Consider the following 72,089-nt stretch of genomic DNA (forward strand, 5'->3'; position numbering starts at 1 on the left):
CAATATAGTATCTGAGCTTTCCCTAACGTCATTGTCACACTCCAAAATAGAGCCTAGGAGTTTTAGGAGTATTTTGGAAATTTTAGCAGTAGAGTGCTCGAAATTTCATAGCATGGTAAATCGAGATTGCATTCGACTATGACATTTTAACTATTAAATCAATTTTTGAAAAAGTATTCTAAAAACCCTTAATTTTGGAAAAGGACTGATTTGTAACAAAGTCAAAACAGTGGCATTTATGTGGCAATTCTACTATTTTTTAAAATTGAACCTAAAAATACCCCCACTTACAGTTTTCAAGATAACTTCTTCCTCACCTCTCCCTTGTACCGCCCCTTGCCATTCCCTTGAACCTTGACTCGATTTTTGAGTCCCAAACTATAATACATTGATTCTCAATCATTCCTAAGTCATTTACCATCATAAATCTTCAAGAACAACACCCAAAATTCCATAGATTTCATCATCTACTCCAAACGTGGGTTTTTCGAATTTACGTCAAAATACATTCATTCTCTCAAAAAATGTAATCATTCATGTTACCATTGGTTTTTAATTTTATTTGGACTTTAAAACTGAATTATTAGACTTCAAATCGCATGTTTTAAATAAAAGCCGAAAATCAAGCCATTAATGGTGGATTTCAGGATTGTGAGTCAAAACTTGGTTTCAAAGTGATTTTTAACTTGTTTTAGCATGATTATAAGGTTTTTAAACTTACCTTAAAGTTTCATTAATGATTTCTTGTGTTTTAATAAATTTTGTAAAAATTGCCTAAAAGATGTCGAAAAATGTTAATACCATGATTTGAGTAGATTTGTCTAGTTTGAAGGTTGCGAATTAGGTGTAGATCATTAATTAGATGAACAAAATTTATTTTAGGAAAAAAGATTGAATATAGACTGAGATATTAGAATTAAAAGTTTGTTATGTTAATAGTTTAAGTTACATGGGAACTTAGCTTAAGCTTGTGTTTTAGTGGGTTTGAGTGAATCCATTGCTGAATATTTGACTGTGTTTATTGTATGAATGATGTGTGTGAAGCCCCGGATTCATTAGAGCCTACTATGAGCGAAGGAAGAGATTAGTTGAGCTTTCAACTTTTCGGCAAAAGCATAAAGTGGTGAGTGTATGGAATTGCTACTCGTAAACACGAGTCGTGTGTTATTTGGGAATTTAGATGTAGCTTAAACCCCTACTCTAAGTTCCGAGCATAAGTTTTCTTGAATCTCTAATTATTTCGTGGTTGTGTAATGTGCATGAAATGTGATAAGTGAGTATGGTGATTATTGTGTAAAGTGCAATTATAGACATGAAATAAATATGTGATATATATATTATATGACTATGCTAGTGTTTTGCAAAAGATGCTAATATGTAGTAATAGTGCAAGGACAATCGGTAAGTAATATCTGTTGTTTTTCAGATATTTTGGCCTTGTGATCTTGAAACTATTGGATATAGTTGGCATGGCATAGGATTGTGAGTACTCACTTATATGTATAGTGGTTTTGTGCGTTGAAGCCCTGGGACATGTTTGGGGGGATAAGGGAATGAGAGCTAAGCTCCATTCAATGAGACATGTGAGGGAAAATAAGGAGAGTGTTAGCTACATGCTTCACTTTTGGGACATGTTTGACTCTATGAGTCTATGTGGTGTAATGGAGATCCGTGTATCCGATGTGTAATCATAGAGCTCACTATATGTTTCATATCCCAAGTGCCATCTTATCATAATTTATATAATCGTGTGGAATATGTTCTATGCTTGAATGAGTATGTATGCATTGTGAGAATGAACTATTAAATGATGCATAATTTAATACTATATGATGTTAGACTTAGAATAAGGTTCTTGTGAGTAAATGATTGGTTGTGTTGCATGATGTTATGTTTGCGTTGTGGAAATTCTTTGCATTCACTGAGCTTGTTGAAGCTCACTCACTCGTTTCAACAAATGTAGATCAGTGACATCACGGTGTGGGCGGGGTGGTTACCGAGGGAGTGATCCAAGGAAAACTTATTATTTATCGTAGGTGCTCTATTATTTATGTTTGTATTGGGGAAATAGGCAATGTGGTAGAACTATTTTGGGTTATTGATCTTTAAACATTTTGATTTGGCTTATAAGAATTTCATGTTATTTTTATGTTAGAATTTTTATACATCGATGTTTGGCATAACAATCCTTGCTTGGATGATTGGACACTTTGGACTGAAAAACTTAGCCATAGCATGATGAAATAAACAAAGTACTTGATGCATGTTGCTTAGGAACTCTTTGGAATGAATTATTTGCTCTTCTATGCTGTATTTTTAGCTCCAGTAGTAGAGGTATCGATAGTTGGCTTTGAAAATTGATACCTCTGTGAATTAAAACGTGCAAAAAAATAGAATAGAGATTTGGTATCGATACCTTATCTCGAGTATCAATACTCAGGACAAAAGAATTGATAATCTATAGCAAGTACCGATAATTTTCAACAATTGGGATTTTTGGTCGAGAAATAGTAAGTTATTTTGGTATTGTTTTACCAAGTGGTATCGATAACACATGAAAAAAATATCGATACCTTAAATGTTATAATCGATACCTATGAGCAGTTTTATGAAATTTTACTAAATAACCCTTATGCATGATTCTAACTGTATGTAAGATCTATTAATGAATGATTTGCATGTAATAATGTTAATTCACTAATTGGATGACTTAAAGCTTATACGGTTTAACCAAAGAAGATAGGTTTGCTTGGATCTAGTTCCTGTTTGATGTACATGAGATGAGACGGTGATATGGCATCCCGTATTTGGGCTTGGCAACCAGGTCGGGTATAGGGTGTTACAGTCATACCATTACAAAATCAGCTCAATTAGTGTCCGTCCAATGACCTTATCATAAGTGTGCTACCCTCATAAGATATCCTTAATCTCTTTGGGATAATATATGTTATCCCAGTATGATCCTATTTTATCTCCTGAGAACCATTACATTTTCTTTCATGAAAAGTCAATTATTACCAAGTCATTCATCACAAAGATGAATGACTCGTGGCCATGTTTACTTTTCATCTACCGTGTAATGCCAATAAGAGGATATCATTTACCAATGTCTTGGGCTATGAATTCCACTATTGATGACAGCACATATTGCAGAAGTTTTATACCCAACGTACTAGCTTTCTGTAACACCCTATACCCGACCTAATCGCTAGGTCCGGGTACTAGGGGATACACTAAATCGAATGACTGAACAAAACTTTTGTTTCTGATTTAATTACATTCTTAAACAACTTTAATTTCAAAATCTAACTAGTATTAAGACTCGTACAAAACTGGTGAAAAATTTCTTATGACATTGATTCCAACAAATATTTACAAATTTTGGATTGAGAATTAATAACGTATATAATCAATTTAATCCCTAAGGCATGGCCTCTGTGGGTGCCCCTTCATATACATGAATAGCTATCGCGCACCCTATAATTTTGGTGGATTTCGACTTGGTTCCTTTAGATTTCTCTAAATTTTTATCCAACCTACATTCAAGCAAAAATTTAATAAGCTCGGGAGAACTTAGTGAGATCTGTACATATATGTGTCTGGGGTTTCATAATTTTTAATAAATTGAGATTTCTGGCTCATAATTAAACTTCCTCGATTTCATAGAAGATTTTTCAAAAACTTAGTTGACAAGGCCCATGCCCTTTACACTCTTAGCCATTTATTGGCAAACTTGTCCACTGGCTCGGTCCTGACCATTCACCCTCATAGGTCTCACCCCTCCTTTTTTTTCTCATTATTTTGTATGCCTATATTAGCATTTATTACTTCTAGCTAGTTAAGTTTTGTGACTACCCAAGTAATTGCCATAACTTCGACCTCTATCAGAATACCATGTTGTCACTACCTTGGAGTACTTAAAGAGGCTTCATAAGATATGCATTTCCTACCTTTTGTAAATCAACAAGACCTTTAGCGTTCTTCTTAGTCCTGACAGACCTCCGCTTTTCACTATTCTCTAATGGACTTTACTGGCCATTTAGCCTTGAGAAGACATTTCCCCCCACGTAGACTCTTATCGACCTATTCAATCTTTCAACCGACTTTTTTCGGCTTACAAATTATGACTACATCTTATCGTAGCCTATTCCATGTCTACTTGAACCATGTGGGATCCGCAGCTTTCTAGAGGACTCGTTTTGACGTACATTATGTATACCTCCTTATCTAAGGAGTCTCTTCCTCTTTTCACCCTAACTGGGTCAAGGCGTATCCTTGGCCTCACTCATCATTGCCTTTAGTGAATTCTCTCATTATCCTGGTGGTTTATGCTCTTCAGACACACCAAGCTTGTGACTTATCACACCAGTCACATCGTGAACTCTAATTGAAACTTTGGCGTCTCTCTTGGTATATAGACCTGCAAACTTCCCCAGTGTGACCCCATGTTTACGTCTTGGTGGTCTACCCCGTGTTTAGTGTTCCGATGGGCTACTTATGCTGCCATGGTCAAGACATGTCTTATACATTATTTCCCATGTTTATTGTCCTAGTAGACTTAATTGGTTTTCGTAGCTGAGCTATGTTCTTACAACTCGTAACCCTGTGTTTATTATCCCAACAGACTCCGTAAACTACCATAAATGAGCTATGGTCTTACATATTAAACCTCTTTTGAGGTGTTGCCCCATAGGACCTTATCGTTTTCGCGGTGTTGCCCTATAGAGCTTGTCGACCGCTTTCGTGGTGTTGCTCTATGGAACCTAAAAATTTTCAATATCTATTCATCTTATACCTAGCCTTAACGCTCGAACATCGAAGTGTCCCCCCTGCAAGGCCCGGAGATTCGCACATCACAATTATCACTCAAAAACACTGTATGGAGGATTCTTAAAAAAATTCCATTTTCCCTATCCATTGGTCCGTTCCTACATTTCGCATTCCTAACCTTGATTCTTGAACACCATAGTGTCCCTTCCACAAGGCCTGGAGCTTCGTATGTCACAGTTTGCACCTAGGAACACCATATGTTGCTATCTAAGAGAAAATTTTCATTCCCCAATCCTAACTTCATCTATCTCGTTAATAATTTCCCTTTGTACTTCAAAATTTATAGCATGCAAGCACAAGCATATAAGCACAAAACATAGTAACATGGAGAACACAAAATTTAGTTATGTGTTACCACAACTGTTTTATGCATACATAGCATCCTCAATCAATGGAGATCATAGAACTCATTCTGAACTCGACCTAGATTCATGCCAATCATACATCATCCTGAAAATGGATTTTAAAAACTCACCTGATGTTTTTTTCCTCCTCATCTTACTTTTTCGAACTCCAGAGCTTCCATTCTCCTGGCAACAGCTCCCTGGATTCTCTACGATTCCAACTAAATCCTCACGATCACCGCTCTATGCTGAGCTTTCCGTAATCATTTCTTCCTCGGAACAACTAAGGAAGAAGGTGAAGAAGAGTGGAAAATAAAATAGAATTGAGATCAATCATTCCTGAGAAATCTTTTCAGCTATATATAGTCCTTCGTGCACGATCTTCAACCATATAGGAACCATCCATTGATAATCATTTTGTCTCGCACTAAGTAACCAATTAATTCCAATCCAACCAAACCAGAATTGGTTCTCAACCATGTCCAATTTAGTCACTAAGTTTTCCTCATTTTTCAGTAAAGGCCGCCAACTTATGGCTTCTTTCAATTTAACCCTCTAATTGTTCTAAATTTTTGGTCTTAATTGAAAACCTGGTGTGACACTTTCGGTTCCTTATCTGTTTGAACTCAGACTTTTACTTACATCAAAATATATGAGTCATGCATACATAGTTCGTCATCCACTTATAATTTAGGTATGCCACACTATGAATGTCACAATTCAATAAATCCATAAACAGATTCAAGATTTATTCTTTTTGGGTCCCGTTTGATGTACTGTCAATCTAGCCAGTTACATCTATGTCTCTATCTTCTGGGAGTCATCTGGTCCGATGCCCAAGACAGAGCATCTCCTCAATTGGATTTGATAGACGACATATCAGTCTTTCAATTGGTTTGCTCATTTCCAATTAGACTAAGGGCATATTTAGGTTCGTATACTAATATAAGTTGTCTTCCCATATTACAATCCAACCACGTAATACTGCTTAGTATTAGTTTAAACAGTAGACAACCAGTGAGCAACATTTGCTTATATTTTTCTTTACGTATAAAAACCATATGAGGAAAATTATACAAAATATATTAGTGTAATCAATGAATTTGTTTTATTAACTAATTTGTTCAAAAAAATTACAAGTGTACATAGACAAAAATACTACATTCAAGGCACCAAATCCAGTTGACCAGTGGTCTTCAACGAAAGATCCAAATTACATAATGTATCATTTGATTGTATCACTCGAAGATCCAATTTGATGAAATTGAAAAGACAAAACCAAAAACATTGTCCACAAGGTTGGTCAAATGGAAAAACTCTTAGCTAATGAAGATTTCTTGTTGAGAAATCACAAATAAATTTTGGTTGATTCAATTTGAGTTTGTCCTTTATTTAATCGATAAGAACCAACTCTCAAGAAACAAAAAAAAATTGGCTACAAATAACAACTTTCTGAACATTGAAAGCTATATTCTTTTCATGCTTGATGTTTTCACATTTGGCCTCTTCCAAATTCAGATCAAAGGTTTGAAGTGAACCTATAACCTTATCCAACCTGAGACTGGTGATTTCTTTAGCCTCATTGGTTATAGTAACTTTAATAACAAATTGTTCTGGCAATAACTTCAAAACTTTGTGCACCTGTTTAAGCTCAAAAACATGTTCACCAAGATAGAATGCTTCATTAAATATCTCACATAGTCTTGTATAAAATTCTAAATTAGACTCACCTTTATGCATTTTTAAGTTTTCAAACTTAGTTGTTAATATTTGAATTTTTGATATACAAATGATGATATTCGCTTTATGTTGATTCTATAGTACTATCCAAGCCCCCTATAAAATTCACACATTGAAATCATCTTGGATTGATATGTATCGACTTTACTAAATATTGTTTTTAAGGCTTTGGAATTGCTACGGGCAGCCTTTTGTTCTTTAGCAGTGTATTTGCTCTTCTCTTTTGGTCATATGGTGCCATCGGTAACAGTAATCGTAGGTCAGCTCCATCTATCTTTTACTACTAATCAAGCAGCTTCATCTATTGACATGATGATAGCCCTCATACAAGCCTTCTATTATGCATAGTTGGACAAAACAAGTAGCAACAGGGCTCAAGGAAGAAAATTACCTTCTTTCGTGGATTCCAATATTGCAAACTGACCATAAGATCTCCTTCAAGTGTGTCTAAAGTAAGCTTTGATACTAATTGGAATAACTTGGTTTGTAATACTTCAGAATAGTTTCATTCTATCTTTTTTGTTGGACCGGAGAATATGATAGAAATGTTATGAGAAGAGTAAGCAAAAATTGAAACAAATATAAACTATGCAAACGATATTTTTTAATGCAATTCGAATTCACCAATCTTACATTGCGGAGCCTTGCTTAAAGAATGCTTTTATTCAACAATTTATCCTATAAAAATATGGGTTTAAGCCTAATCTATCCTCTCAAAATGGATAATTGCAACCTCAAAGTTGAACTCAAATTGTCACAATCACTCTCCCTAAAACCTCCCAACACAATCAAGAATAACTCTCCAATAAATGTCTAAGTAAAAGGTGTTTGAATACACAATAATCAATCTCATTCTCAAGAAAAACAGCCACAAAAAGCACACCCCTTGTACATCTTCAAATTCTCAAATAACTTCATCTTCAAGTTGAACTAGGATAAGTAAGTAACCTTCAATAAATTCAATCCACTTGAGGTAAACCTTGATTAATAATTCCTCGGAAAATAAATCTCCTACTTGAAGTAAATCACAATATGATAAACTCATTTTCCCTTAAGAAAGCAAGGTAGAATCCTAGTTAAAATTGAACTCTTTTATTTCTTTCAACCATGTCGCCACGCAAAAGAGAATTAAAACTTTGTTAAATCTAGTTTTCTTGTTCATAAAAAAAACATGTCCAACACATCCTCCATTTTTTGCTTACTATAAATAATCCATATTATATTTATACATGTCAAAATTGCTAGCACAACAAGATATACTTTAATTGCTTTAAACCTATTATAGTAATTGTCGTTCGACCAGGACATCCAACAATAGAAGTAGGCACTCAGAGTCTCCTTACTTCAAATCCTAAATCCTAAACCTACCAATTCGACTCGCTAAGCACAATGAGTTGAGAGATTTAGTATTTGCTATGCTTTCAAGCGAGAGCTGCGACTTAGTAGCAAATCCTAATTCCTGAGGTGAGTCGAGATATTAGGAGAGGTTTGAATTAATAACAATTTTATTCATATTAATCACTAATTCACCAATTTAACCCACTAATCACTAGTTTTATACTTGAGGAAAGGGTTATAGTTGAGATTGCTAAATAATTTTTAACTTTTTAAAGTTAATTTAGTAAATATTTTTTAATTGGTCGCATCGGTAACTATGAGCTAAATTAGATTGATAATGCTAAGAGTTAGGTGAACATTGTAAATATATTATTGTGATAACAAATCTATGCTTTCAGTAATGATTATACCTTAAATTGAATATTTTGTAAAGCATTATGACGATAATGCTTAGAATTGAGTGAACATTGTAAACATATTATTGGAAACTAAGGCCCCCGTTGGATGGGCGGTGCATTTACCTGCGGTTAGTGTAAAAATAACGGTACCGGTGAGATTAGATACTATAGCGCGAGACAAAAAGAAAGCTAAACGCATCGCACTGGAGGTAAACACCCATCCAAAGGGCCTTAAAGCTGACACTCAAACTCATATTTATGCAAGAATTGCTTACCAACTTGGAGTAGTGATTCAAAACTTGCCCATTTGCCAGGGTAGAATGGTTCTTGAGAATTCATTTGTTCATAACAAACCTTTAGATGTTGGATACAAAAGTGGGTACCCTTGAAAGATGAAAATGCAATCGAATTCTATTCTAATTGTACCACTATGTTTGAAGAAGAAAAAAAAACCCAATCCGATAGCAGTGATTCAGCAAGCAAGAGCATAGAGGGATAATATAATTGAGACACACAAAAATCAAAATGGGAGAGCAAAAACAAAGACGAAACCATCGACCTAGCATGAATATGCCCATGCAAGATTAATGTTACTGCCACACATTCTTGGCATTAATATGAAATATAATATTAATAATTGTGCTTGCTGGGTCACAAACGGAAAATGGATCTACATACAGTCCCACTAGAAATTAAAGCCAATTCTAGTAAACAGCAGACATTTCATTTCCTGCCTAAATATCACAATGCTTCAAAGACATCCACTACAGCATGAAGCTATGAAGATGGTCCAAACAACAACAATAGTTCAAAATCTAATTATAACTAGGGGTTCTTTTTTGTCCATATATACCAAAAAGAATTATACAATTCGATTCTATTTTTAATTCAATTTTATTTAAAATTGAAATAATAAAAATTCCAATTTGAAACGTTATCTTAGGAGAAGGGAGAAGGGATAAGGGAAGAAAGGATTTGAAGTAATAGGAAATAAAAAGAACAGTAACAGGAAGGCAACACATAGATATGTACGTGTCAAGGTTCATGGGTTAATATCTCCCAAGTGTCCCACATGATTCCAATTTCTCTTTGCCTAATTTAAGCAAATGCACTTCCACTTCTCATCCATGCACAAGCTCTCAATTCCAACCCCAACCCCAACCCTGTTTCTCTTTTGCATCCTTTGTTTCTCTCTTCATCTCCAGCACTACTTGCAAAATAACGAGCTGAAGCGGTGCTACAATAACACTAGTGTTTTCAACAATAAATTAATCATAGCCGCAGCTTGTTTCTTTTAAACTCTAAATATAAAGGAGGCCAAACATGCCGCCTCGTAGATACCAATTTGGGAGGGCTGATGAGGCCACTCACCCCGACTCCATGAGAGCCACCTTGGCTGAATTCCTCTCCACTATCATTTTCGTCTTTGCCGGCGAAGGCTCAATTCTTGCTCTTGGTACCACTATTTGTTCTAATCAATACATAATAGCTTTTAATTCATGTTTACTTACCGGGAATTAGTTTGTTGCAGACAAGATGTACAAGGATACGAGTGCGACGCCTGCAAGACTGGTGATGATAGCACTTGCGCATGGGTTGTCTCTGTTTGCAGCTGTGGCATCCAGTGTAAACGTATCTGGTGGCCATGTGAATCCAGCAGTCACCTTCGGTGCCTTGCTCGGTGGAAGGATCTCTCTCGTTCGGGCGCTGTACTACTGGATTGCTCAGCTCTTAGGTTCCATTGTGGCTTGTCTCTTGCTTCGCCTCACCGCTGGAATGGTATATATAAATAGATCATGCATGTATATATGTATATCTGTGAGTGACCGTGTGTCCTTGAGTAATGAGTTTGTTTGGCTTAATTGGTTTTGGTTTCAGCGACCGGGAGGGTTCGCCCTGGCGTCAGGAGTAGGGGAGTTGCGTGGTCTGATATTGGAGATAGTGCTGACATACGGATTGGTGTACACAGTTTATGCAACAGGGATCGATCCCAAAAGAGGAAGCGTGGGGACAATAGCACCGCTGGCTATAGGCTTAATAGTGAGCGCCAACATCTTAGTAGGCGGACCATTTGATGGAGCCGCCATGAATCCAGCCAGGGCATTTGGTCCAGCCTTGGTAGGATGGAGGTGGAACCACCACTGGATCTACTGGGTAGGTCCACTGATAGGTGGAGGTTTAGCGGCTCTGATATACGAGTACATGGTGATCCCAGCAGCGGAGCCAGCACACCCAACGCACCAGCCCTTGGCTCCAGAAGATTACTAGTCAGTGTTTCTTGTGTTTTGTACCTGTACCTGTACCTAGCTACATAACTTGGTCCTTCAGGGATCCATCATGCTTGTCGTTGCTTTCTTAAGTCTTTTTTTGCTACTTATTGTATGTTTTCTTGTATGTTTGTAAGCGATGTCATGAAAATAATAAAAAAGGTGCAGTAAGTAGAACATGTTCCTTTTTCTTTTGTTAATTTTTCTCCCAGGAATGCTCCATTAGCATATCAATAGATATATTATGTTTAGCAGTTTCAAGTCCACCACTTAGGAGGTTACCCCTTTGCTCTCTTGCAACTCTAAGCTTCAGAGAATGAATTGGTACTCTGTCACTAAATAAAAAAAACAAAAGAAAAAGATTTTGAGTAGCGGTCGCCGGGTTATTTGGCAGCCATTTTAATATTGATGTTATTTGGTATTGGCCCCCTTCGAGATAAGGGCTTAATGGAATTAATTTAAGGAGGATTTTAAGATTTCTTTGAACCCGGCTTGGCTCACCTCTCTCTCACTACAATATAAAGTTCTTATGGCTTTTTTCCCAGCTTTAGTTGCTGAGAACACAGGTACTGCTTGTGTGTGTTTTCTCCTATAAAATTTACTAATGGTTTCAAGAGGAAAAAAGGTGAAAATTGGATTTTAACATTTATTATGTGTTGTATAATATTATTTATAATTATTATATGTAGAGGTTAATATTTCGGTTTTAGATATACAATATTATTTATTATTTTTATATAAAATAAAATATTAAATATTATTTATATTTGGCCTCTTTTAAACCATTTGTATCTACTAGATGAGTAAACTAATTTTTATATATTAGATTGAGAGAGAAATTAGTATTTTCGCTTAAAAGTTTCAATTAAAAATAACATGTGGTTTTATGTGCACCTATTGATACAGCGAAAATGTTTAACAACATAAATAAATAAATAAATAAATAAAATATGATCTAACTTAACTCATATTTTAGAATACGTATTTTCGTCACTTTCAAATTTCATACGAATTTTTGAATTTGATATGAACTTTCGAGCCTGGGCTTAAAATCAAAGCCCAACTCATTAAATTTCGTTGGAAGCTTCCTCGTAATCAGAACTCCTAGTGAGCTCAAATTCTATTCTCAAAATTAAATATCCAGCAAAGGTTTCAACAGCATCCAACATTTTTCCATAGAATTCGGCACCTCATCTCAGGGCACCTGAACCTCAATGAGGACTCCCTTACATTCAAGGATCTTCGTGAGTGATCTTTCTGCTTCGCAATGTGTACTCCGGCCGACATGGCAAGCTTCTTAAAGGCTGTGTCGTTCTTTATACATCAAGATGGTAAATATTATCTTCGCTGGAACCTCACTACAGGTTTTTTCTGACTTGATTCTGCTTATCTTTATTGGTTCCAAATTCTTCTTCCGGCTTTGACAATTGAAGCTAGACTTGGAAGCGTAACTTAGTTCCCAAAATGGCTTTCTTCTTCATCAAATCACTCCTATTGGAGCTTTCTTCAACACGACGTTTGCTTTCTGGTACGTTGTCCCTTTTTGTGGCTCAACAAGCAAAACTTTCCTTCTTTTTTGAGAGTACAAACTATCACTTCTCTTTGGAACCGGCTTATAACTCCTGTTACCATGCTTCTTTCTTTTGGAGTTTCGCTCAAGGAGTGGATTGAATTCGACATGGCCTCCAAATTCTTCATATCAAAACCACGACTCCATTGGAAACATGTCTTTCTGTACTTCTTGCGGAGTACTGGCTTGCTCTTAATGCCATGAGTTTCGGTAATCCCATGCAACTTCCATCCATTGTCTCAAAAACTCTTGCAAACACTTTTGAAGTTCTCTCTCTTTCTTATAAACCCATGAAGACTGCTTATCATCAATTTGTGCATGTCAAATGGCACCCACCTGAAGTTAGCTTGTTCAATTTGAGTTGTGATGGTTCAGTTATAGGAAATTCAGGTTCCATGGGAGCAGGTGCTATTATTTGTATTTGTTACACATAGTTTGCCTGACCCTCAACCAGAGAAACATTTTAAAATCATTTAAATTCATTGCATAAGTGGTCAAAGGCATTCAAGACACAAAAGGAGCTTTTGGGAGTTGAAAACAACAAAAACAACATTTTTTGTTATGCAATAGAGGCACCTTTTGTAGATGTAACCATACATCTCCCTAAAATTATAGCTTGCTGCTGACTTGGATGTACTAATATGTCCAACCCAAATTCAAGATGTTAAGGCCCATTTTGACCCGGAGCCCATTTACCAATTTTAACCCAACTAACCTAATACCCAATTGAAACCCAAACCTAAACTCCTACCCATTACAACCAAAACAGGCCCAATATCACCCCAACCCAACAAACCAAGTCAAACTAGGGTTTCAGAAAAGCTGAAACCCTAGCCCTTCTAATGTCTGCGCTTCATGACCACACTTTACGCCACCGCTTGCGCGTCGCCACCCACCCACACCTTGCCGCCCCATCAATCATCTGCAAAATGAAAAGAACACGCAACAGCAGCAGAAGCAACAAATAGAAAAGAAAAATGACAGTTTAAAATAATTGTAAAATGTTCAAATCGGTTATAAAAAGGCCTTGATCTTCGATGTAAAATTCTTTTTCTTCCTTTTCTTTTTTTTTTTAATTTAGCCGCATAATTTTACTTTTGTTTCATTTTAGTCCCGTTCAAAGTGATGCGTTTTGAAGGGTAGGATATTTCTGTTTTGGTCACCCTCCTTTTGCGCGTGTCACAATTTAATCCTTTTCTATTGTTATTTTATTATTATTACTATTATTATTATTATTATTATTATTGTTGTCATTATATTAGTTTATATATCTATTTAGCTTTTATATATATTATTTTATTTTATTATGTTATGTACTATTATTTTAATTCTTTGTCATATATTATATCTAATTTCATAATGTATTAGTTTATGTTTTTATACTAATTCAATATTGTCTATATAGTTTAAATGATTTTATTTTATAATACATTTTAAAATTTTTATTTTATATATACTTTTATGCTTTAAAATCAATAATATTTTTATACAATACTATTTTATGTATATATATGTAAATTGTAATAAACTATTTTTATTCTACATACATATCTTTGATTTATATACATACCTATATTATTTTTATATTTCGTAATTTATATACATACATATATATATATATACATTTTTATCTTCACGGATATATATATACTTATGTGTATTTTTATCTTACAATTTTATATACATATATATACATATACGTACAAATATATATATCTTTTACTTTTTTATAATCTTATTCATTTTCTTTATTTATTTCTTTATTTACATTTTCATTATTATTTTAAAAGAATGTTTTACTTTTATTTACTTACATGCTTGTTATCTCGTATGTTATTGGTTTGTATTTCATTTATTTTATTTTGTTTCTATAGCTCGTATTATTTATGCTCACATTATCGAATTCATTATCTTGTTACGCGTATTAATATCGAGTTTCATTTCTACTATTTCATGTTAGATTAATTTTATTTGATGCATAAATTATGATTTTTGAATAAGAAAAATCTCGTGTTTAGATTCGAGAAGGTCGTACCCTAACTTACTGGGTTTCGATTTTCATAATAAATCTAAATACACAAATCTTTTCAAACTCAAGTTTTAAACGATCTCGGGAATTAAGAAGAGATCGTGTCCTAACTTACTGGACATGATCCCTTTTTTTCCCCAAGTTTTAAACGATCTCGAGAATTAAGAAAAGATCGTGTCATAACTTACTAGGCGTGATACATTTTTCTAAATTCGAGATAGTTAAATATCTTTTAAATAAGTAAACTTTTCGGCATGTATTCTCATATCGGGAATTCGATACGTTGTGTCCTAACACATTGGATATGACATGTTGTTTTCTCGATATGAGGATTTCTAAAAAATAATAAAGGCAATATTTTGCATTTGGGAATTCGAGAAAACGTGCCCTAATGTGTTGGGTTTCGATTTTTTCGTTCGACCAAATAGCCAAATATCCTTTAAATTTCAGAGTAAGGCAATATTTTGCGTTTGGAATTTCGAGGAAACGTGCCCTAATGTGCTGGGTTTCGATTTTTTCGTTTGACCAAATAGCCAAAAATCCTCTTAAATCTTAATCCATGTCATTCAAGTTTTTTTTTGGATCGTATTTTAAATCTCTTTAAAGTTTTCAGTTTTCGACGCTAAGACATTAAGTAACCAACTAGGTACCAATTTTGGGCATATCAAGGGTGCTAATCCTTCCTCGTGCGTAACCGACTCCCGAACCTGTTTTTCTGAATTTCGTGGACCAAAACCGTTGTTTTAATAAAATCAAATCGTTTATTAAAAATAACCACTTTTCAAGGTGACCCGATCACACCTTATCAAAAAGGATTGGTGGCGACTCCCATTTTCGTTTTCATTTTCAAAATCTAAGTCGACCCCGTTTTTATACAAAAAAATGGTGTCAACACAAGACATGAAACTCTTAGAGCTAAAAATTAACTACTGACTTTAATGTTCAAATACCTTACCGAGACCTTGAGGCAGGGGATCGAAATTCACATTAGAAACACCTTAAAATCATCTCAAAATACCTCGAAAACACAGACACATGACACATCACTACCAAGAATCATTTATAAGACATAGTTTAGACTTAAACACTCATTAATATTGCATCATGACAACTCTTATGAACTTTAAAACTCATTCATATAATCAATCATCATCTCAAATCAAACCCATATTAGAAATTTAGACACCCATGCATCTACATTGAAACATCATTCAATCATAGCATAAAAACCAACAGCAGTGGTCCTCTAACTCAATCAATAACTACATCCAATTTCAAAGACTCAATAGTAAAATGAAACTAATATATACACAACATGAATGATCCTCTAAGTACATGCCACTAAGAGCCAAACCAATTATACACATGTTTCATACTCTTCAAGTCTTGCAATGATATTGATATGATTCAAGAAGGTGGGTTGGCTTCACTAACTCTACTCAAATCTACGCGTAAGAAATAACAATGCTGTCACACTCCAAGTTTGTCCGACCTGAGAAGGAGTGTAGATGTGAAGTTATATGTCTGGCGTAGTGTCCCCCAATTAACAATCTTCTGGTAAATTAGAGTTTGGCGTGAAGTATCCGCCGTAGAAGTAATTAAAGATTTTATCTTAGGGTATTTTGCTATTTAAGAAAAGAGTATGACAAGCGAAGAGTAAGCCTGATGAGAATTACCACCAAATATATAGTACGCCCAATTTTCCTGAGCACTGTGCTAATTGGGTTTTTGTAACGTGATCTGGTTAGAAGCCAAATGAATTGACTGGTCAAATAGCATATGTACATGATTTTTATTTACATTTCTCACGGATTTTGTAGACCATTTATTAGGACAAATTCTGGATACAATTGACACTTGTCAAGTTCCATTAAGGGGAACTAAGAGTATATGTATATGGTAAGAAGAGTTTTCCTGAATGGTTTTTCTTCCTTTAATATTATTCTATAGTTTTTCTTCTTAAACTTATATATTTTCTTGTCTTTTATTAAGTTAGAAGCTAAGGTTTTTGAATTAATCAGTGGATGTTTCATCTCCTGGTAAGTTTGATAGCTCTGCATGTTAAAATTTTGAAATAATAATGATATTCAGAAGCTTATGAATAGTAAGTTGTGAATAAGAAGCCTTGCACGGAGGTTGTTTGTAATTGAGATGTTATCAATTTGTCTATAAATGAATTTTAATGGTGGTTCCATGTTCTTTAAGCAGTTGTTGTTATTGGTTCGAGAGGGATGTTTGAGTTTAGAACTCCAAGTTGCAGTCTACGTGAGTATCAGGTGAGCCTCTATCTTGGCACTTGCATGTGGACTATTCAGTCAGAGATATATATATGATGATAATATCTTGGACAATTGGTAAGTGTGTATGCGAAGTAATGAAAAGATTTTGCTTGAGGAATGATGATATGTGTGAGGTACTATATAAGTAAGAAGTTATATAAGTTGCTTGTGATATCTGATATGAGAAAGTAAGAATCAGTTAAGTATACGAAAAAATCTGGGTAAGTGACTTTTGAGTAAAACATCCCTTTGTGATGCATATGGTAAGACAGCTATATTGCTAACCAGACTGGCAGATCATGATATGAAGATAAGCGTAAGTTCATGTGGTTGAGACTCGTGGCATTACATGACAACAAAAACACTCATGGAGTTGCCTCTAGTGAGATGAAGACTGGACTGGCTGATCACAACATGAGATTGTGTAAGTCTATGTAGCTGAGACTCATGACATAATATGATAATAAGAATACTCATGGTGATGCATTTGGTAATATGTAAACTGGACTAACAGATCATGACATGAAGATATGTATAAGTCCATGAGGGAGAAACCCATGGCACCTTTTGTGAAAGTCCGCTGGGATAGTAAACACATGATTCTGTATGTTGCCTATGTGGCATGATCTACTACACCTTAATGGCATACTTTGTGTAGCATTTGTGATGAATTCTGAAACACCTATGTGGCGTATTCGGAGATGTCTACGTGGAAGAATCTGGTTATCAACCTTTGTGGTAAGATCTGGGTAAGTTTTGAGATTTCTTCGAAAGGTAATTCTATGATAATGATTTGATATGTCTGAAGTTAACTTGGTTTGGTTAGTCTTGTGATGAAATTAAATGAGTCTTAAGGGACGTTTCTAGAAAGAAAGTATGTATTTGTATTTCTAAAGAAAGAATCTGCCATAGTAGTCTTCTAGAGTAGGCTATGGGTGTATTCGTCATTATGAAAGGCATAAATGTTCATTGGTCTGAGTTCATCTATGATATGTAGGGTCGAAATCTAAGCTGTCTGGTATCCGCCATATCTGAATAGTATCATGTCTCGTTTTGGTGTTTGAGCCATTCTTGTGTTATGTAACGTACATGTTTGGAATCCTTTTGAATAATCTAGAATGTTTCATCATCAGTATGAGTTTGTTTTGGGTTTGAATCAGGATATTATCTGATTGGTAGTCTCATAGTTATCAAAATTAGTATGAGAATCCGTCAAATGTAAGATTAGTTAGAAAGTATCTGTTAAGGAATAATATCTGTGAACAACCATTCTGAAGAAAAATGTTAAATGTTTGTTTCAAGAGGAAATCCATTAAAAGTGGGCTCTATATAGATATTCTTTTGAGAATTTCCTTTTTTGTTCTAAAAGAAAATAAGATATATATATCGTTTGGTAAGATCTAGAGTCAGCGAAGGTGTGAAGTAAGAGTTGATATGTTAAGTGTGATAGTTGGCGTATATGTATATATATCAGATATTATGGAAGTATCCTCCAAAGTCATAGATGTGATCCAAATTTTGCAAGATGGGGAATTCAACTAGAATGGTTCGAAGGTACTCTGTGTTAAAAACTCACTAAGTTCGCGTGAACTTATAAAGTGTTTGTTCTAATTTCAGGTCTTGTTGTGAGAGTAAGTATGCTAGGAGGGACCAAGCCAAGAATGCACCAAGGAAATGACGAGTTGGGTTATTATGCATACAGAGGATATCTTAGGAGTAAGGCATATAGTATACTACGCCAAGATTAGCCCGTATTTAATGAACCTTTGTGTTGTAATGTCTTACATTATTTTAAAAGTCTGTTTATCTTTGGATGTCTTCTTTATTTCTTTTATTCAGAAAATATTTAATAATATAAAAAGAGATATGTTGAAAAAAGTTCATACACAAATTTTTTAAATATTTATGCTATGTGTTTGTATTTTATAACATCTGATATTCGGGCTCGGTAAGTCCAGTTGGGTAGAAAGTGACATAGGTGTGTTAAGCATAAAGCTTAGTAAGATCTCAAGGAAATAAACTTACCTTTTTACAGAGTGTGAGATTCAAGCATTTGATATAATTTAGAGAATATAACAATTAGTGATAATAAAAATTAAGGCATTCATATAATAATCACATACTCATTAAGCTCATGAAAGAGGTTATATTTCTTTTACTTAATTAATTTCCATATTTTACATTACTAAAAGCATAACCTTTCCAAGTTCAAAAAAATTTCCATCACATGTTCCATTGTTTAAAGAATGAAGTCCCATTGTCTAAACCAAATTGTTCACACATTTAGACTCATAACACTTGGTAACTTTAGTTTAAGTTTATTTCACATCATTAGTTCATTAAACCAAATTTTTCACACATTTAGACTCATAACACTTGATAAATTTAGTAAAATAAGGCTCAGAAAAATGGGATTTCAACTGAAATCAACTCATGTTGCATTTAACGTGCATTTTTCCAATACACCAACACATACCAAAAAGAATCCATAGTGGACCTAAGTGCAATGCCATAAATTAACCTATTTTCGTCCCATTTACACATCGTCATTCCAAGGCACACAAATTCAATCCCTATTAGCATGCCAATTGTATCTTAGTTATTCTACCAAGTTTACAAGGGCACAATTACTATTAATTATCGTTTTCACATCATCAATTATTATAATTCACTTCTCTTCTACTCATGTGAATATATATATGAATATATAGACACAAATATACCCATATAAACACATTTACTAATGGGTCACAAAACAAGTCTCATAACCATTTCGCACATATGTAATTTTACACATCATATGTTAATGAGAAACACATAAAAGTTCTATTTGATTTCACATTCTTAGAGTTTCGCTTCACTATATTATATTTCACAATCTTAATCTTTCAAACTTAGTAATATAGTCATACTTCAAACATAAGAGCCACAATTAGCCTTAACACCGTGATTTAACCCATATTCCATAATTAATAAGTTTATGCCACATTAATGAGTAGTTTAGGACCTCTACTATGTTTTGTCTCATTTTATCAACACAATACTTATTATGCATTTTCAATTAGCCATTTATTATATTGATTACCTCTTTAGTGATTTCATTTATAGAGTAATAAAATTTTCATGAGAACTTACCTTCCAAAAAGAACAAAAGTATGGACAAAGCTCTTTTATCCTATCTTTACTCTCCAATATTTTCTTCTCCTTTTCTAAAGCCCCATTTCTCAAGCTCTTTCTCTTTAAAACACATTAAATAGACATAATTAATTCTTACCAATAAAACGAGGAGATGTGACTTATGGAAATCAACTTTATATACATCTTCAAACTGTATGGTAAGGGGATTAACTCATCTTTCCAACCTATCATCCTTTGACATTTTTTCAACTATATTGTTGTATACAATACTTTCACCTTTACCTCATCCACTCACTACTTTCTACCAATTAGATGAACCATCGGCACAATCTTCATCCACATTTACCTCTAAACATTGATGCAGTTAAGGACAGACATGACTCACTCCAACTCAGGTATTCCTATAGGCAGAGATAAGAGAGAATAAGACCCACAAAACTCGACCATGGCCTCAAACAACTCTGGACCAACAACGAGTTGGGTTCGCTCATTAGTTTCCAACCCGACCACAACCATGTCACCATTATGACCCATATAATCTCTATGATCCACACTACCCATACTACACATGTTATACCGAACATCCACCATCAAGATATTATGTTCACCACCCACCACCTACCAAAAATTACCCCTACTCCATCTCAGGAGAACAAACATCTTAAAATCCTAATAAAATTTCAAAATAGTATTAAAAAATACAAGAAAAAATGAAAAATCTTAGAACAACAACTTTCCATGTAAAAATGAATTTATTAATAGCAGTAATAGGTTAATACTCATAGCAAGAAAATTATTGAAAAGTTATAAGCCAACTACAATCCTCAACCTAAGGTATCTTAATAAGAGGCTCAACGAAAATAAACAACTTAGTTATTTCCTCATAAGAAAAGAGGCCAAACAACCAACCCCATTCCCACCAAAAATGAAAAACTCTCAACAACATAGGACTATTCCAATAAGCTTTTGGCCCTAAAGATAGTAGGAGAGTATATGTCGTCAACCTTCAAGTTGATTAAGGAAATGTAAAATGGCCAAGGCAACCCTAAAAATCACTCTTAACACGCTAAAGTACGAAATGAACATACTAGGCACATTCAATGCATTGAAGCGTCACACCTTCTTGATGACTCTAAGGACAATGTGAGAGCTTGGTGTTTGTCTTCGCTAAACATGTATTTATCTTTGCTAAATAATTCTATCTATTCTTTTAACGAGCTAGAGAACCTATTGATGAACAAGTTTCTCACAGATCACCGCTAAACGTACGAACTTTTAGACTAGAAATATTGTAATAGAAACATATGAAATTAAAGCAATGGTGTTCGCAAGTATGTGAGTCAAACTATAATATAGTATTGTACAATGAGGTACAGGAAGTGCTACCAAGTCCGTACCCAAGGGAGGATAGATTAAACTTAAAATTATATAACGACAAAGAATAATAAAATTTAAGATCATAAAATAAATGAAAATTACTGAAAAGAAATTAACAAGTAACGAAATCTTGAATAATAGGTAGAAGATTAACTCGCTTCAGTGTTTGTAATTAACTTAAAAATCGGGTTTTAATGAATTAGCTAATAACTAACCAATTATTACCTCTCGGCCTATAATTGATTATTTAATCGATAAAAATTACTTATCTCTTGACCTCGCAGTTTAAACCAGGATAAATTATGAGGTGCTCGATAGACTTATCCTCTTGACTTATCTACCTATATTGCTTCCTAGGATTTAAGCATGAATAATTTAAGCCAACTAATTCTATGAAAAACCCTCGTTCTTCCATTAATTACTCCCACATCCGCTTGTTAATCTTCCTAAGGGGATTAGTTACTCATGAATCTAAATACCATTTTCCCTAGAAATAATTTAATCATACAAAACACACAAATTAAACTAAAATAAGAGGAGAATAGAAATCAATCTGTTTGATATGTTGGGTGTGCTCGATTGCGGAAATTCCTTTAACAACTAGCAAGATATTGAAGATTGCAAGAGAAAAGTAAAAGAAAAATACTGAAAAACCGAATAATAGAAGCTTGGACTCAAATCGGATCCAAGTATGAAAATAAGAAAGAAAATCATTTTGAAACTAAAATAAAAATCTAATTAAAACTAAGTCTATAACTAAAACCCTAAGAATGGTCTTTATTTAGCCTCCCCATAGCTCAACCTAAGCCTTGCTATTTATAGGCAAGATTAGCTGCCCTAATTAGGTCAAATACAGACCTTAATTTTGATAAATATTGAGTGTGAAAAAAAAACCTTTGTGAGAGAAGAGCTTTTGCAAACCAAGGGACGACCAAAAAAAATAAAGGTTGAAGAGACTAACATGAATAACCTGTAGGTGAGGGAAATATTAAGTTGATTTTTTAAAATTTGGTTTAACTGCCTCATAAACACCTTTTACAAGTCAGCCCGTATTTCAAAATTAAAGGTCTTTAAAACTCATTTTCAAAAATTGATTTGATTTTCTAAAAGCCATAGTCGAAAAAATTTCTAGTTTATCGTGCAACGAAATTCCTGAACACATTAGAGCTAAATTCCCAATTTACCCTCTAAACTTTTAAGCCCTATTTTGGGGTGTGACAAGATCTAGAATGTTTCATCATCAATATGAGTTTATTTTGGGTTTGAATCAAGATATGATCTGATTGGTAGTCTGATAGTTATTAAACTCAGTTTGACAATCTGCCAAATGTAAGATCAGCTAGAAAGTATCCACTAGTGAGTAGTATCTATGAACAACCATTCTGGGGAAAATGTTAAATGTTTATTTGTAGAGTAAATCTGTTGAAAGTGGGCTATGTATAGATATTGTTTTGAGAAGTGCATTTGTTGTTCTATGAGAAAAGAATATATATATTGTCTGGTAAGATCTGGAGTCAACCAATGTGTGAAGTGAGAGTTGATACGTTAAGTATGGTAGTTGGTGTATAGGTATATATTAGATAATATGAAAGTATCCTCCGAAGATAGAGATGTGATCCATAATTTGCAAGATGAGGAATTCAACTAGAAAGGTTCGAAGGTATTCTGTGCTAAAAACTCATTAAGTTCGCGTGAAGTTACAAAGTGTTTGTTCTTGTTTTAGGTCTTGATGTGAGAGTAAGAATGCCAGGAATGCTCCAAGGAAATGGCAAGTTGGGTTATTATGCATACAGATGATATCGTAGGAGTAAGGCATAAAGTATACTATGCCAAGATTAGTCTGTCTTTAATGAACTTTTATGTTGTAATGTCTTACATTATTTTAAAAGTTTGTTGTATTCTTAGATGTCTTCTTTTTTTAATTTGATTAAAAAAATATTTAATAATAAAAAAAGAGATATGTTGAAAAAGGATCATAAGAAGATTGTTTAGACATTTATGCTAAGTGTTTGTACGTCATAACATTCGATATCCTAACTCAGTGGTTCGGTTCAGGTAAAGCCTGTTACACAAGGCTCATGACGTTACAAGCCAAAAAGCCCTATGTGACCTTAGCATCGATGTCTATAAAATTGAAACTTACAGAACTTAATAAGACATGAATAAGTTAGATTCTTTCATGTATATATACATCATATCTACATACCTTATTTCGATTGAATAATGTGAAAATTATTATTTTGATAAGATTACTTGTATTTCTATTTATCTTGTAACTTTTTGAACCAAAATGATTTGCTCCCCAAGTTATGAATTTGCAATGTATCATTCATAAGTTGTATAATAGAAGAATTTATTATAATGTACATTGATCTGCCACAATTTGTTGTGATAAGCTAGAGTCTTTTCGACATTTAACGAGCTTGTTTTCTAGCTCTTTTACATGTTTTTATTACATTTTATGTTTTTATTAGTTTTAGTTTAATTTCTATAAAATATCCATTTTATGGAATTATTAGCCATGTGATGTCCTAATGGGCCAATACGGGCCTAGGGATGAACAACGAGCTAACAGAGTGTGCAGGACACTAATTTCATTTCGGGCCGAGAAGCAGTGTCGCAACACTAGGATGTGGTGTTGCAACATCGAACTTCGAAGCAAAAGAATTCAAACTTGAATGGCAGTGTCGTGACACCGGGCGATGAATCAGACTTATTTAACTAGGGGTGTTTTAGTCCGTATAATGAATAATTATCAGTTTTGAAGGCTATAATTAACCTAATTAGGTCAAACATTTTTTTCTATAGATAGGTGTGTTAAACCTCGCTTTGGAAGGTTTGGCAAAGTGAGCCACTTACATTAGTTTAGGGTTTTTAGTTTTAGTTTTAGTTTTTATTTTATTTCAATTTAATCTTTTTTATGTTATAAATAGATTTTGTTCTTTGTTTAGCTTGGATTTGATTTCAATCTAAGACTATAATTAAGTATTTTTTAATTATTTCTTTTCGATTTCAATTGCAATCGAGACTGTCTTCACGATTTTGAAAGGATATCCGGCTTTCACACGCAAATCGACATAAAACAAATTTATTTTCTTATTCCGTTTTTCTATTTAATTTTCTGCTTTGCATGTTTAATATGAAATTAGGGATAATTGCATCTAGATCCATGAGTGGCTAGTTTCCTTAGGCAGATTACCAAGAGGATGTGAGGATAATTAATGGAAGAATTAGGGTTTGAGTCTGAGTTGGTTTAAATTATGTGCGATTAAACCCTAGGATTGACAACCCTAGGAAGTAATTTAGGATAAACGAGATCGAGAGATAAGTTTATAAAGTAAATCATAATTTATCCCGGTTAAGAAAGTGAGGTCGAGAGATAAGCTTGTATTGGTCGATTAGTTAATTAGTTAGAGGCCAAGAGTTAATAACTGGTTAATTAATAGCAAACTTAATAAAACTCGAGTTCTGAAGTTAATTAGGAACACTAAAGTGAGTTAATCTTCTACCTAGTTTATTGAATTCTGTTCGATTGTTAATTTATTTCTTTAATTTTAGTTAATTTATGTTATTTCGATTAATTATTTTTATTTTAGTTTTTCATAATATAATTTTAGATTATTACTATTTAACTCTGTTAATGTAGAAAATTAATTTTAGTTTAATTCAATCTCCCTTGGGTACAATCCTCAGAATACTTGGAGTATTTCGTTGTAACACTTTACTATAGTACAATTTCAACCATATACTTACACATACCACTCCTTTATTTTTTTTATTTTTTTGCTACAATATTTTCAATCCAGACGTTCGCACATCCGGTGGTGATCAAGTTGTTGGCGCCATTGCTGGGGAGGTTTTGGAATTAAATTTAAATTTTATTTTCTATACTTTAATAAGATAAATTGGAAAACTTAGAATTATATATACAAATTTTAATTTTAGTTATTTCTATTAATTTTAATTTTAAGTTACTAATTTTTTTTCATTTCTCTAATTTCAGTGTATGACTCGAAGTGAAACCGTCCTAATCAATCCTATCAGAGAGAATTCTGAGACAAACCCGTCAACAAATGTAAAACAATCCACCCATAGTAGCCGACTTACCTCGAGAAAACCCTCTATTTGACGAACCATTCAAATCAGAAGCACATCTCTAAAGAGAGCCAATGATGACTTAACAAGAGCAAGCATTGCGCGAATACGTGCTACCTACTTTAGATGCGGGCCGAGGCAGTATTGACAGGCTGGCGATCAACGCATATAATTTTGAAATTAAGATGGCCACCATATAGATTATTCTAAATAACTTGCAATTCTGATGCAATATGATAGAAGACCTGAACCAACACTTAAAATGATTTTTGTAGCTTTGTGATACTTTCAAGTATAACTGGGTTACCGATGACGCCATCTATCTTCAGTTGTTTTGCTTTTCGATGTGCGAAAATGCGTACGAATGACTTGATTTTCAAAGCCTGCTTCCATCACTACATGGTACGAATTAGCGAGGAAATTTTTACATAAAATTTTCCCCATTAGTTAACCATTCAATTGATGTGTGACATAGCCAACTTCAAGTAAATTGAAGGCGAAACATTATACGAAGCATAAGAATGTTTTAACTCACTGCTAAGAAAGTGCTAACATCACAGAATACAAGAATTTTGGCAACTGCAAATATTTTACAATGGATTGGATGGTAGCTTAAGAGTCGGATTAGATGGTGCATCTAGTAGGGCCTTCAGGAACAACACATACGATTGAGCCTGTCAATTGATGGAGGACATGTATATGAACTCGTATATGTGGACCAATGAGTGCTTCTCATATAATCTGAGGCCGTCAGCAGCTAAATCAGTTAAAGATAATAATAAATATCAACATATTTTAGAAATGCTACATCATCTCGAGACTACTATTAAGCCTTCCATGAACAATATCGCTCGAAGCTACTTGTTGTATTCTAAAACCTAAACGAAAGAAGTTAATTATTTGGGCAATAGGGGTGGAAATCTCCATTCAAATACCTAGAACCTCGATTGGAAGGACCATCCCAACCTAAAGTGGAGAGGTAATCAAGGTAGTAGAAACCTGATTCAAAATTGACAAAACCCTTCGTATCAACCACAACATATTCAAAAATCTCAAGAAAGAACCAAAAGCAACGATCACATTGGTTGTGGTTAATGATTGGATCGAATCAAAGGTGAAATGTAATTAATGAGGTCTAACATTCAACAAGTGAAATACAAATATGCTCAAACTTGTGCTAATGTGGCCAAATTAAAGGAAGAGGTGCACAACATCGTAAGCGCGTTGAATGAAATGCGAGGGCAAATATGCATTGGCATTCCAAGCAATACGAAAAACAACCTCTGAAAGGAAGGAAAAGAACATGTGAATGTCACTGCACTCCGCTCGGGTAAGACTTTAATAAGCTTGAATTCACCTATGTAAAAAGAGGATGACAAGGTTGAGACGGTTGATGAAACCCTTGATGAGCCAAAACTTGAGGAACAAATGGAGAAAGTAGTCAAACCGATAGCTGAGCCAGAAATTGCACAACATCCGAAACTAGTTTTGAAGTACATACCGTTTCCATCAAGGTTAGAGGAAAATCAATGAAGGGATGAAGCTGAATTTGTAAGTTTTCTAAACATATTTCAATCCCTTAATGTTAATTTTCCACTGCTTGAAATAAACGACATGATACCAAAATATGTCAAGTACTTAAAAGAGATAATGTCTAGGCATAGGAAATTAAAGAAAGGTGAGAAAATTGATATTAACGCTCTTGTAGTGCAATAATTTCCCAAAAAATACCCTCGAAGTTAAAAGATTCGGGCAGTTTTACAATTCTCGTATATATAGGGACAAACACTTTAGCAAGGCCCTTTGCGATTTAGGGGCCAGTATTAGTTTGATGCCCTTATCTCTACTTACTTAAAACTTGGATTGGGACAATTGGAAAACACAATGATCACACTACATTTAGTCAATAGGTCTCTCGTGCACCCCAAACGGGTACTTGAAGACATATAGGTTAAAGTGAGGGTTTTATTATCCCCGTCAATTTTGTTTTTCTTGACTTTGAAGAGGACCAAGACATTCCCATTCTATTGGGTAGGTCATTTTTGGCCACGTCTAGATCGACCATCGATCTCGAAAAAATGAACTAATCATGAAAATCAATAGTGAAATAAAAGTCTTAAAATGTGGCCACGATTCCTAAAATAAAGAATTAGGAAATAAATTAGGTGAGAATTGTTTTGCAATTTTCTATATTACACCTAACAACCTTTATTGGAGGTATGGTTCTGGTTCGATGTGTGTAGGAATGCACAAATTGAAGGAGTGTGATAGATGGAAAGACCCCAGATGGAAAGGCACATGTTGGATGGATTGCGACGATAAAAAACGGAACAAGAATTCGATGAAAGAAATAAATGGGCTATCAAATGAGTCTAGTAGCCACACATAAGTAATCATTGAAATCTTTAATCTATGTAGTAAAGTAATGCAAATTAAATTTTGTTTTCGTATTTCTGAACTTCAATTAGGTTTAGTAATTTTATTTAGTATGGGATTATGACATTAGGGAGTCTGAAGGTGGCTAATTGGGACGTATTTTCAAATTAGGAGTAAACGAAATGGATTGAAATGCCCAAAAATGCAAAAATTGGGAACACGAAGGATGTGTCACGGCACCGAACTTTGACATTGCAACACGAAACTTCAAATACTCTAGTATTTTCAAGATTCAAGCTATGTCGTAACACTGCTTCTTGCCGTGACATAGTACATCGAAGCATAAAAAAATTAATTTCCAGACTCGTGTCGTGACACCGTATTTTGAATAAAAAATATTTTGAAAATTAGGGTCAGTGTCGCAACACTGGCATTGGGCTTGCAGTTTTTGACCCATTTTCTATGCAACCCGATTGACCCTATATATAACTTAAAACATTTTAAACCTTAATTTCCCCACTAATCTTACTCTAATCAAACTCCCTCACCCCCTAAACAGCATTCGACCCTTACCTCTCTCTCTACTTTCGATTTTTGCAAATTTTCACAACTTTCTCTTCACCTATCGTGTAACAACCCAAATCTGGCGAGTCTAAAGTTTCGGTGTATAGCAGTAAATTGTTTGTCCAGCATAGTCTTTTCTGCCCAAAAGATTATTTTGGCGTATACGTGTAGGTGTATACTAACCGCCACAAGTAAGAATTTGATATTATGATATTCTACCAAGTATAAAGGAGAAGTTCATGTTAAGAGATTAAGGGTAAGTATAGAAAGAGTATTTGCCAAAAATGTAGTACACTTGCACCATGTTTGGTTGGGTGTAATGGATTAGCCATTACACCCCTATTCCGTGGCCCACTCAATACGCCGTTTGGTTTGCTGTATTGCCCTAATATGGGCCTATTACAATGCGGACGGATTCGGCATTTTCTCTGCTTCAGCACCGATTTCTAATCCCTTCCAAAAGCAAAGATTAGGTAATCAGTCTCTGTTTTACCCTCATCAATTTCTACTTCTTCTTCCATCGGTATTAATTTCTGTCCTCATTTCTTCCGCTTCAATCCAAATCTCCTCCCATTTCTTTACCCATTCTCTCTCTCGGTCTCTTTTGAATTTTTTCCCTGTCTTTTTTTTAGCTTTGGGTAACCAAAGGCCAAAACACACACACGTTAGGATCTATTTTTTGTGGTTTTTGAAATCCACTACTTCATTGGAGACTGATTTTAGTGGATTTATTTCTCTGTTGTTTCTTTGTTGCGATTTTTGTAACCCCTGCTTCATCGGAGGCTGATTTCAGGTATGAATCTTTGCTTCAACATCATCTTCGGCTTTCTCTGTTTTAATTTTTCTCTCATTTAGATTTTTCAACATTGTCTTCAACATTGTCCCCTTATTTTTCTCTCCTTTAGATTTTTCTCTCTTTTTTTTTACTTAATCCGGATTTTTAATTTTCTTTCTCATGATACCATTGTTGACGTAGCTTTAATTTTAGTATTTGTTGTAGTTTTTCTCTCTTAGAAATTAAACAGAGAGTTTAGGATTTTGAGAGGTTTGGATTCTAGTGGAAGAGTTGATGTCAGGTTGTACTGCTATTTGGTTGCCTAGAAAATTTAAAGGAACGCGAACAGTTTAGAAGGCTTATCGAAGTATATAGATGTCATCTTAAAGGACTAAAAAAGAAGAATGTGAAAGTTCAGAGTTCAGTGTAAAATCTATAGTTAGATATTACATTACATCCACTTCAAATAATAAGGGCATAGAATAGCTTACATTTATTGCTTGGGAATTTGAAATATCTTCATTATGAAACTTTTCTTCATTCTGAAAGTAAATGCTGGCATTTTTTTTTCTTTGAAATTAGGCAAGTATTTCTCAAGCATTTTTTTGTAAGCGGTGGTTCTTTTAGTCTTGAGGATCATCACTGCACTATCAAATCGATGTTTGTATGTTTCTTCTTTTAGTATCTATGTACGTTCTTTGTACATGATGCATGCTTATAGCTATCATGGTTCTCTTATTTGATGTTGCAGGCTTGCTACTTCCCTCACCCTTTACCGTGGAGTTCGGCTGCAAGTACTTTATTTGGTGCTAGTGGTAGGAGAGGATTCACATATGTTCTATCATAGACTATCCTATTAAAACCCTCTCTTTCGGACCACCCAAAATCTCAAAATACTGGCTGCAGCTATTTATGTGATATGTTTTCAGTTAGAGGAAAAGAACATTCAATATAATCTGATGATTTCTGATTTTGGCAAAAAGAGTTTTTTGTTTCTTCAGGAAGTAAGTTTGTTCATAGCTTGTAGATCTATCTCCTACTGCTGAAACTTGATATCTCATTAGTTTTATTGCGCACGAACACATTTCATTTGCTTTGTTGAGGCATTTGCTGTGTTGCAATACATGAAGGAAAACGTGAGTACCCTGTTACATTCGTTTGCTTGCCTTGAAGTTATTGATACTATTCTTTTAGGTCATAATTATGACACTATTATCTGTTCAATTTATATATGTGGTGTGAAACCGACGTTGTCACATATACCACACTTATGAAAGCTCTTATCCGTGTTGATGGGTTTCATAAGGTATAACCTCGTCCTTCTGTTATGAGAACGAGATAATAGCCCTTTGCTTTTCTCGCATCACAAATAATATTTTCGTGCCTTTGTATAGATAGCCATTTGGATCGGTTGCATGCTAGTTTAACTTTTTTTGTTTTTGTCTTCTTTCTCCTATATGACTATGTTGAGTCATTTGATTATAGTTATTGGAGATTTGAATCTCGGTTGTAAGTCACCATCTATTGAAACAACTATAAACTTGCATCTTACCGAGATCGACTCTCCTCATCCCTCCCTCTCTTCAGTAGCATATAGCAACATTTATTCTAGTTTTCCGTCCACTAAAAACGTTGAAAGATCAAACAGTTGTGGTATTGGTGCGATCAATTACGCTTCTACATCGGTTGCTCTTAACGTAATACATTGCATGCATCATCTATTTACAATTGTAACATCCATTTTTGTTATTTAAAGATACTACGTGTGGTTTGGATTAAGGTCCCATTTATATGAAGAGATGATTTTGTGCAGTTGCACTCGATAGGAAAGCTAGGGCAATGTTACGGTCTACTCGAGATACATGAAGCGGCGGTGAAGTCATTGTTGACAATCCATAATCCATATGGCTAAAGCAAGTCATGACCGAACAAATTGTTGTTTGAGTTATCGGTTTGAGGTTAGTAGACATGATCTTTTGATGTATGAACATTTTGTATAATTCCATCGTGAAAATAAGCTTGTTTTACGCTCACAAGTTACTTTGTTTAAAAGAACCTACAATAAAGTGTTCTTTAGTTGAGAAGTATGGACTGTACATTTTATTAAGTATTTTTAGAAAAGCGATGTCAAATTGGAGGATTCAATATTGTTGAAAACTTGTCGATGGATTAATTTTAATCCATCCAACGAAAACTTGTGTAGCCTCTCATGCCATCTCACTGGGAATGTGGGGCTACTTGTTGTTCGAGAATAGGTACCAATTTGATCAAGTTACTAAGGATGTCATGGCTAATAGATGACGGTTTCTCTCTTGACGATAACAACTTTGAAGCGGTGAAGCGACTTTGTTGCAACATTGCCGATAAATTTTAATGTTTGATCTAAAAGTTTTAAATGCATGTTTATATATTTTGGAATTATGTTGCCACTGGAATCTTGTTTTCTCCTATTGCCTATTGGGAACCGAGGCTTGTAATAGGGGTTGACTTGTTTGTTTATGAGGATGATGGATCAAATGCTATATTTGGAAGTTGTTTTCTTGATCGGAATGGCTTTTATTTTGCGATAAATGGAGAAATCGGTTGAAGTATTTGAAGGATATAAGAAAAGAGCTTTACATTACTACTTGTTCAATATCATAAATATAGCATTTGGAAAAGCTTGCACGAAAACTAATTCGCAACCTTGATTTCAAAGTAATGTTGTATTTTATCACACTAAATTTATCTTTATTCCTTCTAAATATATGAATTATTTATATGTTAATTTATCTTATATATCCTTTACTATTATTTTATTTATAATATTTTAATTGTATACTATAAATTATTAGCATTTTAATCGTATACTATAAATTCGTCATTACTATATTTATCTCTATGCTATTAATTAGTCATGAAATATTAATTATACATCATATATTATTAAGGTTATAGTTACGAGAGTTCTTTGATTTTTGCTAGGTAAATACACATTCAAACTTTAGATTAAATTATATATTTTTATTAAATTATATTTAATAATTATTATTTTAAATTATATTTTACAAGATTATATATTATGATTTTAGTAAATTCATATAAGAATATATTTAATATTAAGAATTTTATTAAATTATATATTTTATTAAATTATATTTAATAATAATTATGTTAAATTATATTTTATAGTATTATATATTATGATTTTAGTAATTTAATATTAAGAATATCTAATATTAAGAATTTTATTAAATTAAATATTTTATTAAATTATATTTAATAATAATTATGTTAAAATATGATTAAATTATTTATTACTTGATATTAATAATCTTATTAAAATTTAATAATAATAACAATAATCATTTATCTAAACAAATTTTTGCTAAGGGTATTCTAGTCATTTTAACTTTTTTCCTTATGCTATTACACCTCCATTCCATTCAACCAAACATAAGAATACTATTACGCCTCTATTCCATTACATTCAACCAAAAAATTGATTTGCTATTACGCCTCTATTCCAATACAGCGAACCAAACGTGCCCTTGGTTTGTATGGAATACTGTGCTAGCTAGATTTTAAGTAATGTGGTTAGAAATCAACTAAATAGCCAAGCTAGATAATTGTGATTTCAACATATTAAATAATATTTCTCTCAAAAACTGTAGGCCATTAAGAAGGTAAGTTCTAAAATGTATGACACTTGTTAAATTCCACTAAGTAAGTTTAGTCATATTTATATGTGGGAGATGAGTTCTGAAAGATTTTTCTTTTTTCTTCCTCTTCCTTAAGTGGTATTTACTGATACCTTTCTTAAGACTGAATGTATTTTACATCAATGATCTAGAAGCTATGGTTCTTTTATGATCAGTGGTTGCTTCATATCAGGGTGAGTATTTTAGCTCTGCATGTTAAGTTCTAAACAAGTAAATTTGTATGTGATAATTGAACAGTGAGACTGTAAGAAAAAGGTTTCTGTATGGGATTGTCAACGATGGGAATGATAAGTAATTTGTATATACAAGAGTAGAAATAGTGAAATTATGTTTCTAAGCAGTGGTTATTGCTGGTTTGAGATGGATATCTGGATCTAGGGCTTTGAACTTCTGTAGATGAGGATCAGGTAAGTCTCTACTCAGACTCTTAATTATATTTATATGAAAGTGGTCAAGCTGGAAATAGGAAATCATGGAAAGTATATTATGAATATGATACTTATACAACTATAGGAATAAAGTTATGATTAGATTAAGAAATAAGTTAGTCTGCTTGAAAATAAGTTCTATGGGATGTATGAAATGTGTTATGAAATTATGAAATCTTGGGTTTAGGATGTGTCTAGTTCGTAGATTTTGTAAAGTGTGTTGAGTCATCGCGGTGGTAAATGAAGAAGTCCATCAGGACTTAAAACACGAACTCTGAAGGAAAAAGTCCATGGTCATGGCATACTTTGAAAAAGAACTATTCAATGGTGTTTTATTTAATGGGGTTCTCTGCATGTCCTGTGGTAATGATGGGCAAACCTCACTCAATGTGAGTTTAGGCAATCCATATCATAAACATGACAGTTTTTGGGAATGCCTATATGGCATCCTGTCATCCTTTGTAACATACTCTGAATGGATCGCCTTTGTGGCGTAGTCTGTATGAATCACCTTTGCGGCATACTCTGTATGAATCATCTTTTTGGCATACTCTGTATAGATAGCCTTTATGGCGAACTCTGAATGGTTGCCTTTGTAGAATACTCTAAATGGATCGCCTTAGTGGCCTATCTTACATGATTGCCTGCATGGCGTGTTCTGTTAGGCCTAGGTGGCATGAACAGTCAAGAATGTCTAATAAGATACAAATCAGTCTATCTCTATCGTAATATATTATGAAATCCTTTTAGTTCTATATTAAGTTAAGCTAATTTGAGGTATCAATATGTTCTGAGTTAAGAGAGAATAAATCTTAAGAGTTTCTATGGAAAAGAGGTGTGTATATGCATGTTAAAAAGTGTATACATTATGATGAACTGTAAATGTGGAAAAAGAAGGATATTGAATCTTCTTCTAGAATTATTTTAAATTTTAATTAGTGTTATTTTAAGTTATGGGATTCTGATATAACATGATATGAAATTCGTCAGAATGGTCTATACAGTGATTTATCAGTATGGATATGTGTGGTACTGAATCAAGTTAGATCTGAGTATGAATTGATAGCATTAAATTTTATGTAAGTATTCAACAAACAGATATGTATCCGACTGTGATAAGTGTTAGTGAACAACTATTTGAAATAAGACTATATGTTAAGGAATGGTTTGTCGGAAGTGATTTCTGAGGGTATGTTCTATTAAGAAATTATTGTGGGACAAGAGATTTATGAAACATTAGGAAGGACTCATTAGTTAGTTAAATAAGGAAGACTGAGTATGACAAGAGCATGATAGTTGGTATATAAGAGAATGGTAAACTGTAGTTTTATCAGCTGAAATAAATGATGCAGAAATAATTGGCACACAATAGTTCCTACAAGATTACAAAGTATCCATCAAGGTATTGTTATAATGAACTCACTAAGTACTCTATACTTACAAGATTTGTGTTGCTTTTTAGGTATCTAAGAAGAGACTTCGCCTGACGGGACGAAGCCAAGAGTACGCCATGGTGGTGGCGGAGTGGGCTGTTATGCATACAGAGGAGTTGTGGCATAGTCTAGAATATGCCTTTTGAGTCTGTATTAAATAAATTTTCATTTTGTAAGGATTTGTATTGATTCTGTTGTAATAAGAATATTTTAAGTTACTTCCCTTGGTTTCATACAATAAGCTTTTAATTAAAATGTCAAATAAAACACTTAAAGAAATGAGAAATTGTAAATTGTTTTTGTTAATGACTTAACTTTGTGAAGTAACACCTGAATTCTGAACTCGGTGAATCGAGTTGGGTTTTGGGCGTTACATATCTCCTCCATTGCTACACATTGTGATTCTTCCATTGCGTGGCAACAAGAAAAATATCGGTGAATCATTCCTAATTTTTTCTATTTAATTTCATCGTATTACATAATTTTAGATTATTTTTTATATACATTGTTTTTTAGAATGGCCTCTAGGAAAGTCGTCACACCACACAACTAGAAGAATTGGGGGATTTCAATTCCACCCAATTCTGAAGCCAGTAAGCTGAAAAATAATTATTAAAGCCCCAAGGGAAAAATTTTATTCAAGAATGAGGGTTTCAACTGTCGTTCGATTTATGCGACGATATTTGGCACTTGGTTCATACTAAGTATTAGACTGACAGTTGCTTCACACTGAAAGAGTCAGCGGTCGACTCGATAATGTATGAATTTTATGTATCTTTGAAAGAATGAGAAAAGAATAAAATTCCGAGTGTCGAGCAAACACATGTAACGACGCAGGGAAAGGAGATCCTTTCTACTTTCCGAGAAATTTTTAATTTTTACAGTGCTCCTTATTATGTCTCGGATACCTTAGATGATTTATATATTAATTATTTCTGAGGCATCAATATGGATGACATTGTCGAATACCTCACCAAGGGTAAAGGCATTTGGAAACGCTAATCAAGCATGAAGATCCTTCTATATTTTAATCAAGTTATTATGTTTTTTATAGCAAAGATGTGGATGTAGTTCATTTGTACTCGTATATCACTGACCCTTAATGTTTCTAACGTTAACACTTTCCAAGTTGTTCTTCTTTACTCTATTTTGCAGCGCAGATAGGTTTGTGTGGGCAAATGGATTTACCAATCCATGTTTACTTGCATTAGTGGCAAGAAGGTCAAGATATTTTTCCCCACACCTCGTATCTTTCCTATGCAAGAAGGCAAAGGTTCCGATATCCTCGACAGAGCAATTCGTGAAGTCGAAAAAGAGCCTCATCGACAATTCAATCTACACTCAATAAGTCAAGCTTCAATGAAAACAAGAAACTAAATGGAACCAAAGCCGGAAGAACAAAATGGATGTCGCGCAATCTTTGAAGCAAAAAAGTAAAGCGAAAAGCCAATCGAACTGAGGGTTAAGTGACTTGCTCGACATGGAATGGGTAATCAGGTGGATGCAAGAGATGTCCCTAGTGAGCGTCAATTATGCTCGGAGCTACATAATGCCAAAACCTAATCCACCACTGAATAAATACCCACCCATGCAATTCTATAGGCAAGTCAAGTACGAAGAAGGGGAGGAGGAGGAGGAAGACAAGGATGCCGAGGAAGAAGGAAAAGAGTGGGCCCACGACTATGACTTCGACGACATATTCCTACTAGAACAACCATCAGCTAGAGGGATTAAATTTTGTAGCCCGATCTAATCTGCGGGGAGGTGGGACACCAAGACAATTGCGGTTCGTGGGAAGGACATGATATTGCGGAGCATCGACTGGTATCCGATTCTAATTAAAATTGAACTTTTATTTAGTTTATTTTATTTTAGGGTTATATAATTTGAATTTGAGTGATTTTATTTTTTTATTTTATTTAGTTTTTATAAAAAAAACTGTGTTTATTCTATATAGGAACCCCAATTTAGGCGACACTACATTTTGGAGCTAAACTGGCATGAGGAGGAAAACCTGACTATATTCAAGGAAATTTAACGCTTAAATTGGGTAGTCTCTTTCTCCTATCTTTTGGATGCATATTACGGACAATGTGCCAAATAAAGTTCATGTTGGGACAATGAAAATGGATCAATAGTGAGTAGAAAAGAATTTAGTCAGGGGTGCTTTAGACCGCACAATGATGAATTCTCCTATTGGTCTTGTGGTGTTGCAACACTGGACGACAAATTAGACTAATTTAACCAGGGGTGTTTTAGTCCACTCAATGATTAATTATCAGTCTTGAAGGTTATAATTAACCTAAATTAGGTCAGACATTTTTAGATATAAATAGGTGTGTTAAGCCTCAGTTTGGAAGGCTTGGCCAATTGAGCCACTTACTTTAGTTTAGGTTTTTTATTTTTTATTTCAATTTAGTCCTTTTTGTGTGATAAATAGATTTTGATCCAAGAGTTTAATTAAGTATTTTTAAATTATTTCTTTTTGGTTTTCAATTGCAATCGAGATTGTCTTCGTGATTTTTAAAGGAAATTCGACTTTCGCGCGTAAATCGACATCAAAATAGATTTATTTTCTTATTCCTTTTTTTATTTAAATTCCTACTTTGTATGTTAAATATGAAACTAGGGATAATTGCATCTAGATCCATGAGTGGTTAGTTTCCTTAGGGAGATTAACGAGAGGATGTGAGAATAATTAACGAAAGAATTAGAGTTTGAGTTTCAGTTAGTTGGTTTAAATTATGTGCAATTAAGATTGACGACTCTAGGAAGTAATTTAGGATAAATGAGATAGAGAGATAAGTTTACCAAGTAAATCATAATTTATCCCAATCAAGAACGTAAGGTCGAAAGATAAGTGTGTATTGGTTGATTAGTTAATTAGTTAAAGACTGAGAGGTAATAACTTTTAGTATGAAGTTAATTAGGAACACTGAAGTGAGTTAATCTTCTGCCTAGTCTATTGGATTATTTTCAATTGATAATTGATTTCTTTAATCTTAGTTAATTTATGTTATTTTGATTAATTGATAATTGGACTATTTAGCTCTGTCAGGGTAGAAAACTAATTTTAGTTTAATTCAATCTCCCTTAAGTAGGATCCTCGGAATACTTCCTGGAGTGTTTCGTTGTAATACTTTCGGAATAGGGTTATGGAGCATAACAGAAGATTACACTTCAACACTATCCCAACATTTAAACATTTAATATCACAAAATCAATCATAGCAAAGTCAATCATTAACATACATATTGTCCCTTTTACGAGCCCTCGAGGCCCTAAAAACACGTTAGAAACAAATCAGAAACACATAAAAATTTTCAGAAAAAGATTAAAATTTTTAAACTATAGGGGTCACACGGCCGAGTGGCTAGGTCGTGTAGACATTCGAAGTAGGTACACAAAACCGTGACCCAGCCCATGTCTATGCTTGTGTAACAATCTGACTTGGGTCACACGGCCAAGCCACAGGCCCGTCTGCCAGGCCGTCTACCCTTCAAAATGGCCTCACACACCCATGTCCCAAGCCGTGTGCTAGGCCGTGTAATAGCCTGACTTGAAATACTTTGTAAGCTATAGGGGACTCATGGCCGTGTCACCTGGCCGTATGTCACACACAGCTGAGACACACGCCCGTGTCTCTACTCGTGTGGATAAATATAGACCATTTCTATGTCATTTTTCTCATCCATTCAAGCACATACCTACAATCAAATTTTCACATATGAAAAAGCCTTCAAATTGCACTAAAAACATGCATAATCAAGCTACTCAAATAAGGTACATAATCATTCAACCAATATGCCCAAAGGCACCTCAAACACAACATTTAAACATGTATAACCATATGCACAATTTAACCAAAACTTACCACTTTGTTCACATATCAAAATCACATCCACAAGTACCGATTTACTATTTAACATTTAGCATCATAAGCCATATGTGCCAACTACATTTTTCATACCAAAATGACCATGTTCAACTTCCATCATCCAAGCATCATAAAGCCACATACATATATCAACATAACAACCATTACAAGGAAAAATATAGATATGCCAACTTAATACCACTTCATCATCCAAAATGCCATAAAACAGAAGGAAAAAAATGGCTACACCATCAGACAAAAAACCTATACATGCAATTATAACCAAAACATAGAAACACCAAAATCTATCGATTTAGTCGATGGACAGTATGATAGATTTTCGACGACTTTCCAACCTGAATGAGCTTTCAATTAACTACAAAACATAGAAAATGTACACAAAGTAAGCATGTTATGCTTAGTAAGTTCGTAACATATAATCTATAATTGTCAACACAATATACAATCTTAAAATACATATGTACCAATCCAACATGAGAAATAAATTATTCATAAGCTTAAATCATATGAATTCATACTTTTCATTGTCATGAAAACACATATTTCCTAACTTCCATAGTAATAAGGTAAATTGCATCGAAAACTCTTACTGAAGCACACACGAAGTAAAATCATGATGGATGTTACCACTTCTTTTCATAGTTCGATAGCCGAAGCTATCCATTTTCATGTTTTGATAGCCGAAGCCATCCCTTTTAATAATTCGATGGTCGTCACCATCCCTTTTAATTGTTGATGGTCGTCACCATCCTTTTTCATAATTTGATGCCGAAGCTGTTCCTTTTCATAATTTGACAGCTGAAGCTATATCTTTTCATAATTTTGATAGTCGAAGCCATCCATTTTCATAATTTTATAGCCAAAGCCATCCCTTTGTAAAATTCAATGGTCGTCACCATCTCTTTTCATTGTTCATGGCCGAGACCATCCCTTTTCATAATTCGATAGCTGAAGCTATCCCTTTCCATATTTTGATACCTGAAGCCATCTCTTTTCATTGGTTGATGATTGTCGATACGCCGTTCTATTTTTCCATCAATAAACAAATTGATATTATAAAATAATAATATTTATAACATAAATTAAAATTCTATTTAAACATATGAACTTACCTCGACGATAAAATATAGAAATGGACTCGGTTAATCCGAAGCTTTTTCTTTACCTTGATCTAAAGGCGTACGAGGTCTATCTTGATCTAAATGAATAAATTAAATCAATTTAATAACCATTCTATTCAATTCAATCCAAATTCATATTCATATTTTTGCAAAATAACTCTTTTTCCCCTAATATTTTGATTTCTTTACAATTTAGTCCTTAAGCTCATAAAATGAAATTCATGATATTTCACCCCTACCCAAGCCTAGCAGAATTTCATACAATTGTGTAACAGGCCACACATTTCATTATTTCACAAATTACACCATGAATATTTCACATTTTTCAATTTAATTCCAAAATGACAATTTTATCAAAAATCACTTAATAAAAGTTGTTTATCTAACAACAACTAACCATTTCCTTTCATTAAGCATCAAAAACAATACATACACATTCATGGTAAATCCCTAGACTTTTAACAGTTTTTCAAATTGGTCATTAAGCTAGCTAGATTAAGCTATAACGACTCCAAAAACATAGAAATCATTAAAAACAGGACGAAAAATACTCACATGCAAGGGGATGAATGTTGGCCGAATGTTGAAGCTTGGTTATGGCCTGCTTATGCCCTAGTTTCGGTTGAGAAAGAAAGAAAGAAAGATGATATCTTTCTCTTTTTTATTCTAATTTAAGTTGTTTTATTAATTTACATTTTTAACCTTATTAATTAACATCCAAATCACTTAATTTAATGCCTAGTTTTGTCCACTTAAATAAACAATAATTACCACATAAGCACTCTTAGACATTAATTCTATATCCATTTAGTGTCGTTAATTTAAAAACTCTAATTTTGTACCTTTTGCAATTCACTCCTTTTATCAAATTAAGCATGCAAATGGTAAAATTTCTTAATAAAATTTTTATACAATGATACTAACATGCTGCAGACATTAAAATAATAATAAAATAAATATTTTCACGTCAGATTTGTGGTCCCAAAATCACTGTTCTGATTTCACTAAAAATAGGTTGTTACAACTTAATTTAATGGCCATATTTTTCCACTTAAACAAAAAATGGTCTAATTACCACATAAAGACTCTTACACATTAATTATATAGCCATTTAGTGCCTTTAATTTACAGAACTGTAATTTTGTATCTTTTGCAATTCAGTCCTTTTTATCAAATTAAGCATGCAAATGGTAAAATTTCTTAACGAAATTTTTATACGGTGATACTAACATGCTGTAGACATTAAAATAATAATAAAATAAATATTTTCACGTCAGATTTCTGGTCCCAAAACCACTATTCTAATTTCACTTAAAACGGGCTATTATAACTCTCCCCCTAAAGGAATTTTCGTCCTCGAAAATCTTATCAGAAAAGAGGTTCGGATATTGTTTTCTCATAGCTTTCTCAGGTTCCCTGGTGGCTTCCTCTATCCAGGTACGTTGCCAAAGAACTTTTTCTAAAGCTATGTTTTTATTTATCAATTCTTTAACCTCTTGGTCCAAAATTCTGATCGGTTCTTCACTATACGACATATTAGGTTGAATGTCAACATCCGCTAGTGAAATGACTTGTGAAAGGGTGGATAGGTTCCATTGTAACATAGATACATGAAACACGTTATGAATCTTTTCTAACTCTGATGGCAAAGCTAATTGATACGCTACTGGTTCAATTTTTTCAATAATCTTATATGGCCCAATAAATCGCGGACTTAGCTTTCCTTTGCGACCAAAATGAAGAAATTTCTTCCAGGCTGATACTTTCAAGAATACTTTATCATCGGCTTGAAATTTGAGGTTTTTACGTTTCAAATCCGCATACGATTTTTGACGATCTGGAACTACTTTCAAACTATCTCAAATCACTTTTACTTTTTCTTCAGCCCTTCGAATCAAATCAACCCCGAGAATTTTTTTCTCACTGAGCTCAGTCCAATATAACGGAGTTCAGCATTTATGACCATACAATGCTTCATACGGCGTCATCTTTATGCTCGATTGATAACTATTATTGTACGTGAACTCAACCAACGGTAAACATTTCTCCCAGTTGCCTTTGAATTCTAACACACAACAACGAAGCATATCCTTGAGTATCTGAATTGCTCGCTCGAACTGACCATCGATTTGAGGATGAAATGAAGTGCTAAAATGCAACCGCGTACCTAAAGCCTCCTGTAACTTTTTCCAAAATTATGATGTAAACAGCGGATCCCTATTAGAAATTATAGAAACTAGCACCCCGTGCAATCTGATAATCTCAAAAAACGTATAACTCAACTAATCTCTCAAGAGAATAATCTGTATGTACCAGAATAAAATGTGCAGACTTTGTTAGACGGATCAATGAAAACCCAAGTTGCATAATTCTTTCTCGGAGACAAGGGTAAACCCGATACAAAGTCCATCGTAACTCGCTCCCATTTCAATTATGGTATCATAACTGGCTGTAATAAACCAAAAAGTACCTGATGTTCAACTTTAACTTGTTGACATACTAACATCTCGATACGAAGTCAGAAATCTCTCGTTTCATTCTTGGCCACCAATTTATCTGTTTTAAATCACTGTACATCTTATTACTTCTTGAATGAAAGGACAAGCTACCACTATGAGCTTCTTGTAACATCTTCCAAATGAGCTCTGGATTCTTCGGTACACAAATCTTACCTCTGAAAAATAAATAATCATCGGATCCAATATGAAATTCTAAATCAGGAGTTAACTCACTCTGTGTCCGTTTAGCTGACAACTTGTCATCACACTTTTAAGCCTCGTAGATCTGCTGTAAAAAAACTCAGCTAAAATCGAACCATAATCAGACAACGTCAATCGCGCATTTATTGCTCGCTAACCAAATAAAGACTTTCTACTCAGAGCACTAGCAACTGCATTCGCTTTACTCGGATGGTGATCAATAATTAAATCATAGTCTTTCAATAGCTCAAGCCACCTACACTGTCTCAAATTGAAATCTTTCTATAACATTAAATACTTCAAACTCTTATTATCGGTAAATATATGACACTTTTCGTTGTATAAATGGTGTTGCCAAATCTTCAATGTGAACACAATAGCTGCCAATTTTAAATCATGAGTCAGATAATTCTTTTCGTGTGGCTTTAACTATCTGGAAGAATAAGCTATCACTTTACCTTCCTGCATCAAAACATAGCCTAATCCATGCAAAGATTCATCGCTGAAAATCACAAATTCTTTACTTGATTCAAGCTGAACTAGTACTGGTGCCTCGGTTAACATTGCTTTCAGCTGATTGAATCTTTGTTGACACTTCTTACACCATTCAAACTTTACATCTTTTTACAAAATTCTCGTCATCAGTGTTGCAATCATCGAGAATCCTTTGACAAATATTTTATAATAACCGACTAATCCCAGAAAAATTTTAACTTTAGATATGTTTCTCAGAGGTTTCCAGTCAACAACTACTGAAATTTTACTCGAATCGAATCTGATGCCTTCAGCCAATACAATATGTCCTAGAAAACCGACTTCCATGAGCCAAAATTCTCATTTCATAAACTTAGCAAACAATTGCTTATCACGCAGGGTTTGTAGTAAAATTCTCAAATGCTCGGCATGCTCAGAATCATCTCATGAATAAATCAAAATATCGTCAATGAATACCACAACGAATTTGTCTAAATATGGTCTGAAGATTCTGTTCATTAAATCCATAAATGGTGTATTAGTTAAACCAAACGGCATCACAAGAAATTCATAATGTTCGTACTTGGTCCTGAATGCAATTTTTGGCACATCTGAATCTTTAACTCACAGCTGATAGTAGCTAGAACAAAGATCAATCTTCGAGAATACTGTTGCACCTTTCAGCTGGTCAAACAGATCATCAATTCACGATAATGGATATTTATTCTTGATCATAACTTTATTGAGCTAGCGGTAGTCAATACACAATCTCATTGATCTGTCCTTTTTCTTAACGAACAAAATCGGTGCATCCCAAGGTGAAAAACTATGTCAAGCAACACCCCTATCTATCAATTCTTGCAACTGTGCTTTCAACTCTTTCAACTCAGTAGCAGTCATTTTGTAATGTGCTATTAATATCGGTGATGTTCTCGGTACTAATTTAATAGCAAACTCAACCTCTTTGATTGCTGGTAACCCGAGTAATTCCTTTGGAAACACATCAGAATACTCAAAAACCACATGCACTGATCCAATTTTCAACTTAGACACTTTTGAACCCATTACATATGCAAGGTAAGTGTCGCAACCTTTTCTCACATATCTCTGTGCTGACATAGCCGAAATAACAATAGGCAACCCACTTAAACTATCTGATTCAATCTGAAGCGTCTCACCATTCTGACATTTTAATACAATAAGCTATCGTCTACAGTTCACAATAGCATTGTGCAAAGTCAGCCAATCCATGCCCAAAATCACATCAAACTCATCAAAAGGAAATAGCATCAAATCAGCTAGAAAATTGTAACCCCGAGTCATCAAAGGACAGTTCTTGCAAAACTTATCAATTAACACAAACTGACCTAAGGGGTTCGACACTTTAACCATGAATTCAGTAGACTTAACAGGTAAATTCTTACTTGACACTAGGTTCATGCATACATATGAATGGGTTGATCCCGGATCAATCAAAGTAGTAACATTAGTGCCAAAGATAGAAAAAGTACTAGTAATAACATCCGGTGTAGAAGCTTCCTCTCGTGCACGAATAGCATAAGGCCTAGCTGGTGCTCGTGCTTCGGATCTCACAGCAGAGTCTTTTGTTCCACTACGACTATTACTCACATCTCTAAGATTACGAGGTGGTCTACCCCTCACGGCAGTGTTGCTGGGTCGGACATTTTGAACTTTTACTTTCTCAGATAATTCTGAGCAATCATGAATAAAAAGCTTATATGAACCACATTTGAAACGTGCCCCGCCTTTATCCTTGCACTCACCAAAAGGTCGTCGTCCATACCGTTGACAATCAGGCTTATTATCTTTAACGCTGCCTACATTTACTACAGAGTAGCTTGCGTCTTTGAACCTTCATGTTGTTTGCCTTTGTCTCTATCAGAATATACCACTGAAGCAATCGAACAGTTAGTATGTTCTCTTGATTTCTTCGATGACGACTGATATGACTTTTTTGATTATCTCTTTATTGACTCTCTAAATTCAAAATCAGCCTTCCTCTTTTCTTTGTTAAGCTCCTCTGCTTTATGAGCTCGATCAACAAGCACAACAAATTCCTTCAGCTCAAGAATCCCGACAAGAACCTTTATATCTTCTTTTAACCCTTCCTCAAATTGTTTACACATGGTGACCTCGGTTGGTATACATTCTCGAGCATATTTGCCTAATTTGACAAATTCTCTTTCGTACTCAAACACTAACATTCGGCCCTGTTTGGAAGACAAGTTCAAGTAATTCTTTACGCTTCTGGTCAAGGAATATTTAACTTATGTATTTCTTTTGGAACTCAGTTTGGAAGAATTCCCAGCTTATACGTTCTCTCGACACCATTGAAATCAACGTGTTCCACCACTGGTAGGCTGAGTCTTTCAACGAAGATACTGTCACTTAACACATTCAGCTGGTGAGCAAGATAGTTCGTCAAAAACCCTAATCATGTTTTCTAACCAGAATTCTGCTCTCTTAGGATCACCCTCAGCAGTGGCTCTAAATGCTTCAACCCCGTACTTACGAATCTTATCAATAGGTTACTTATTAACTCGTAAAGATTCCAAACCTTGAGGAACAATGGGGGACCAATTGGGGAACAAGAGGGGGTGGAGGTTGTTCAGCGGCCGGGTTCGTACGTACAAACTCAGTGAACCATTCACTCATCATTTGGAGGAAGGATTCCTTAGACTCTCCTCTCTGGCCCTTAGATATGAGCATTGTATCGTTCGATACCACTCCGTGAATAGAGGCTTAAGTGTTACTATCAACTTCATCGAAGTCAGCTCGGTTGGATGTCATTGCTATAAGAAATTAGGTTTCAAAACAGTCAGGAGTTATCACACTATCACAGGTTATATAATGGCATGTATATCTAGACTCACACATGCTACGTTCAATCCAAGAATCGACTAAATCGTAGCTCTAATACCAATAAATATAACACTCCTAACCTGTATCCATCGCTGCAATAGGGTTAAGGAGCATTACCAGATATTACACTTCAAAACTATCCCAAAATTTAAACATTTAATATCATAACATCAGTCATAGCAAAGTCAATCATTAACATACATATTGTCCCTTATATGAGCCCTCGAGGTCCTGAAAACACTTTAGAAACAAATCGGAACTAAATTAGAAACATATAGAATTTTTCAAAAAAATATGAAATTTTTTAAACTGTAGGGGTCACATGGCCGTGTGGCTAGGCTGTGTGGACATTTGAAGTAGGGACACACAACCGTGTCCCAGCCCATGTCCGTACCTGTGTAACTCTATGACATGGGTCATACAGCCAAGCCACATGCCCGTCTACCAGGCTGGTACCCTTTGAAGTGGCCTCACATGCTCGTGTTCCAAGCCGTGTGCTAGGCCGTGTAATAGCCTGAATTGAAATACTTTGTAAGCTACAGGGGACACACGACCATGTTGCCTGGCCGTGTGTCACACATAGCTGAGACACACGCCCGTGTCTCTACTCGTGTGGATGAAAAATAGACAATTTCTAAGCCATTTTTCTCATCCATTCAAGCACATACCTACAATCAAATTGCACTAAAAACATGCATAATCAAGCTACTCAAATAAGGTACATAATCATTCAACCAATATGCCTAAAGGCACCTCAAATAAAACATTTAAACATGTATAAACAAATGCACAATTGAACCAAAAGTTATCACTTTATTCACATATTAAAATCACATCCACAAGTACCCAATTTACTAGTTAACATTTAGCATCATAAGCCATATGTGCCAACTACATTTTTCATACCAAAATGACCATGTTCAACTTCCATCATCCAAGCATCATAAAGCCACATACATATATCAAGATAACAACCATTACAAGGCCAAATATATACATTTCAACTTAATACCACTTCATTATCCAAAATGCAATAAAACACAAGCCAAAACAAATGACTACATCATCAGACAAAATACCTAAACATGCCATTATAACCAAAACTTAGAAACACCAAAATCTATCTATCCGATGGATAGTGTGATAGATCTCCGACGACTTTCCAACCTTAATGAGCTTCTAATTAACTACAAGACATAGAAAATGAACACAAAATAAGCATGTTATGCTTAGTAAGTTCGTAACATATAATCTATACTTGTCAACACAATACACAATCTTAAAATACATATGTATCAATCCAACATGAGAAATAAATTATTCATAAGCTTAAATCATATGAATTCATACTTTTCATTGTCATGAAAACACATATTTTCTACCTTCCATAGTAATAAGGTAAATTGCATCGAAAACTCTTATCGAAGCACACACGAAGTAAAATCACAATGGTTGTTACCACCTTTTTTCATAGTTCGATAGCCGAAGCTATCCCTTTCCATGTTTTGATACTTGAAGCCATCCCTTTTCATAATTCGATGGTCGTCACCATCCCTTTTCATTGTTGATGGTGGTGATGGTCACCACCATCCCTTTCCATAATTTGATAGTCGAAGCTATCCCTTTTCATAATTCGATTGTCGAAGCCATCCATTTTCATAATCCGATGGTCATCACCATCCCTTTTCATTGTTGATAGTCGTCACCATCCCTTTTCAAAATTCAATAGCCGAAGCTATCCCTTTCCATATTTTGATAGCCGAAGCCATCCCTTTTCATTGGTTGATGACTGTCGATACGCCGTTGTATTTTTCCATCGAGACACAATTTGATATTATAAAATAATGGCATTTATAACATAATTTAAAATGCTACATAAACATACAAACCTACATCGACAATAAAACGTAAAAATGGAGCCAGTTAATCCGATGCTTTTTCTTTGCCTCGATCTAAAGTCGTACGAGGTCTATCCTGATCTAAATGAATAAATTCAATCAATTTAATAACCATTCCATTCTATTGAATTCAATCCAAATTCATATTCATATTCATATTCATATTTTTGCAAAATTACCCTTTTGCCCCTAATATTTTGATTTCTTTACAATTTAGTCCTTAAGCTCATAAATTGAAATTCATGTAATTTCACCCCTACCCACACCTAGCCAAATTTCATACAAACTCATAGCGGCCCACACATTTCATTATTTCACAAATTACACCATGAATATTTCAGAATTTTCATTTTAATTCCAAAATGACAATTTCATGAAAAAGCACTTAATAAAAGTTGTTTATCTAACAACAACTAACCATTTTCTTTCATCAAACATAAAAAAATACATACACATTTATGGTAAATCCCTAGACTTTTAACAGTTTTGCAAATTGGTCCCTGAGCTAGCTAGATTAAGCTATAATGACTCCAAAAACATAGAAATCATTAAAAATGGGACTAAAAATACTCACATGCAAAGTGATGAATGGTGGCCAAATGTTGAAGATTGGTTATGGCTTCCTTATGCCCTGGTTTCAGTTGAGAAAGAAAGAAAGAAAGATGATATCTTTCTTTTCCTTATTCTAATTTAAGTTATTTTATTAATTTACATTTTTAACCTTATTAATTAACATCCAAATCACTTAATTTAATGCCTAGTTTTGTCCACTTAATTAAAAAATAATTACCACATAAGCACTCTTAGACATTAATTCTATATCCATTTAGTGTCGTTAATTTAAAAAACTCTAATTTTGCACCTTTTGCAATTCACTCCTTTTTATCAAATTAAGCATGCAAATGGTAAAATTTCTTAATAAAATTTTTATACGGTGATACTAACATGCTGTAGACATTAAAATAATAATAAAATAAATATTTTCACGTCAGATTTGTGGTCCCAAAACCACTATTCTGATTTTACTGAAAATAGGTTGTTACAACTTTACTATATTACAATTTGACCCATATACTTAAGGACACGGCTACTTTATTTCATATCTTTTGCTGTAATATTTCCAGTCCAGAAGTTCGCACGTCTGGTGACGGTCGTATATATCCATTCATTGATTGTTAAATTCGTACATTCTTCAAGGGTTATTTTTTATGCATGTTTCTTAGGTATTTTCTTGAGGACAAGCAAAGATTAAGGCGTGGGGTAGTTTGATTTGTCTTAATGTGTTACGTCAAATTGGGATCTATATTACACTTAAGCTTATTCTTAAGAAGATTATGTGTATTTTCTTTACTTTTGTTGATTTTTAGTTTTGTTATTAATAAATTATTTTTATTAGTTTAATGTCATTTTTTAGACACAAATTGGTCAACCGTGCCATGGGGAACCTAAAAATGAGATTGAGTGGTGTAGGGAGTCGATAATGGCCCAAACATGAAGAAAACATCAGTTAGAATGGGGTATCGTGATATCGAGGCATAAAAGTCATGATACCTCTGATAGTGTTGAAGTGAAGAAAATTGAGGTCAAATATAGTGATATTTTGAAACCAAGTAATGGGTATCGCGACACTGAGACCCCCAAGACTCTCAATCTCAAGATTGTTGTGGGTATCACAACATGCTGCCTGATGGGTGAAAAAATTGTAGGGGCAATTTTATGTCCAACAAGCTTAAGTCTAGTTTTCAATTAAGGGCACAAAGGTCAATGTTAAGTTAAATGTTAATAGGCTATAAATACAACTTTATATGCCTTTGATTTCAGATTTTTGGTAGTTGAACACTCTCATTAGGTTTCCATAGTTTTAGGTTAGGTGTTCCTTTCTTTTTCTTTTTCTTTTCTTTTCCTTTCTTTTCATTTTTAGATTAGGTTTTCTCTTTTTTTTTTTAGATTAGATTTTATTTTTTTTATTTTCTTTCTTCTTTCTTGTTAAAGACTCTTGTAAATGAAGATGGATCAAGCTTTGGGGTGTCTTTGGTTCCACATCTAAATGCCCATTTATTACCCTTATCTTTATATTGTGCATATTAATTGTTTGATGAAATGTCTATTTGGGTGTTAAGCTTTATTATTTGCTAAATTATTTGATGGTTGGTTGATTGGTTTTGTTAGTTTAAATTAATGTTTATACTTGATTAATTGGTTGTTCGATTATGTCGAAATCCTTAATATGCTAGAATTGACATCTCTGGTGAAAAGTCTAGATAAACGAGACCGAGAGGAGAGTTTATCCTTAGATAGTTTGATATAATTGAGTTGAATAATGAGATCGAAAGGAGATCTATATGCCTAGGTGAAACCGAGAGAACCTAGGTGGTATCTTTTAGTCTAAGATGAGACCGAGAGGAGATTCTTAGCTAAGAGTAACAAATAATATAATCAGTATATGTTTATTAGCTTAGCTAGAAATTAACAGGTCAACTGACCATTGTGTTATCATTTACATTGTCTAAAGTAATAGGGAAGAAAACTAGATTAGTTAGTTTAATTTATAATTTAAATTTAGTTAATAAAAAATTTATTTTAAAATTTGCACTAATAATTTTTGAATCAATTAGATTAACAATTGCTTAATTTGTAATTAACTCAGTAAAAACATTTATCGGCAATCCTTTGGGTTCGATCCTTGGAATACTTTAGTGTTCTATTGAACATTACAAAAATTACAAGTGATCTGTCACACTTGTAGATACCGCTATATTATTGATTGTTGTAGTGTTGATTCTCAGCTTGATGCACACACGTCGGGGTGAGCGGTCAAAGCCTTAGGGAACGATGACGTTATAAAACAAATTGAAGCTTCCAAGTTATGGAAATAAGATTGAGATAGCAAAGTTTTGACGATTGGAATCTAGTTTTTTATATTGACATGTTAATGTAAAGCCTTGAAAGCATATTAATTTTTTCACATATGAGACATAACTCGAATATGGATTTTATAAGAAAACATTTAGTAAAAAACTTAAGACAATGATCTTCAACATAAATTTGTCTTATGTATGAATTCATAACAATTATATATGCTCAGTTTGTGTTTACATTGTCTTCCAAATTATGTTAGCACCACTAAACTTATTTGCTCAGCATGCGGATTTGCTTATTTTCATGCGCAGGTGTCGGTTAAGTTTCATGGAACTCAAGTAGTTGATAGCATCTAGGATTCACCTCCTAGCTTAACAATGTTTGTATCTATAACAGCTCGTTTTTCAATGGTGCTAGAAACGGTGGTTTTGGAACCCCGTTCTCTGATGATCAAGTTAGTAAATATTATTAATTAATATTTATGATTCAATATAGTGTTATATTAAATTTTGGTCTAATAAATTTGTTAATTGGATAGTTAGTTAAGGTACAAGTGGTTCGATCTTAAAGTCAGTGATGTTGGAAAATGAGGTATCGGGACCTCATTTTCGTAAATCGTAAAAATATTTACATATTGTATAGGTGAATTAAATTTTGTATAGGTAATTTCACCGAATTGGTAACTAATTAAAGTACAATGAATAAATTGTAAAAGTGATTAAATTTAAATGTTATGGAATTTTAATTAATTGGAGGACCAATTGAGTAATTTTCCCACTTTATAATAGCCAAACGGTGGTGGTGGACAACTATCACCCGCCAAATTGGCTAATTAAGATTATTAGTGTTAATTGTTGATTAATTAAGTTAATGAAAATGAATTAAAACCTAACCTAAGTATAAAAGATAAAAAACAATAAAAAAATAAAACATTTCTCTTCTTCTTCATACATTTGACCGAAACAAAAAGAGAGAGCTAGGGTTCAAAGTTTCAAAGCTTCCGACCATTTATTAGGTAATTCAATAAAGTCATTTTATTGTAATTTTTTATGTTTTGTAATTGTAAAAGCTCGATTTAGCTAACCCATATGTTAATTTCTAGAATCATTAAAGTTTATAAATGATGTCATTGATGAATGTTTGAAGTTTTAGTGTTAAATAGTTAGATTTTAAGTTTAGATATGAAAGGGACTAATTTGTACAGAGAAATTTGATAGTTTTAGACATAGGGACTAAAATATAAATATTTGAAATTTTTGTTGAAAATTTGTAATTATTGAAAATAGAGAGCTGTAGAAGGATGAAATTGAAATCGATTTCAAAATCAAGGCTCAAATTTGAAAGTTATGGCTATTTCGATTTTAAGGAATAAATTGAATAAAATATAAAACCTTAGGGGACGTCTAAAAATGAAATTGAATTGATATATGTTTATAATAGGCTGTTATAAGATGTTTGAAATTGATAAATTGAAATAAATTGTTTTAGATTAGGAATTGAATTAATCGGAGGTTAATCACGGAAAACAAAAAAATTACATATTAGTCCCTGGCAACTTAGTTGTTGCTATTTTGCCAGGGAAGTTCATATGAGACTTACTTTATTAATTCATAATATGTTTGTATTATATTGTTTTACTTTTAGTTTGAATTGCTATGTAAATAATGTCTTTTGTCATTAATGGACTAAATCGTAAAATATGAATTAAATGGAAAATATGAATAAATACATTATATTGAATGGATGTGACATTGTTATATGATTGGATAGTATGTATATGATGATGCTATAAGATTTAAATTGCAAATGGATTGTTATTTGAAATATGAAAAGTGTGTATATGGCTATAGGGATTGTAATGAATTATATATGGTTAAAATGCTCAAGAGAACGTATTAAAGGATAGGATACGATTGACATGCTAATAGGGTTATTTGTGCATTGTACGGGATATATGTGATGATACAAAGATATTACTGATTATACCGAAATCCAGCATTTGTTGTGGATTACCGAGTTATACTGGTGTGGTGGAAGGATGTATTTGATACTGATTATATGATGCCTACGAGCTTTGCACTTTAGTGCCATGGTGTGTTGAAGTCTGAGCTTTTACGAGCAATCTGGTGAGGTGTAGTTACCCGCGTATCCGAATCTATTTATTATAGTTCATCAAGCTACTGGATTAATGGAAAAGAGAAATGGAGGTAAAAGACGCTCAAATGGTTATATGATGAATAAATGATACAAATGGTAATATATTGAATAGTTTATTACATGTTATAATGTTATGATAGGCTAAATTGTATTAAGTTATTAGATTGATATGTTTTACAATATGAGCAAAGTGGAATACCATAATATAAAATGGCATGGTTGTACTTGTATATGAATTGAGTAGTATGATCTTATTATGTTAATGGATAAACCTATTGGTGATTTTGTGAAGTTATATATGTATGCAAAAGGATGCCAAAGGAATGTCATGTTTTATACAAATGTGTTTCAATTAATTAAACTAGTTGAAATGTCAAGGTATGTAAGTTATTTTCATATGGACTTACTAAGCATTCGATATGCTTGCCCTGTTACTTTTCCTTTCTCTGTAGATTCAGTTTGTGGAACTCGTTAGTTGGATCAACTTGAAGATCACACTATCTAGCCTCTAATTCGGTAGCCTTTGAACTTTTATGTCTGGTTATGTGGCATGTACATAGGGTTAATATATGGGTTTGTTTTGGATGCAGTTTTGATCTGAACTTTGTGAATGCTTACCTTTGGAATTGTAATGGTTATATAGAAATGCATGTATGGTGGTAATGTGTTAAATGACTTATGAAGCACTTGAATAACAGTTTGGTAGTCAATTGGTGTAACTAAATTGTTGGTATGCTTGATTAGAGAATTGGTATGGCTTCATGTTGTTGTGGAAAGGTTTGAATTGTATGATAGGCTAGTTGGTATTGGAATTAGTATATGTTATTGTGAACTGGTGTCAAATGATGGCATATTGGTTGGTTTAGATAATATTTAGACAACTTGTAATATTTGAACTCATATTGAGTGATTATTATTTTGAGTTAATGAATGCTTAATCTTGGTAAGATAATGGTTATATGAAATTGAGTATTTGATGGTGGTTGCACATGTATCATTTGAATGACATATTTTAGTAGTCCTTGGCATGGTTATGATGATATTAAGGGTCAATGTTATAAATAGGAATGGATGAGAAGGTTATAATCAAAGAAATCATGTGAATTAGTGTTTATATGATGTATGAATATATTGAATGAGTATGAAAATTGATGATTTGAAATATATGCATGTTTTGTATTGATTTTTGCAGGTTGGTAATGTGCTTACAAGCACAAGTTAAGTTGATGCTAGTTTAGGCATGAAAAAGGGACCAAAATACATGATTTTGACCATTTTGGCTTTAAAGTGTCGATACTATAGGTAAAGGTGTCAATACATACTTTTCAATCAAGGTTTTGCAAAACAAAATGTCAAAATGGTATCGATACTAAGGAAAGGTACTGATACCTTAGAGAAAGTATCGGTACTTCAAGCTTAGTATCGATACCACTTGATTTAAATGAAATTTTTTGAAACATTGAAGCTCATATTGGTATCGGTACTTTTATTGGGTATTGATACCTGATCTAGAAATTTTAAAAATGTTGCAATTTGGTCCTAACTTATGTTCGGGTTTACAAAAGAGCTTTCGTAATTTCTATTAAGACTCGAATTTAATTGTGTATCATAGTATCTAGGTATTTATGACATGATTGAATATTTTAATGATCTATTTATGGTGTATTTGATTTGATGTGACATTTTATAAATGTTACAAAAAAGTCCCTATTTGATATCGGGTTGACTTTAAAGCATTTGTATGCTTGTATAAGATCCAAGAAAGAATATCCATGATATTCAATGTTTTATTATTGTTGATTGCATGATTTATGATGTGAAATGATGATTTTACTGTGAATTTTTTGTAGTTGCTTCGATAACGAATGTAGCATCCCAGTGCTTAGACTCGACAATCGGGTCGGATAAAAGGGTGTTACATTATCATCTTTTGAAATATCTAGTTGAGTTGACATGTACCTATTAGTAAAAGTTAATTTTTGGTATCCTTTTGGTGAATTGAGATAATTATACTAGTGTTTTGTAATCAAATTATATATGTATATGTGTAATGGTGTGGTTAATGGTTGTGTTGATATGCAAGGGACCTTTTATATGATGTATTTGGTGCTTCATGTTTTGCTTGCATAACAAGTAAATTAGTTTTGGGTGATTGAGTTTAGCAAATTATGGTGATGCCTAAGTTGTTTGAATATGCTTGGATGAGTCTAAGAGATGTTTGAACTTCGGATTATGATATTATAAGTCTTATATTGGACTGGTCATTGTCAAGAAATGTCGGGATTGAATTTTGATAATTATGTAGGCATTTTCGTGACCACAACAACCTTATAGTCGCGATAACAAAGGTTTATCCATTTTTTTTCAAACAGTGAGCCCATTGTTGCCATTGAGCTTCTTCGGTTGTTGCGACAAGGGCTGAAAACATGAATTTCTTGGTTGAAACAGTTTTACTCTTGTCACGACAAGACTATGTTGTGGTCACGAAAAGGACCCCCTTTTTGTTCCACTTAAAAATTTCAAACTATTTTTACTCATTTGACTCCCATATGCTGCTGGAGGTTCTCAACTGCTTTCGTAAGCACGATTAGAACCTGAATGTGTTTCTAAAATGTTTTAAGAAGTTTTCAAAAGTTTGTCATTGAATCTTCGAGTAAACTTTAGTATTTTGTTTGTATTGTATTAAAATTTTGAACTATGATATTGCAGTTGCCTAAGCAACGAATGTGACATCTCGCATTCGAACCCGGTGACTGGGTTAGGTGTGGAGTGTCACATAAATATTTTCCCAAACTCGTATATAAACTTATAAATTCTAAAATCTAATGATTTAGTAATTATTCACAACTCAAAATCACTAAATCTCTCATCTAAAATCTATCAATAATCTCACAAATATCAACTCGCTTTCTGATTCTAGAATTCAACTCAACCTTTCAAGAAATCTACTCTAATCTCATTAGTTGACTTCTACTATATTAATACTAATCTATAACATAAAGCACTCAATTTCTCATCTGAAGAAATCAGGAACTCAAGAATCAAAGTTCTCTCCCTACATTAGATAAGATTAATGAGAATGCGAACAAATAGAGAAATTAATTAAAGCAATTGAATGTTGAAAGATTTAGTAGAAATCTTACTTACCAAACTTGAATAAACGAAATTGGATTAAGAATTGAAGAAGAAAAGATGAGAGAAAATTGAGAGAATTTGATCGTCATATCTTTCTTAAGCTCTCGTGAAAATGAGAGCCTCATAATCATTCCCTCCTATTCAAAATAACAAAATGGGATATTTTTTTCCAATGGTACATTGGTCAAACTACTTAATAAACCCTCCCATGAATGCTAATCATAATTATAGACCTAAGACGTTTAACCCTTCCATTTTGATTTTCTTAAAAAATAATCTATGCCTCAAAACCCTAACTCTTTAATTCTATCTAATTGAAAGAAATTTAACCTTGAAATTAAATTATACTAAGTTATAAGAATAACCCAAAAACTATTCTAAGAATACATCTTAGTTTTACTTCACGGAACAACTCAAATTTCCAATTTTCGGAGAAATTTTCGAGTCATTACATGGAAAAATTGAAAACGATTAAGTTGCAACAATTTCCCTCATCCATCAAGATACAACAAGGGAAGATATTGCTAGCATACTAGGAGCGACCCTGTTATACAAGAACTCAACAAATTTTTAACATCGAAAATGAAGATACTAGGATGATCCCAACAATCAAATTTGTTTTGATGGAACCACATTATAATGTCAATTCATCTTATTCTGGCTAATATTAACCTCTTAGATATATATTAATAGACAATATCACACATAAGAAAAGTTTTCCACAACCACTGTTTAGATGCTTCAAACTAGAAATAGACCAAGTGCTCAGGAAAACACATGAAGGGATATATATGGTCATCACTTGGGAGTGAGAACACTTGCCCAAAAGGAGGTCCTGCGCTAATGTTATTGTTGACCTACTCTTCAAAAGACGCACTATATCTAGTCATGAAGTGTGAGCCCTGCCAGAAATTCTCTCATCCTTCTCCAGCCAATTAACCCTCCAATTTTGCTACTTGAGGTATAGACATTTTGGGCCCTTTTCCTTTAGCAATTGACCCTCAATCCACATTTACCCTTTAATAGTAATCATGAAGGAAATTGGATTGTTGTCTCGTATAGATTCCTTAGGCAAACTTCTAATACGGCTGCATAATACGACAACCTTATAGACTTCTAATACTTTGTTTAACGGAAATATAGTGCTTAATTCTTTAGGTACTCAAATTGAAGAGATTGTATAATACAAGGTTAATGGTATAATTAACGACAATACATATTACATAACATTGAAGTAAAAAAAATAAAAAAAGGAAAAAAATAATCAAAAAAATAAAAAGGAAAGGGAATATAAAAAGACGATAGAACAATTGCACTTTTGCAATCAAACAATTTACACGCAATATGTGCTTCATGAAGGCCTTATTACATTACAGCATATATTTTATTTATGGGGAAAAAAAGATATTTTGAAGCAATACAACAATAAGAGAAAGAAAAGCTACAAGTGGATGGACCTCATCTATCACACAAACAATCACAGTTGGTAAAGTCCACCTTCAATTCACCTTATCTAACATGAATATCATCGTTTGTGAATGAACTGAACGGCCCTTGCATCCGCATCTGTATCTCTTTGATACAAAATTTACGAATTATCAACTATTATCTTTTATCGTGGTTAACCTGGTTAATGCCAATGTGGCTCAACTGTACATTCTCATTCCAGGAGGGATCCGCTGGAGGTAGCTGATATTCATCAGGTTTCAATGCTAGAGCAAAATCTGGCAAAGTTGGAGCCGTCTCCATGATTCTAAATAACATTACCATTACCCAGGTTATTGTATTTGGCTTATTATGCAAAACTATTTGCCCCCGAATTTGTAATTAGAAACCATAAGACTTACTTTTCATAAGAGTAGAGGTCACGGTTTATCCGCACCTTGCTAGAAGTGTCTTTCGGAATTTTCTCGGATAGATACTTCATGGTTCCCCAAAGAGGTGGGTTTCTGCACCAACAATTATTAAGAAGAAAATGCCAACTTTGCCAGTTAAAAGCAAAAATAGAGATCCAAGCCAAACAGAGCAAGCGTATTTGAATTATGGAAATTATTTGGAACATTATTTTACCATATCAAGTCCCACCTACGCAGCGAAATAAACATACATCTCAGTCTATCATTATTGGGAAATTTAAATTAACTATTTGTACTTGTTTCCAATTAAATTAACTATTTGTACTTGTTTCCAACGAAAATGAACCAATAAATCTTATTATCTCATAACACCATCATGCTGTCAATTAAACCAAGATTCTAAGCACTAGGCAACCCACTTCAGCCAAACCTCAGAAGGCCCAGCACAGAGTTGTACTCCAAAATGCACAGCGAAATGACTTTAGACATGAAATCTAGATGAAGTACATTTAGGCGCAACTTGAAATCAATGAATAACACACTAAAAGAAGTCATCTGATAAATCCTCGTTATTGAAATAATTTATAATAAGATGAGAGGATGGGAGATATTTGTCTTTGAATGTTAAAAAATGAGTACAAAGAAGGAATACGATAAGAGTTTCATTACCAAGTTGACTAAGGCATCCACTAATTTTCAAAATTTTAAAGGCTAAAATACTAAAAGAGGCAATAAACTGTTTCAGTTTTCTTAAAGCCTTATCTTTTAATTTGTATCCAAATAAACCCTTACCCTTTGATTTGTATCCAGATAAGCCCATATTTGAAATGAAATTTTGATTAATTTAAGGTTTTATTCAAGTGCAAATTAAAGGTTACAGGTTTATTTAGGCACAATTAAAAGGAAAAAGGGTTTATTCGAGTGTAACAAAATTATAGGAACTTACCTAGACAAATTGATTTAAGTATAGAAACTCTTTTGTTATATTACTTTAGCCAATTTTTTGATACCAAAGCATTAACTGGCATCAGATATTAGTGTAAAGTCATACTCTAGTAAGACTACTGAACGTATCAGTTTATGCATCATTTTATATAATTATTTCTTTTATAATAAAAAGATTGTGATGACAACTAAAGAGATTACCAATCTTAGGAAGAGTAAGAATTACCAAGGCCAAGTCTTTGGCTCATAGCTTCATATGGAGTGGTAGAATACCTAGATACGATAATTCTAGTGTGCCCAATTCACAAAAGCCTGACCAAAAATCTTTTCAAGGAAAGCCAAGCTAGTGAATTCAAAGATCAGCCAGAAACAATCAATGAATTGTTTCAGTGATGTCATTTGACCAACCAAAATATATGGTTTACTAGGAAGAAACTACTAGGTTCGCCAATAATGTAACTAATTGGTTCTATGGGAAAATTTATGATGACACTAAGTGCAGCTTAGGAGGATCCTTTTCATAAAGCTAGTAGGTTTAATCATGGACCAAAAAGGAAAACAAGAAGGATGTAAAAGCTCTTACAATGTCATTGGATGGAGAATTTTAATATCTTGAAGAAATTTGAAATTAAAATATTTTATGTATCATTTCAAATGCTAGTATTTGTAATTATTTTGTTTAGATAAATTACATTAGCAAATATGAATTTCATGAGATAAAAATGATTATAAAATTAATAATAGTATTTTTAAAAAATACATCCATTATGGAAAAATATGCAATAAGGGTACCATTAGATTTTTAAAATATATATTAAAGTTATTAAAATTATATTTTGTGGTTTAAGTTTTTATTGTATAATGGGACCATGTAAATTAAATAAAAGGATTTTCAGAAATTTTGAGAAACTACACCTTTAGGTGAAATTTGAATAAAAAGTTTAAGTTGCTTAACTTCCTTTTGAAATTTCATAGAACTTTTGAAATTTTTTTCTTTATTTTTACACAAACAAATAAATGTATTTTCAAATTTTATGTTATTTAAATGAAGCTGCAAAATTGCTTCCTTGCTAAGAGATGACTTAGGAATTTTTCCCAACATATCATTTCTTTATAGTTTGATAACTATGGTTAGAGGAAGCAATCAAGCCGATTCCGACGGGTTTAGATTGAGTTATTTCGATTCAGGTCTTTTTGGGTTTGGAATTTTTTAGGTCGAGTTCAAGCTTTTCTAGGTTTGGACTTTTCAGGATCATGTTTTTTTGAGTTCAGGCATTTTGAGTCTGGAATTTTTTTAGATTCAGGCTTAGGTTTAGGCTCAGGTTTGTTCTTCATTATAATTCAAATGTTTACATCACAATATAAATTATTAATTTATCGTTATTTTTAAGCAAACTTTTGTTGCAACTTGTGATACAATATTTTTAATTATATTTTTATTAAAACTATTATCCCAAATAATAAAAGTTTAAGAACTATTTTTCATTGGATAACAAAAGGTATCTTGATAAAATAATTACTAAATTAAATTAGATAATATGCACTAATATTTAAAAATTTTAAAAGTAAATATTTTAACAATTTAAACATTCATGATAGTTTTATAATTATATCATAGAAACGCATAAATTTTAGCAAACTCTACATATATCTCTTTGGTGCTACTTATGATAAAACAAATAATAATAAAAAAAGATAATTCTATGGATTTAATAACAACTTACTAGAAATTTTTCATATTATGTTTTTTATTAAATGGATTGCCATTCACGATAAATTTAATATATATTTTTAACTAATTTTCATTATTGATTTGTTTTTTGACAGTCCACAAATGAATTGAATATTTTATATATTAATCAAGATTATGTTGTTCTATTTTTATCATTTCCATTAAAAACCTATTTGATGTATTTTTTGTATTTTAATATTTACATATAATTTGGAATTTCTAATTGTACTTAGAATTGTATAATGTATAATTGTAATTTGTCTTCTTTTACCAATAGTTGGGGTAAGAGATGTTGCTTGTCAATGTATAAATATTTCTTATATTTGAATCATCTAAGCTAAGAATTAAATGATCCAATGTAAATTTATGTTACAAGAATCTTAAGCAAAAATAATGCGAATGAAATGCAATAATAAAAGTTAGAAAGAAAAGAATTAAATGATCAAATGTAAAATTATGTTCAACGAATCAAAAGCTAAAATAAATAATGCAAATAAAAAGCAATAAGAGAACATAGAGCTTTTTTGCTTATGTGTGACAGTGGTAATCTCATTTCCACAAAAATTACTATTTTATTATATATAGAATATATAATTGTTTTATTTTTAGTGTTAAATTCGGGTTTAATTTTTTGGGGTTTGAGGCTTTTCAAGTTCGGGTTCGAGCTTTTCTAGGTGCAGACCTCTTAGGATCTATTTTTTGGGGCTCATTTTACCGCCTCTAATTGTGGTCAACCCAAGGGCATCTCATTGTTAGAATTTATGAATAGTATCACCACTGAGAAGGGCAATCTCAATTTAGAACTCAAGGATGGGAGCACTGCTAAGAATAAGAAATTTTTGCCTTCAATACCAACAGTCCTTGAGCCTAATTGGCCTAACCAGGGCAACAAGAATAACAATTAGGGTAGAGCTACCAAACAATGTCATCAAATTGAATTTATGTGATACGACCAAGAAAAATTTTCAATTTAAAAATCTTATTGAATGTCTATAAATTTTTCACTACAGCTTTCTTTTAAAGCACCAATATAGCTTCCACTTTTATAGCTCCCCAAAACTAACTTTTTGCAAATAATGTTTTGAACAGCTTCTGTTTTTTGGAGTAGAGAAAGCTGGTAGCTACCAGTTCTAACCGGTTAGTGGTTATTCAATTAAGTGTTTTCCAAGCAATACCAAAGATCACACAATTTCGCATGATCCAGAACAAGCTTAACTTCTGGAGCAGGACATTGAGGAATGAAATATTGGAACTTTGATTATCAGAGGAAGATTACTTTTGAAAGGACACACCAGTGAGGCAAGAACCATATTAATGGATAAGAGGATGATGTTGGATATGCAACAGAAAAAAGAAAGTGCACCTACAAGATGTGGATAAAGACATTGAACTTGTTTGCACAGTGTGCTACCTCTTCAGAGGTCTATTGGGGGGAATTAGTTGATGCTTGTGATTTGAAATTAGTGGTTTCTGTTTTGATCATTTCCCATTAAGTAACTAGCCCCAAATTCTGACTGATTTAATTCTCCCACATGACACTTCTCTTGTTGATCCAGGGAAATTCTTTACCAAATGTGCTGGGATTAAAGAGGAAAGTGTTGTGAATTATATGGATTTTAAATTTACTACAAGATATGCATCAAGGGACTAACAGACTTTTGCTACTAATAAGGTACTCTTTTGCATCCCTCTATTGTAGATAATAAAATACCTCATTGGGGAGCTGGGCCCGCATTTGTCGGATGAATATTTTTCTTAAAGCCTTTTGTTCTTTTCCTTGTCTTACTATAGGCACTCAAGTAATGAAAATGACTCTTGGTAACGAGATTGTTGCTTTGCATCTTATAAACTATTAGGAAAAAAACCTTAGCCTAGTGTCACAGGCCGCGCATCAAAGCCAGTGACGAGTGCGCACAGAGCATCTCATGAAGGTCAATTAATTAAATTGGTTTAATTGATCCACTTGAACTGGTCCAATTTGTGGAACACATGGAGAAGCCCCATCTACTTGAAGCCTTGGTGGCCTAGTGAAACACTTCAGTAAAACTAGAGTTACCATGGTTAATGTAAATCCTAAAAGATAAAATTGTATAGAGTTTAAATCTCTTAAGACTCTCATCTTATAGATAAGCACTAATATTAGCCGTTGATGTAATTCAATTTGTACCATTGGATATGAGGGAACTCAACTATAAATAGAGATTTTCCCCTCATTTGTAATCACTTCATCCCTTGTATATCATTCAAAGTTAAAAGAATATTTGAGAGAATTTACTCAAATACTTGGTGTGCTATTATTTCTTGTGCTTTTTTTTATTCGATTTAAATCCTTTTGTCTTTTTGAGTTGCTTCTACTTTATCCCGGTGCTTTAGAGAAGTTCCTTTTGAATTCTCATTTTCAAGAGTAAGACTGACTTAGGCGGATTTAACGTAAAGAAATCACCTATAACCGCGCAGTTTGCTAAACTAAAGTTCTAGCCTCATGACACGAGAGGTTGAATAGATGGGGTCTCAATTCCCTTTCCAACTAATAGAACCATCTGGTCCAATTAAAGGACAGTGTTATGTTTAAAAACGGATATCAATATTAAATAAATATTTGATGCTGCGAATACTTAAATATTTACATAGGTCAATGGTATAATAATGACTTCAGAATTCTCTCCCTCTCAAATTTTCCTTAGTTTCCTATATTTCTTCCTTCACCTTAGCCCTTGATTTTCCTCTTTGTTTCTCCTATCTCCGTTATTTCTATCTCATCACCCCAAAACTTTGTTCATTGACATCAAGAATAGTTCATGGCAACACTATACAATCATAGCACCTAATATGGCACCTTGAATAAGTTTGTGCCAATTGCAGGAGCAGGTAAAACATTAAGTTTTAATAATGAGAAGGGAAGACTTTTAATGGGTATTTTTTTATGACCAACTCAATAAGTACTAATGAGCAGCAGCAACATTATAGGGTTTAGGATGGCCATGAATGAGCATGAACTCTTAACCCCTACATAGACGATAGGATTGTAGTTGCATAGCAACCTTTTTATTCATTTCATGTTCTTACAAGCCTAAGATTACCTTTTTTTTTGGTAATGTACAATTAAAGGGTTAGTACTCACACACCCATGGTAAGGACATACCCACACCACACGCACACTGCCCAAATAAAAGCCTACCACTTGCTCCCCCGAGGTTCAAACCCAAGTGGGTTTTATTGGTGAACAGCCCTTGGCCACCAAAACAACCATAGGAGTTCACAAGCCTAAGATTACCTAAGTGCGATGACCTAAGAACACAGTTAGCTGCTTCAAAAAATTCAGAAAAGCTGAAGAATAACTATGCAGATTTATCATGGAGGACAGAAAACATAGAGTATGGATGTTTTATCCTCACATATATGATAAAATTATGACGTTTGGTTCATGTAATGTAAGTTACCTCTGATAATAGGATTATAGGAATATAAATTACTTAGCACATTACAGGGTACGTTATATTACCTTATTTGGTTCATTTGACTAAAATGTAAAATTTAGTTATTCGATAGACAGAATGTAAGATTACTAAAACACATTTTACTAAATTCTCCTCATAGAATTTGCATTTTTTAATATTTTCTACTACACAAAAGTAGAAGATTATAGTATTTTATTTTATTGATAAATGATAGTATTTATGGGGTAAATTAATTTCATACCAATTGGAATCGAAGGAAAATAATAAGAAGCAAGGCTTCTCTTTGACTAAAGTGATGAGGAAAAGAAAGAATTAAAAATATATTTTTATTAAAACATGTTATTTGTTATAATTTGAGGTAAAATTTAGCTTGAAATGATAAAAGGAATGATAAAATTGTTATAAAAGTAGCATTTCAGTTGGAATGTAATAGATAAAATGTAACATAATGGACAAAATATTAATTCTTCTCAACTAATAATAAATATATATAATTGAAATGTTACTTGAAAAATATATTAAAGGACCCGACAATTTGGTTCATTAGTTTTTATTATTACTTTGTTTTCGTTTAAGTCAAATGAATTAAAGTCATTAAAAATGAAGGTAAAATTGTAAAAAATCTCAGGTTACGGAAGTAATATAGATTACCTAAGGAAGAGGTGTAGTATTGAGATTACCTCCTATATTTTGGGATCTTAATACTATTGGAAATGTACGATTATTGGATCAAGGTAACCTTCAAAATCTAAATGAAAGAATATCATTCCGAAATCTTATACTACCCTCAGAATGTGAGATTACTTGAACCAAATGTCCTCTGAGAGAATTTTCACCAAAAATTTTCATTGGCACCACCAACACCTCCAAAGGATGAGATTTTTAGGTTAAAGTGACAAAAAGGATGCCAGAAGTACTAGTCTAGAGCACAAAGCAATCTAGTTGTAGGGGGTGCCAATGCCCCCACGCCATGATTTGGTTTTTGGAACAAGATTTGGCTGGCCAATGAAAAGAAAAAAAAATGAAGAAGAGAAGCAAAAAACGAAAATGGAGAAGAAAACTTCTTTTGAAAAAAATAGAGAAATAAAATGCAATTTTATGAAATATTATTATAATTTACTAGTATCATTCTACAAGAAATTATGATAGCTTTTATGCAAGGATAAATTATTTGTTACGGTTGCCTTTCTGGGCAAGACAAGAAGTCAAAGGCACCAAAATGGACAGAAGACAAATAAGTTTGTTTTAATAATATTCCTAATTAGAATAATTAATTTAGCAAGTGTTTTATAGCAATTAAAAGTCCTAAATTATAGTTTCTTATTCTACAAGTTAATTTTAATTTCTTAACAAGAATAAAACTCTATGTAACCACTATTTAAGGGGGCAAGTCTTAGTAATAAAATAAGACAGAAAATTATTCCAATTTAAAGAAGTTTAAGATTTTCCCTTCCTGACGAGTCTAAGGTTAGGAGCTTCCTTTGACGAGTTCCAAGGTTAGGAACTCCCTTCAACAGTTCAATTCTTCACAAGGTAGGAAGTGCTACAAGGGTAGGGCTTTATCAATCAAAATAGGTTTTCTTGTGAATTATCCGGTGACTCAATCCATAACCCATGGCCATAACATTAGTCTTTTACATTCACTAAAACCCTAGTCATTGAACTAACTGAACATAAAATTAATATAATACTCCGACAATGTCTTGCTTGGATGAACCAAAATTGATAATAACTATTCTATACCACTAATCCATTCTATTACGTGAACCAAACACACTGATAGTGGATAAATGTCAGACCGCAAAAAGCCAATTAGCAATCCAAAAGCTAAAGGGTGAATGGAAGAAAAAATGTAAATCCAGAGATGATCCAATATAAGTTACCTGGATAAAGGATGAGCTGCATTAAACACCTCACAAGCCCTTTTACTTTCTTTGAAATATTCATCAGCAGCTTGCAAAGCAGCTACAGCCATACCATGAGATTTCTCTGTATTTCCCTCATCAAGAATCAAACCATGATAATAATATGCTGCAGCCTGTGTTTGTATAAATCAACAAATATAATTAAATAACTACCACAAACCAGGAAATGCAACCTCAAGAGAGTCATAATTACTAGCATCATATATTAGAAGAAAAAAAACATGTTGCGTGCATCATTACTGTCTAACAAGATGATTTCATACAGAAAGGTCAGCTCAAACCTACAAAAATAGAAGTGAACAAAAGAGATTTTGCATGTATAATCCATCTATGCTCCTTGACTGGCTGAAATCCAAGTAAAAAGGAAGAGAGAGTTTCCAAAATTCATTCCATTTATCTTATAGTTAGTAGCTGAATCTGAAGTAGGCTCATTAAGATTGTCACTGTCAGTTCTTCAAAGGAAAAAAGAAAAAAGAATTCTACTTTAAGGAAAGAGAGATTTACGTCAATTAGGTAAAAGATTCATAAAGCGCATTATTGAAACGTCAGCCTTTGCATCTACATAAAGCATTACACATTTCAAATATTTCAGATGGTAAGCGCATAGTAAGCATAACAAAATAGTGATACTTTTCCTAGAGTCAAACTTCAGAATCTTTACATAATTTTACTCCTCAGTAGAATTCAATTAAAGTAGATAAAATTTTGAAATTTTCAGTTTCTATTGAATTACTTCCTAAATGCCAACGTATAGTTTGCACACAATAACAATATTTCAAACTCAAAAGCTCATTTCACATCGAAATTTAGAAAGACAGAAGAACCCTACTCATCATCAGGATAAGCGTCCCCAAAGTAAAATGTACGCCTCATTCTATTATTGTGATACATAAGTAACATCATAAAAGAAATTTGATCTCAGAAAGAATAAACTTGAACTATTTAGGTACAATCCTAATAGCTAATAGATAAGACCCAAAGTTGACAAGACCAACCCTTCTACAGAAACAAGTCATCATACACACTCAAAAGTAATAATCAGAGCAATATCCTACAGATATAGGCACCATGCCTGAGAATGTCTTGTGCAGTAGAAATACAAAGCTAATAGTTATGTTTGCTCAAAGGTGTAGCATCCAAGAATCCCTATACAGCTAGTTATAGGGTCTTAAAAGAGAAAAAGGAGCAGAAATTCATCATCCCTGGTAGAGGGTTAAGATTTTTTCGTTTTACTATATTAGTTGTGAAATAAATCATGCAAGGTTAAAAATGATGTTATTATTGGGTCTTGAATACAAAAAAAAAATTGTAGAGGCATACCACTCAGCCAAAAGAAACTAATAAAGAATTATTCAAATATACATGCTCAGTTAATGAAAATTTGGCTCAAACTATGCAAACCAAATGGCAGTGTATGGATGTTTCTTTCTTCCTCCCCATTAAACACTACTACTACTATTGTACCCCAAAATGGCATTTTTTCCTACTTGTCATTTGTTTCAATTTCCATGTTCCTCACTTTTCCTCTTTCGCAGTCACTTAGGGCCACTTTGGCAATGCTTCTAAGAAGCATTTTTGGGACAAAAAGCGCTTTTAAGATAAAATCATTCCTAAACAGGACACTTTTAAGAGAAAAAGTGCTTTTCAAAAGCCCAAAATTGTCCCAAAAGCACTTTTTCCAAAAGCAGAAAATTTTAGCTTTTCTCAAAAGCGTTTTTTGTCCCAAAAGTGCTTCTTAGAAGCATTGCTAAACTAAGCCTTAATGCAGTCCAAAATCTGTCCAATCACAGTTCTCCCATAATAGTGTGCCACTCACTCTTTATTCATCATGCTGATGGCCTTGTCTAATTTGTTCCCTAATCTCTTTCTTATCTAGAAGAGAAATATAGTTTGTGAAATCGAGTGTGAAAGAGAGGAAGAAAGAAGAAGAAGAAGAAGAAGAAGAAGAAACAAGGCTGCTTCTGTTACAGCTTACTGTTAGGCTGTAACAGCTGTGAGAAAGTAGAGGAAAAGAGAGAAGAATTCTGAAAAATATTTCCTTGCATCTATACATTATGTTACATAACCTATTTACACTAGTAACTAGATATACAAATACGGAAAGTCAAAGATATGATACAATAGATCCTAGAGATACTACCATAACAGATTACTATCACAACGCTCCCCCTCAAGCAGGAGCATACAAATCATAGGCTCCTAGCTTGTTACATATATATTCGATGCAAGGCTTTTTAAGAGCTTTAGTTAAAACATCTGCTAACTGATCATTTGTTTGAGATACATCCAGACTCAATCTTTTGCTTTATAAAATGGCAATCAATCTCCATGTGCTTGGTTCTTTCATAAAACACTGGATTCGAGGCAATATGCAATGCTGCTTGGTTATCACATATTAACTTCATTGGGCTGACAGTTTCTTGTTCCAACTCTTGAAGTAATTGTTTTAACCAAATTAGCTCACAAGTAACTAGAGTCATAGCCCGATATTCAGCTTCTGCATTAGATCTCGCTACTACATCTTGTTTCTTACTCTTCCATGACATTAGATTGCCTCCAAAGAGAACACAGTATCCATAGCAAGGGAGAGAGAAAATTAATTAAAAATAGAAATCGAGGTTGAATCAGTATGGGGACAGCACCACCGTAGGCGGATGGACAATAGGAAGATTCACGGAGGAAAGCAGTGGCTGGAGGCGTGGCCCACACACCCTCACGCGTCGGCGCGTGGGAGTGGGGTAGAAAAAATAGGGTGGAGCATGTGTCCCACACGCACAGCTTCCAGTGGCCGTTTTTTGGTCGAAGGGTTGACAGAGGCTGGGCTTTTTAATGGTAGGGGCGGTGAGACTCGGTTGGCTCTGATACCATGTAAAATCGAGTGAGAGAGAGTGAGAGAGAGAGAGAGAGAAGAAGAAGAAGAAGAAGAACAACAAACAAGGCTGCTGTTGTTACAACTTACTGTTTTTGCTATTACAGCCGTAAAAAAGAAGAGGAAAAGAGAGAGAAAAGAGAAAAGCATTCTGAAAAATATTTCCTTGCATCTATGCATTATGTTACATGACCTATTTATACTAGTAACTAGATATACAAATAAGAAAAGTCAAAGATATGATACAATAAATCCTAGAGATACTATCATAACATAGTTCATGCTGCTAGAAAGTCCAGTAAATATCCCTTTGATTGACATTGCTACATCAAGTACATATTGTTTATTATTTCTTCAAATACCATAAACCAATATTTGAGTTTAAGAATCATTAGGAGAGTAACATAACCATGCTTTAGTTCTCATGACTAAAAAAATAGAGAAAGAAAATAAGGGTTAAGTACCTTAGCTTCAATGTATTTCCATTTTATAAAAAGCCGATGCTTTTCACCCCATCCATTTGATAGTGGAAGATTCATAACATTATCCTGAGCCTGTTAAGAAATGGCAAAAAATATCAGTATACATTTGAAAATCACTAACTAGACTTTTATGATTACATTGAGACAAGATGAATGATTCAGGAAAGGCTTAGAGAAGAATGAAGACAAACCACAGTTTTCTTCTGCTGAATAAGTAAAATTTCAAAAACCTCGTTACCGAACTATGATAAAAAAAAATGCCATGAGAGAAGTTCATTAAGTGGCAAAAGTTGTGAGTGAGGTGTGGTTATTAGGAGACCCTTAATCACATTTATACTACACTTGCAGTAGAGTATAATACAAGGCCTACACACAAACAACAATATATGATGTTGGAATACAGATTGGGCCAAGCGGACCCAAACCCATTCATTCATCCACATGAGAGGATCAAAAACTTAGGACTTCTAGTGTGAAAATTTGTTGGCAACGCTAGTAGATGCTCAATACCGAGTAGGATAAAGAAGTCATTCAAGTGTAGCTCCAGAACTAGATCCTTGGAGATTCATTAAGTGAATTTTTGGTAAACTGATTGCATGAATTAGATTGGCACTGGAATGGGTAATCCTAAACCTATTGATTTGCCCAAGTATGCAAAACAAATTGAAAGCAAAATTGATAAAAGCAAGAAGTACAGCTGAATTCAAGGTCAAAACATAAGAAATGACAAAACAAAAGATGCATTCATACCTGCTGCCAGTATTTTACCATCTCACATGCAAGCCTTCGTTTCACAGCTAGAGTAGCCTTGGTACTATCAATTGCCATTCCAAGTTGGATATCAACACCCTACACCAAAAATAACATTAAACCATGAGACAATAAAAAAATGCCTTTGCAAGGTCTATGCTGATTGATTCTTAGACGCACACGGCCACACATTATAAAAACTAAAAAGTATGACTCAAATAAAAATAAGACGAGATTTTGTGCAACAATATTCAGACTGTCACTGAAGTGTTTACAGGAATATAAGAATAATGAAAGAACAGATTTTTGCTCACAAAATGTATTCATACTCATTATAAGAACAAATTCACCAAGTGATATCCTCAAAGTCCACATTTGTAAACTTGATTCACAAGTAACGTAACAGTTCATGCCTACATCAATCAAGAGATTAAGTTAGTACCTGTCCTAATGCCTGCAAACATAGTGCTCGAAGAACTCCTTCTGCTAGGTCTACTGGCAAATTTCTCCTACAACCAAAGTAGAGACCAATGGATTGCTACTAAATTAGATCGCAAGAATTGATTGTGAATATATTAAAGAAAGTTTGACTGCAAGTATATCATCTTTGTACACCTAAGTTCAGATGGCAACTGGGGAAGAACATGTCTGACAGCACAATCCAAATACCCCGCAGCCTTCAAGAAAATATCAATAGAAGCTCGCCTGCTTTCTGTTTATTGAGAGAAAAAGGCAGTCCTCTCTCATTAGGTCCATGGAAAAAATGATTAAGGGCAAAACCAGACTGAAAATCCAAGCTAAGAAGAAAGGGTCAACAGATTTGCCAGTAATCAACCTTTTAAACTTGAAAAACAAAAAGTCTGGAGTAGGAGAATGAAAAACAAAAGCAATAGCATCCCAAGAGAATAATCAGCATTGAAATTTCTTCTCTTTCTCTTAACAACATACCTTCTGATACTTTTGGTTGATAACCATCAGCAGAAGTCCTAGGAAGAAGCAATAAGTTGGCTTGTGATAACAATAACATCGCCATCAAATGCAATACTGACAACACCTCATACCAAGCATTAAACATTGCTGTTTCCTGCCAAAAAAAATTGCTTTGCATCAAATCTTATTCCTCAAAGAGAAGAGCGACCCAATAATATACAACAAAAGAAAATAGAAGGCATGTTGACAATAACAGCCTAAACCCACAGTCTGACCTCAGCATCATCCTCCTGATTTACCCAAATAAACTGTACTTTATATTGTAGCTGACTCCCTGAATGACAACAATGAACCATAATGTTAGATTCCTCCTCATACAGCACATAAACCTTTTCAAGGGAGTGAAATTTGATAATATGTTTCACCATCTGTAACTAATCCCAAAAGCACAGGCAAGTAGTCTTCAAGAGCCTGATGAAGATCTGCCAATGTTGAACCCCCTGAAGACAGATTTTCAACTGAAATTTCAGTAAAAATGCTTACTACGATCTGTTTATTAGGAAACCTGGTTAGCCAGCAACAAACCATGCTGTGTAGCAGTTTTCCTCCTTGTTCTTGTAATTGTAGGTGCTTCTTGGCCAGCCATAACAACTATACGAGTTCTCAAGGCAGTAAGGCGTTCCACTAATGTCTTTGACAAGTGACCACCGAGTGATTGAAAGAAATCCACAGACTTGGGAATTCGTAAACCTGGTACATATACAGAAACTTCCCCAATATTTCCTGGCCTCCGCCTATTTCCCCCAGAATCCTTGGGAGTTGAAACCAGACATCCCATATCTTGAGAGTTACTATATCTGTCAATCCAGGCAAATTTAGTCAAATTCTATAACAAACTGACTTATTTCCAGCATGAAAGACAGGAATATGAAGAGTGTAGCCAATATAATCTGATAGATCATAAAAGTAAATGGCATTAAGTTAATGAGCAAAGACATATGTAGCAAAAGAATCAGATATGTGCTGCAATACTCAAAGCAACGGAGAAAAAACTAATTAAATGTCCAACCAATAAAGCAGAAGTAGTAGGTAACTCACGAGCACCATCAAAGGACTCTAACTACAACTCTCCAAAAGATTTTCGACCTTTTTTTTTTCTTACAAAAAAAATGCATTTACTCACCTTGTTGTCCCTTATCAGAAGAAGGTGAAGGGATGGGTCAAAAGTCTAGTAGTTTCTGCATCCAACAAAAGTACAAAACCTAAAATTATTTTTTTTTAGGAGAAAAAGAAAGGAGAGGGAATGAGTAAACAGACCAAAAGCAAGTGAATCACA

At 33.5% G+C, this 72,089-nt stretch overlaps 3 protein-coding genes across 4 annotated transcripts in view; 1 reads left to right on the plus strand and 2 right to left on the minus strand.

Annotated features, from left to right (window-relative positions):
* Nucleotides 1-9,772: 9,772 nt before the first annotated feature.
* LOC105794120 (probable aquaporin TIP3-2) lies at nucleotides 9,773-11,117 on the plus strand. The gene is made up of 3 exons (XM_012623116.2): nucleotides 9,773-10,106; nucleotides 10,182-10,429; nucleotides 10,529-11,117. The coding sequence occupies exons 1-3, from the start codon at nucleotides 9,974-9,976 to the stop codon at nucleotides 10,916-10,918; spliced, it is 771 nt and encodes a 256-aa protein (XP_012478570.1). The 5' UTR covers nucleotides 9,773-9,973; the 3' UTR covers nucleotides 10,919-11,117.
* A 32,588-nt stretch (nucleotides 11,118-43,705) lies between these two features.
* LOC128039939 (uncharacterized) lies at nucleotides 43,706-45,021 on the minus strand. The gene is made up of 3 exons (XM_052628879.1): nucleotides 44,870-45,021; nucleotides 44,138-44,747; nucleotides 43,706-44,056 (listed from the first exon to the last, which is right to left on the minus strand). The coding sequence occupies exons 1-3, from the start codon at nucleotides 45,019-45,021 to the stop codon at nucleotides 43,706-43,708; spliced, it is 1,113 nt and encodes a 370-aa protein (XP_052484839.1).
* A 12,074-nt stretch (nucleotides 45,022-57,095) lies between these two features.
* The window catches only part of LOC105794121 (uncharacterized), a 15,649-nt gene continuing 655 nt past the window's right edge, over nucleotides 57,096-72,089 (minus strand). Inside the window, exons 2-13 of one of the 2 annotated variants that reach the window (XM_012623118.2) lie at nucleotides 71,937-71,991; nucleotides 71,339-71,610; nucleotides 71,179-71,253; nucleotides 71,029-71,087; nucleotides 70,772-70,907; nucleotides 70,439-70,535; nucleotides 70,266-70,332; nucleotides 69,824-69,922; nucleotides 69,056-69,145; nucleotides 65,681-65,835; nucleotides 57,654-57,755; nucleotides 57,096-57,559 (exon numbers count right to left, since the gene is read on the minus strand). In XM_012623118.2, coding sequence (XP_012478572.1) covers nucleotides 57,412-57,559; nucleotides 57,654-57,755; nucleotides 65,681-65,835; nucleotides 69,056-69,145; nucleotides 69,824-69,922; nucleotides 70,266-70,332; nucleotides 70,439-70,535; nucleotides 70,772-70,907; nucleotides 71,029-71,087; nucleotides 71,179-71,253; nucleotides 71,339-71,591 — 1,281 coding nt within the window. In that variant the 5' untranslated portion in view covers nucleotides 71,592-71,610; nucleotides 71,937-71,991 and the 3' untranslated portion in view covers nucleotides 57,096-57,411. Of the gene's footprint in view, nucleotides 57,560-57,653; nucleotides 57,756-65,680; nucleotides 65,836-67,744; nucleotides 68,581-69,055; nucleotides 69,146-69,823; nucleotides 69,923-70,265; nucleotides 70,333-70,438; nucleotides 70,536-70,771; nucleotides 70,908-71,028; nucleotides 71,088-71,178; nucleotides 71,254-71,338; nucleotides 71,611-71,936; nucleotides 71,992-72,089 lie in introns of those variants that run through there. The other variant, XM_012623121.2, reaches the window with a different exon arrangement.

This window comes from Gossypium raimondii, chromosome 3 (genome assembly GCF_025698545.1).
Source record: "Gossypium raimondii isolate GPD5lz chromosome 3, ASM2569854v1, whole genome shotgun sequence".
Taxonomy (NCBI): Eukaryota; Viridiplantae; Streptophyta; class Magnoliopsida; order Malvales; family Malvaceae; genus Gossypium; species Gossypium raimondii.

Coding starts and splice junctions, on each gene's coding strand:
- LOC105794120 (XM_012623116.2), top strand. CDS start 9,974: ATGCCGCCTCGTAGATACCAATTTGGGAGGGCTGATGAGGCCACTCAC. Junction 10,107..10,181: donor AGGCTCAATTCTTGCTCTTG/GTACCACTATTT, acceptor AGTTTGTTGCAG/ACAAGATGTACAAGGATACG. Junction 10,430..10,528: donor TTCGCCTCACCGCTGGAATG/GTATATATAAAT, acceptor TTTTGGTTTCAG/CGACCGGGAGGGTTCGCCCT.
- LOC128039939 (XM_052628879.1), bottom strand. CDS start 45,021: ATGTGTAAACAATTTGAGGAAGGGTTAAAAGAAGATATAAAGGTTCTT. Junction 44,748..44,869: donor GCTGATTTTGAATTTAGAGA/GTCAATAAAGAG, acceptor AACAACATGAAG/GTTCAAAGACGCAAGCTACT. Junction 44,057..44,137: donor TTCCTTTTGATGAGTTTGAT/GTGATTTTGGGC, acceptor TTAAAATGTCAG/AATGGTGAGACGCTTCAGAT.